General features: G+C 40.6%; 1 long non-coding RNA gene across 1 annotated transcript; it reads right to left on the reverse strand.

Moving 5' to 3' along the window:
- Positions 1–8,807: 8,807 nt before the first annotated feature.
- LOC102029156 lies at positions 8,808–37,402 on the reverse strand. Its single transcript, XR_001236591.1, has 2 exons — positions 37,337–37,402; positions 8,808–8,934 (listed from the first exon to the last, which is right to left on the reverse strand). It is a non-coding gene; the product is annotated as an uncharacterized LOC102029156 (long non-coding RNA).
- Positions 37,403–63,192: the final 25,790 nt, after the last annotated feature.

Below are 63,192 nucleotides of genomic sequence, written 5' to 3' on the forward strand. Positions count from 1 at the left end.
GAAGGAAGGAAGGAAGGAAGGAAGGAAGGAAGGAAGGAAGGAAGGAAGGGACTAGTTTTTGTGAAATGGCTGGGATTTCTCCATAATGGCCAGCAGAGGGTGCACGTGCGCGCTGAAAACTGATCCTTCGTTTCACATGGGTTACCTGGATGAATATAGTTCCCCTCCTTGTGCAGCAGGTTATTCTGTAAGTGCTCGGTGCACTTCGGACACCTGATTTATTTGCATCTTGTTAACCAAGATCAATGAACACAGATACACATATTCACAAATTGTTCAGAGATCTCAGAGTGAGGGCACTTCCAAATAATTATTTGGAAAATTTATAGTATTTTAGATCACTCCAAATCTCCCTAAATCTTCTTTTCAGATTATAGAGAGATTTCTAAACCAGGCCATTTAGGATAGCAGAATTAATTATCCCGGTTGCTGCCTATGTTGTTTGTTGGTGATAAGCACTGTGCTATGGGAGGTAATCCATTACAGACTAGATACCCATCCACCAGAATGAACTACAAAAGAGATAAAGCTTTCACAAATGTAGGCTTCTATGAGTCCAGGGAGATGATGGAGGAGGAGGAGGAAGTGGAAGAGGGGTAGGGGGGAGATGACAAAGATGATGATGCTGGGAGTGATGTGATGAGGATGGTTGTAGTTAACAGTTACTGAAAGTTTCAGGATAGACTCTAATCCAAGTGTTCTACATGCACTCACTCATCTAACCCAGAAAGAGACCCTTCTGCAAAGTGCAAGGTGAAAGCACAGCTCAGCAGGGAAAGAGTGATACAGACAAGAGAGGCAAGGAACATCATGGCCCAGGCTCAGAAAAGGAAATAGAACACTCTTAACTTTTCAAAACTGTGCGGTTGTTGTTGGGGCTGTGAGTGTCCTAGGTTCTTGGTTTCTGCACAAAGAATTGAGCAAGATACACAGACACAGAAGTGAAAGTGTAGATTTATTAGTCAGAATAAGAGACGGTGGGAGTGGTCAGTGAGAGGTCCTCACAGCTGCAAGAAGCCAGGGGTCAGAGGCTTTATGTAGTTTTTGCATAAGGGAGTCACTCTTTAAAATGGTTTGGCTCTCTCCAACAGGGATGAGTGTCCTCTCTTCTGCTGGAGGGGGAGTTTTATTCCTATATGGACCTTTGAGGAACTGTCACTAAGTATGAAGCCCATGGCTGAGGGGTTTGTCAAATATACAATGCAAATGAGATCATACTGAATTATATAATTGAGTTGGGGTTATTCTTGGCTATTCAGGATATTCTATAGTGCATGCATCTCCAGGCACAGCTTAATTGCTAGAAGTGGGTGGGCTTGGTCATCTCTAGAGAAGAAATGTGCTTATAGCACATTCACCACCTGGTCTTTCTTGACTGTGGTCTGGCCATAAGCACTGGGCACTCTGTAGTTATTGGAGAGTCAGCTTCCTCTATTTCCCTCTGGCCATCAAGACGTCCTGGGAATGTCTCCTCTCCACCTCCTGCCTTGGGATTATGGCTCTGAAAATATTAATTTAAAGGTTAAAGACATAGTGCAGTGCAGTAGTAGAGCACTTGCTTAGCATGCACAAGTCCCTGGGTTCAATCTCCAGCATGGCAAAACACTACTAATGATAACTACAATGTTACATTGTGATTCATATATATATTTGTCTATAAATTGTGACATATGTATATTTTCTTCTCTAGTAGACTGTGACCGCCAGGATAGAGGGGACTAGCTTGCTTTGACTATCCTGTGTTAGACACAACACCCCTCATGCATAGATGCTCAATAACCATGTGAAGAATGAGTGGATGAACAAATGAATCTATTACTAGACAGTTTTGCATCAGTAAACAGTATGGAAAATGTACTCCTAAGGCAAGAGCAATGTCAACTACTCTTATTACTGGTATGAAGTCATGTTTTCTACTCCCCCTTCCATGAATGAATGAATATAAGAGGTTAAATAAATAGCACATAGCACAATGAACACAGATCATGTGTTCTTTTTTTTGTTTGTTTCTTTGTTTTTGTTTTTTTCCCCAGTACCGGGAATCAAACTCATGACCTTGCGTTTGCCAGGCAGGCTCTGTGCCACTGAGCTAAATCCCCAGCGCCTAGATCATGTCTTCTTGAAGTTAAATTCCAAATCGGAGTTATTGAAACACCATTGTGTAATTTCCATGTCTTCTCATGGTAAAACACAGCTAACAGCTGGCTCATGGCTATGGAAGCCAGGGTGGGAGTTGAGTTCTGGAACCTTCCCAACACTTTGCCCAGGCAGTCTGCTGTCTGAACCATGCCACAATCAACTTCGCTTTATTAAGTGCTTCCAGGAGAATGACCAGTTGTGCAAAGAGCAGCTGCAGGGATTTCTTCCCCAAGGGCCAAAGGCATTGTAGAAGTGACCATTCGCTCCTGCAAAAAGTCACTTTGATGTGAGAAGCACGTGTTCCTGACCTCTGGGATTAGCAGTCAGACCTAACTAATTTTCAGAAATTTTGCAAGACAATTGTTGAACTTAAAATACTACAAAATTATAACCACATAAATTTTATTAAAAGCAAAAGCAATAAAAATCCTCAAACTTGTCACTTCCTACTTTTTTCACTGCATTTTACTATTATCCATACTTATGGGGTTACTTCCACACATTGTATTTATGTGATGGGAGTAATACATAACGTGCTGCTATGCACCCCTTACAAACTCCAAGGCCAGGGCCGGGGATGTAGCTCAGAGGCATAGCACCTGCTTGGCATGCATGAGGTCATGAGTTTGATTTCTGGTACCAAACAAACAAACAAACTCCAAGTCCAGGGACATCATTTGATACCTTGAAGTTGGCATTGGTGGGAGTATGGCCACATTAGCACTCAGCAAACACTTGAATTCAGGGCAAGCTCCTGTCCGTAAGGGGACTGTTGTTAACCATTTGCCAGCATAGCACAGACACCAACTGAAATAAACTCAACAACTTCAGCCATGTATCACAATGTGAATTAAACATTCAAATGAGGACAGTGCTCTAGAAGGTATATAGAGGAAGCCATAAACATCTGCTCAACATCCTCTAATCCCTCAGAAAGGAAAATGCCCATAAAATTGCTGGAGCAGACGCTTCCCTGTTTTATTTTACGAAAGCCAGCATGTGTAGAACTTTAGACCTGGGGACTCCACTCTCCCTGGGAAGCACTTCACAGGAACCAGGCTCAGAAGAGATTATGTCTCAACTACATTTTAATACACTGGCTGCAAACCTCTAATGAAAAAGCACATCAAAAGTTGCATATTGATCCATCAGCCTTATGATCAGAGACTCAGAAATGGAGTGGTAAAGCAGAGGCTATTACTGTACTCACAGCAGGACAGAAGTATTAGTCAGGTTTGTGTGATGACAAGAAGATATTGAAAGCAGCTAATGCATCAAGAGGAAAGGCTCATTTAGCCCAGTTTGGGGGTCTCCAGGGTATGGCTCTGGGATAGGGTCAGTTCCTGGTTTCATCACACCCAATGGCAATGACAAGAGTGACAGGAGCAGGTGAGGTATTATGTCTTGACCCAGGAGCACTGTAGATGGAAAATGGGCTTGCTTGTTTCATACCAATCTTCTTGTTAAAACTCAAGAGTTCGCAGAAGAACTCCCAGGAGGCCACATATGCTCCAACCCGTGAATTCATGAACAATGACCTAAGGACCTCTGTGCTGGTCATCTTTCTCTCGCCATAACAAATGCCTGATCATCTTATAAAGAGAAAAGCTTTATTTTGATTTATGGTTTTGGAAATTCCAATCCATAATGAGGCAGAAACATTGCTTTAGGCCTCTGGCAGGGGTGCTGGATGTCAGTGTTAAAAAACCCATCACGGAGCAAAACAGATCACATGATAGCCTCAAAGCCAATGGGAGACATAAGAAGTATCTGAGGTTCTACCATCTCCTTCAAGGGCCTGTGCCCCAAAACCTAAAGATCTCCCCCTGGGTTTCACCTTCCAAAGATTCTACCACCTCCCAGTAGGGCTACTGTACAGACTAAACTTCCAATCACAAATGACCTTTGGGAAGGCACAATTAGACAGTTAAACCCAATGTAAACCACAGAAGCCAGAAAGAAGAAAATTATAAAAAAAATTATAGATATGAACTTAAGTAAGTCGATTGCAAAGAAGTCACCACCCTAGGGACTCCATTGTTAATTAAAACAATAAAGGAATCACCGTGATTTCAGTCAGAGGTAGACAAAGTAGAGCCTTACAAATCAGATGCCTTTCAGGCCAGTACAATTGCTGAAGTCCAACTCTCTTGAGATAGTTTGAAAATATTTACCTTTAAAAACAATCGCATTAGTCAAAATACAATAAAGAAAATAAGCATTCACACAGGTGCTACAATAAGTCCATTCGTAACCCTTGGAGCACATGGCTGTAAGTCTTTCTTCTGGTTGCAAGTATCCTCATTTATTGGTGTTACTCTGGCCCTTAGCACACTCACTATTACAGATGCTCAAAAAGCCAGCAGTCACATATTTCTTTAAGCAAGCCTTATTTTCTTGAATCATTTTGCTTTATTTTTTACTAATGCAATTTTCCTGGTAGGTATTGTTCAAGTTACTCACAAAACAGTTATGAAGAAGTAATCACACTAATTCAAGTTAAAGAGGAAAAAAATTTCTTAAGAGAGCATCTGTTGTGAAAGAGAAATGTACTCTCTTACGTTCAGAAGAATGTTTTCTGACTATTCTTCTCTGTCTTCGTCTCCTTTAAGGGCAGCTTTGCAAAAAATATTTTGTATGGGCGGAGGTTGCTTCTGAGATTATCTGCTTATTCAAAACAGAGGAAGTTTATTTTCCACCTGTCCCTGTGGATATTATTCTTGCCCTTGTTTCTGAGGAAGAGGGACCCCTTTTCATTTCTACTTTGGAAAAATATTTATACAGGAATTTGTCTTATCTGGTGAGTCCCTCACTTTAGTTTGTACAATGCTTCTACCTTCTAAGAATTTCCACTGCTGAAATATTTCTGGGAAAAATTTAAAATATTTCCCACAATAAATGCATCTAATCATTGCCCCTTTGCAACATGTGATATAATCAAATAAATGTGGAGATATAAGGCAAAACACATTCTCAATATGTCCAAAAATTTCCATGCACCGTAATGAAAAAATTGGATAGCTTTCCAACTGGTCACCAGCTTCCTATCTTTCTACATAAAGGAGCCAGAAGTGTTTTTAGAAGACTTGCATCAGTTTTCTCTTCAATAACTTTCTGATAGACCCCTGAAGAATAAAGTTGAAAATCTTTAGTATGACATTCAAGGCCCTCCAAGACTTGGTTCTAATTTTGTGGCTCCCTTCCCTCTACAGTTATTGATAGGTGACAGAGGGCACTGGAGCTAGAATTGTATTTAGTGCTTTGAATTCATTAGATGTTTGATATCTCATGAGAAGTCAATGAGATGTGTGTTTTAAATCACTATTTTACAGAAAAGAAAACAGGCTCAACAAGACTAAGTAAGCTCCCAGTGTCACACGAGGGTGATGACGGAGCCCTGCTGGGGCAGAGGCATTCTTGCTGCAGTGCTCATGTGCTAATCACAAGCCCTCATCACTCTGCTCCCGGACTCGCTGTCCCATTCCCCAGCTCCTGCCCAAGCTAGGTCTTTGATTTGGAATAACATTTTCCCTACAGCCTTGCTCAGCCCTCAGGATCCAGTTCCAATGCATCTGCCTCCTCAAACTGCTATCACCAGTCAGTTCAGGGTTCTTTTGCTTGACTCAGATAGAATTCCTGAACCAGCAGAGGGCAGCTCTGCTAGTAGCCCTGAGCCCTTAGTGCAATATCTCTGGGCCTGGTGTCACTGACACCAGTTAATGCCAGGCTCCATCCATCGATACTACCAGTTGTGGGTCTCTGCTGCTACTGTCCATTGCCAGCCACTGTTGGTCTATACACGTTTGTGCCAGATGTCAGTCAACTGTGCCAGTTCCTGGTCTCTGTCACTGATCTTCGTTGGCTGCTGGTCTCTGGAGCTCTTCATGTTAATTGCCCCAAGTATTTACAGTGTATTTCTCCTTCTTTAAAAGCAACTGCTCTGTTCCCACCACCTTGAGATAAGAATCCCAAATAGATTTTACCCCACCTTCCGAGTCATGCTACCTGAAAAATACATCGTGAGCACATTCACAAGGCCACCAGAGCAAGGCTTTATTTGAACAAGACCTGTGCAGTACTACAAGAAACTCAGTACACGACAAAAATCCCACCTAGAGTATTGCTTATACAACAGGTGCAGGCCTATGACTGGTCCAAAGTCAAGCCTCCTGATTGGTCCAAACTATTCTAAACTCAAACCTTCTGTTTCGAGCTTACTGATTGTTCCGAACTTACTGATTGTTCAGAATCATTTTATATTTTTTCAAGCTTTAAATTCAAGCTTTCTGCAGTCAAGGCAGACATCTGGAGCAGGTGCTGGGCGTCCATTCAGGACAACTGTAGCTGTCACACCAGCAGTCTGGCGGAACCTCAGGAGATGCTGTTTGATTGACAGCTGTCATATCTCTGTAAAAAATGACAGAGCTGAAACTGAAGAATCTTCAGAGGGTTAAGCCGTGTTCCTCACAGCTTAATGGGGTTTGTGGAGGCAGGCAATGTTAATAATGGGCCCTGATCCCTCCTGGAGTGGCAGAAACGGTAGAGGGGACCATGGCTGACCTCTTGTCAGAGTGGCCCGGAGAATGGTGTGGGAGGACATGGAGGCAAGCTGTCCCAGTCCCTCCTCAAGGGGCTGTGGGGGAATGAAGGGAAGAGAGAGGTGGGATGTGACAGCTCTTGGCCAAGCCACAACCCCTCTGGCCCTCTGGCCGTCTCAGTACAACATGGGAAGAGTTGCAGTTCTCATTCGTCTCTCAGGGGTTCCCTTTTTATTCGCCTCTTAAAACATTTTACCCCTCTTGTCAGGAAAGCAAACTCGCTCACTTTCACAGTACCTTGACAGCAGGGCCTGTGTCTTCTACACGTAAAGAGTCCAACAAAAGAAGTATATACACACTTTAGGAAAAGAAAAATTGTGTAAATATTTTAATGCTAAATTTATTGTGCTATCATGAGATTAATACAAGTTGTCTTTTTGTCCTCTACAACTACAAGAGGTGCTCAGAGGAGTGGCTGTTAGCCTCCACTCATTTATTAGGGCAGGGAACTGATGCTTGAGTAGCTTTGGCCAAAGTGTCAAATGAGATTGATGCAGGTGCATTTTCAGTTTCTTCTCTAAGGGCCAGCCGTATAGTGGTTTATTTTTGAGAAACCCTACATCCTTTAGGGTCCCCCATTGATAAAAGTCTGCAGGTGTTAAATCGGGAGTACAAGCACGTGGGGCATTAGACATTTCCTGACGTGTGCATACATTTTTTGGATTCTGTATGTTTCTCACAAAGACCTTCTGCGGAAATAATAATTAGTATTCAGTAGATTTTGCGAAGTTTAATTGACCATGGCCAATTCCTAAATAACTCCTTCTTAACTACAGGTGATTACATGAGATGAACAGCAGGGGGCAGCAAATCCAGTTAAAAGAGAGTCTGGGACCCAAATGACCTGAGGATATGACGGTTCACGCTAGGAGGCACAGAAAAGAAAAAACAAGAAAATACTTTTTTACATTGACAGTCTGAATTCCAGTTCTGGCCCTTCCTCTTTTAGCTAAATGGACTTGGGCACTTTCTTTAATCTTCCTTAGCTTCAGGAAGGTCATTAATAAAATATCAGTGTCAACATGTATGATCATATTTTAGCTAAACGGCAGCTGTTATCATTATGGACTGTAGAGTCCCTGGAGACATGCTTTTTACTACTACCCTCTAACGTGCCCCCCCCACAAACTTCACCTTGTCAAATAACACTATCTTCCTCCCAGTGCTTCACCAGACCGGGACGCCTCCCGTGATTCCTTCAACCCCACCATCCGTCACAGCACATAACAGGCAAGCACGCTGACTCTGTGTTATGGTTTGAATCGGTGTGTCCCCCCAAAGCCTCAAGCGGCCAGGCTTGAGGGGCAGACTATTAGAGTTTGAATATGGGTGTGAGAGCTGCACCCACCCGGGAGTGGATAGTTTGCATATGGAAGGGAGAGGAAAAGGGTGCTTGAGGACATTCCTCCCCCATTCCGCCCTGGTGTGTGGTTGTTGCTTAGCTGTGTGCTGCCACCCTGAGATGCAGCCCTCTGCCACGTGCCACTTTGCCTTATAATCTGCCAAGTACGGGCTGAAACCTCCACGAACTGTAAGTGAAATAAACCTTTCCTTCCTTAATTTTGGGCATCAGATATTTTGTCCCAGCAGCAAGAAAAAAGTAACCAAGACACTCTGCCTCCCTGGAGTATCTCATATCTGCCCATTTCTCTTTAACACTGCTACTACCACCCCAGCCCAAACCGCCTTTATCTTATCTTCCTGCCTCAGCTTCTGGAATGGCTTCTCAACCGGACCTCCTGAGCCGTATCAGTCCCTTAGACCCATTTTCTATATAGTATTTAGTTATCTTTAAAAAATGTACATCAGGGCCAGGTATGGTGGCACAATCCTATAATGCTAGCATACTGAAAGGCTGAGGCAGGGAGACTGAATTTTCAAGTCCAGCCTCGACATGTGAGTGACTGAAGTGAAACCTGGTTTCAAAATAAAAACCAAAAAAGGCTAGATATGTTGTGCAGTGCAAAGGCCCTGGGCTCAGTTCCCAGTACAACACACACACACACACACACACACACACACACACACACACACACACAAAACAACAAATAAAATCACACCAGTCCCTTCTTGGAGCCATCTGTTTTATTCACTTTCCCACCTGCGGCACAAAATACCTGAGATCTTCAATTTAAAGGGGATTTGACTCACAGGTTTTAGGGGACAGGACCATAGTCAGCTGGCTCCAGGGCAGAACCTGCATGGCAGAAGGACACAGCAGAGAAAAAATGTTAAATTCAGGGCCACCAGAAAGCAAAGAGGGAAAGGCGGAGCCATAGTCAAGAATACACCTTTCCACACCTTCCCTGCTTCTGACCCACGTCCCATCCCTGAACTGTGCTGTGAGCTATAAGCCCATCAGTGAACTAATCCACGGATAGGTATGGCACCCCGTGATCTAACCACCTTCAAAAGCCCTGCCACAGAACACAGGTACACTTTGGATCAAACCTGTAACTCTGTTTGGTAGCTTCCTAGCACCCGTAGAATAAATCAAGTCCCAGAATGAATAACAAGCTATCAAAATATACAGTGAAAGTTTACATTTTTAAAAATTATTTCAGTAGAAGAAACACTGCCATTAATCTCATTCAAAATACTTGCTCTTGCTTCAAATACACTTACCCATCATTCTTGTCACTTTCTGAAGCAGTTCAGGAAGTCCTCTTTCATGAGTGTTTTTATACATATGATAAAAATAAGATGCTTGCTATTTCTGAGTGCCATCCGGGGGAAAGGTACGCTCCTAGAAACATTACTGTTTGTCCTCATCCACCTATTCACCAGATTTTACACTGTGTGACTGGTGGTTCTTCCCCAGAGTCAAAATGACCATGAAAAGTAAGCATTTTGAATTGATTCAAGACACTGAAGCAGCTACAATAGTGAACCTAATGGCACGTATGAAAGAATTTCCAGAACTGCTTCAGAAAGCGGCAAGAAGTGTGGGATGTGTGTTCAAAGTCAGGGGAAGTATTTTGAGGAGGATTAATGGAAATGTTTTCTATTGTAATACTTTTTAAAGTTTAGATATTCACTGTATTTTTATCACATCTCATAGTTCTGCTACTCCTCTGGCTCTTTGTATCACTCTTTTCACTCCTTTTTCCCCCAGCCCACTTGCTTTTCTACTGCCCTCAAACACCTTGGGCTCATTCTCAATTCCAAAAACCTAGCAATTTTTCCTACTGTTCCTCAAACATCCCTTCATACCCCTTGCCTAGAGTGCTTTTTCTTCCTATTTGACATAGGCATCTCTATTCACTCAACCTTCAGTTTAAATGTTTATCTGTACATACATACATACATATATACATATGTGTTTGTGTATATCACACACTCAATATTTGCTTATGTAACACATGTGTACATACACATATTTTGATCTACTTGCAACTAGAATTTATGTACCATGAAAGGAAGAATTTTACTTGTCTTGTTGAAAACTATAACCCTACCATATAAACTATTACAAGGTCTGCAAAAGATGCTACATAAATTATCTACTGAATAAACAAATATCTGTGGCTCTGAATAAGAAGCCACATTTAGAATGAGACAACTACAAAATAATCATATTCATTTATCAAATGTTGTACTAAGTAGTAGAGAATCTAAAGTGAAGCACAAACTAGGCATGATGGTGCAAGCTTGTAATTCCAGCATGCTGGGAAGCTGAGGCAGGAGGGTTGCAGATTTGAGCCCATCCCAGGTGACTTACCCAGATTCTGTCTCAAACTGAGAAGAAGACAGAGAAAGAGACAAACAGGAAGAGGAAGACAGCAAAGGAGAAGGAGATCGAGAAGGGGGAAAAGAGGAAAAATTTCATCCATCAAGGAGCTCACAGTATATTAAGATTTTATTATGGTAATTAAGACTTTTTAATAACAAAATATTTCCTTTATATCCATCTCTTATATTTCCATTTTTTCAACCCTTACTGCACACAGAGCCTCCTGGGGAGGTGGGTGGTTTAACAGGATAAATGCATTCTTTAGAAGTTTAATAGACCTGGCTTCAAATCCCAATCTCCCAACCAATGGCAGACATACAGTTTATACAAGATCTCTGGGTTTCCTTTTTCATCTATAAGAAAAGGAACAGAGATGTCATCGAGACAGCACAACAGGAAGCCTGGGATGCTTCTTCCCATAAACACAGCTATTCGACACCAACATGGGATTCACTGGTTTTATGAGAAATCTAGAAATTAGTTTAGCATTTCCTGCTCTCCAAGAGAGTAGAAAAGCAGTCTATTGAAACTAGAAAGAAAAGTTGGGCTACTTTTTTCCCCCTATCCCACTCCTAGCACAGAGCTATATGATCAGGAGGAACCCAGATCCTAGCTTTTTCCTGAGAAACCGAGAAGTTGGACCACATCTTTTGCATTCCAGTCTTTTCTAATGATGTACAAGGAACTAGCTTTGGTCTTGTTTGTTTCAGACAAAGCTGATGGAGCCCAGTACAAGGTAAACTTATGGGCACTACGGAGTACAAAGCAAGGGTTTGAATAAGTGTGTGAGCATTCACCACAGCTCTTATCCCAAGCTCAGCGCATTGTGAGCAAGAGAAAGACCCCAGTTCCCAGCTTTTTCCTAGGAACAGACTTCAACTATTATCCAGCTTTCCAATGTGTAAGACTGGCTTTGTCCACCTCTCTTGAAGAGGTGGGTCCTGGCATACTCTACACACTTTAGCACTGCCAAGAACAAAGACATCAATCAGACATCCTGGAATAAGGTTGGCAAAAATCCCCTGGGTCTTTCCTAATGCTGGGGATAAATTCCAGGCTGGAGAGCATGTGGCTAGGAAATTTACCATGTCCTGCCTACAATAGATGCCTCTTTTTGTCCATTATCCCCTCTTACGTTGTCTTCCTGGTACTTGGAACCAAACTGCCAACTCTTTTGTCATTCAAATTTCTCTACAAATCTATTCACAGCTTCCCCTCCTCCAAGCAGATTTGTGGATGCTCTGGTCATGTTCTATGCATGATTGGGAGTCCTATTTAACCTGGTGCTTGAGATCAGATTGAGTCTCTAAACCCTTAGGAACAGAGTTCATTGTGAAGATTGGCCCTGCAAAGCCCCTCTGTATGATGGACCCAACAACTTGTAGAATCTCCAAGCTGAAGGACCCTTCCGTCGCCTAGTTCCTTGGCCTCCATCCTGCCCATCACACCACGGAGAACAGTACACCTCCAGAAGCAGCCTGGGGAGACCCACTTTGGTTTTAACTCACTTCAGTGTGGAAGCCCCCACCTTCATCCCCAAAAGGGAAAGCCTTTTTTACAGCCAATTCAATTCTATCTGATTCCTAAGTTATCCTAGCTTTTTTCCTGTATATGTATTCAATGGGGCTGAAGACTAACAACTATAGAGCTTAAGGCTATAGTCATTCTTGTTATTAATAGAGTAATTGTTTCCCCATTTTTTCAAGATAATTGTCTCATTTTTAAATTATTTAGTTCATCAAGCATTACCAGCATTTATTATATGCCAAGTTTGTTGAGAATAGAAATTTGAATAAGACACAATCTCTGCCCTCATAATTTATAGTCTAGCGAGAGTATAATAAGCTCAGAAGCCATGTACTGGATTCATGGAGTGTAAGAACCTCCACAACTGCGTGCAATTTGGGGGAACCAGTGCATATTTCTGACAGAGGTCAAATTCCTTTCTACCAGATTTTAAATGGGGACCATGACACAAAAGGCAAAAACCCACAGCAATATGGACCTGGTCACAAGCATCAGACTCATGATCACAGTCAGAGTAAGGAACAGGGTTTGCTGAGTGGTCTCTATAGAGAAGTCAGTGCACAGTCCAGGACCCCCGTTCACAAGCAGTGGTGGGTATCTGATGCCTGAGACCCACCTGGCTCCTGGAGTGGGGAAGAGGCCTGTGGGAGGTGTTACTTTGAAAGCCCTGCTACAAAGGAAGCCTTCTCACTATCCCTGAATTCTACTTCAGTGACTTCTTCCTATGTTCCACAGCTTTATTATTTTCATTTTTGTTCTCAAAATATATTTCAAGTTCTCCATGAGATCTCTGCACCCATAAGACAGGACAAAACAGTGAGCTCCCTGGTGAGTTGCATTGCACGGCGTGTTTATGGTATTGGAGGATTCTCTCTTCTGGGCCTAGGGCTGGTATAATTTGGCCAAAAGGACCATAGTTAATTTTACAAATTATTTTTGTAGTGTTTACACACTCATTTTAAGATCACTATCTATTTAAAATATTATTGTTAGCTTCCAAAATTTGTGTTCCTTAGACCTTTTTTCATATATATATACATATATATACTGACATATATGTGTATATTATATAAGATACAGACACACATATTATATATGTAATATATTATATACACATATATACTCATGTAATATATTAATTATACGCATAAAATAGATATTATACATATATACATATATGTATATATAATATGGTATATACAATACAAATGCTGTATAAAATATATTAATATGCTAGCTAATTTTATATGTATTACTCAAACAAGCCCTTTTAAAATCAGAAGTAGAAAATAGAAAGAAGAAAAGTTGGAGAAGCAAAAAGGATGAATACTGAGGGCCTCCAATTTTCAATTTTGTGACACAAATTTCATCTCAGTGACAGTTCAGCGAGCACTGCTAATGTGAGAACAAAACTCATATTTTCCATCATCAAGAAGACCATAGCAAATGAATAGAATGGGTTTCATTCAGGTTATTCGGGGTCAGGTCATTTTGCTTTTATGCAAAGATTGCTGAAATCTTCATGGAGTAAACAGGCAAAAGGTGACATCTAGAACACGGAGCAGATCACTCTGTGTTCCCCTGCACGCAGATATTTGGTGCGTCAGAAGGAATAACATTAAAGAAGGCATCTGATCAAACATTAGATTCTGTTAAGGCCACGAGAAAATCTAAAAATAATTTTGGCTCTTCTTAAACTGCCGGTTTTAATGAAATCATCATCTTGGTCACGTAATCAGGAACAAACTTTATCAGAACATATTTAAGTCAGCAAGCATTTACTGACTGCTTATTATTAGGAGGTTGTGGTGCTAAGCTGTACAGGTGCCACAGCTAGGACAAGAAATAGTCATTCTTGGTGGAGCTACAGAACAGAGAGAGAGAGAGAGAGAGAGAGAGAGAGAGAGAGAGAGAGAGAGAGAGAGACTCACAAATTATAAGTAACTACATGTCAAAGCAGAAACCATCCTGTAATGGTTTTTTAAAAATCCAAATGTTATGAAATTACAGACAAAGACAAGCACGTGGACCTGCAGACTCTCACAAAGGAGGCAGAAGCTCAGCTGGACTAGGAAGATATAGATGTCATCGAGTGAAGAGGGGCACAAGGTCATCACAGGCCTGAAATTATGACAAGAGACTTGGAGAATAACGTTATGAAATGTCTTGAGAACAGCAGGGGCCAGTTTGGTTAGATCAAGTATCTTGAAGAGAAGTAGGAGACAGCATGTCTACAAAGTTATATTAGAGCCAAATTCTGACAGTTTGAAATACACTGTAAGGAATTTAGACTATTCCATATGTGGAGCCTATGGGCACTGGGAGCGGGAAGAGTTTCTGAGCAAAAACAATAGCATGTAAGGATGAAAATTAGAAGCAGGGAGAATACTAGGTGGTTAAACTCAATAGCCAAAGCAGGAGGAAATCAGGCACTAGATGAAGAAAAAGGCATGATGCTGGACCGGGAAGAACATCCATGTGAGCAAAGGTCTCCCAACACACAAGTGGGGCAGGGGAGGCAGGCTAGATGAGCCCCTAGATCAGGAGCCCAGAACATATAGACTGAACCTGAGAAGCCCAGAGATACTGTGTTTAATCACGGGATCACTAGGCTGAACGAGGAGAGCTCCATAGAAGCTTCTCTGCAATTGGGGCAACAAACTTAATCAGGCAGATTATCTCGTGATTATATTTGATTAATCCACTCTTCATGAGAAATAATTATATTTTTAAATGCTATCTAATTGGAGAACATTTTAAGTAAGCACAGTTGCAAAGTTTGGTACTTGTTCGAACAATTGCTTGTGAATTTCAAGAGATTGTTATAAGTCAAAAGCCCAGGTTCAAATCTTTCCTGTGATCAATTAACAATGTAATCTTGAATAGCTACTTACATTTGATAATCTTTACTTTTCTCATCTGTAAAACAGTGACAATAATACCGTACCTTATTTGAGTATTATGAGAATGTATGTAGAAATCCCTAGAACAAAAAAGTACAGTGATATGGTATTCTGGCTGTAAAAGAAAATCATTTTATTGCAATTCCAAAGTGGGCATAAAGGTGGTGGTGTTTGTTTGTTTTAGGTGTGTGGTGCTGGAGATTAAACCTACGACCTTGCACAAGCTATACATAAGCTCTACCACTGAGCTAAGTCCCCAGCCCAGTATTCTAGCTTTTTGCTTGTTTTCTTTTGAATGCCTTATACTGGAGCGGCATAAGCATTACAACCCCAATTCTATGTTTGGATATAATGTAGTTTTATTGAATTCTGAGATGGTAGCTCTGTGATCATGTTATCCAAATAAAAGATTCTCACTGCTCTTCCATTCAAAATTCACCAAGGAGCAAATTTAGATTACTTAGCATCTATTCGAACTGTCATGTTATCCACTTCTTGTCTGTTCCTAACATTGGGGAGCTTTAGCACTAGGGTGCTTGGCTGTGTACTCTGAGGTCTCAAGAGTGGAGAGGACAGGGCAGCCTCAGCTCCTTGGAGGGGGAATGTAATGAGGAGCTCGTAGCCCTGAGGTGCAGAGAGAAGCACCGCAAACAGCATGAGAGCCATGCTGGCCCGGAGGGGCTAGAAACTCCCTTCCTACTTGGTCAGGCTGACCTACTTCTACTAAAGGGAGGGACAGGTTGGAAGAGAAGGACCTCACTGCCACGTCTGCAGTGGAGAAAGAAGACAGGCAGCAGGTTGAAGAGATCTGAATCTACCTGCTTTTTTCTGCCCTGGAGATAAACTCAGAAGCAGAGAACTGAGACTCCCAGTCACGTGTCTCTCTACCTAGGGCTACTGCCGGAGCTTTGCTGACCACTCTGTCAGGGCAGCTAACCAAAAGAACAGTTTCACATACAACAGTCAGATAACATGAATGCTTTCCTCAAATGCTCTCATGGAACTCTCACTGCAGCTGAAAAGAACGGGAGTCTTTACAAAGAAAATAAGAAAATTTATGATTGAATCTGATTTTAGAAGTTGGTATTATAGCAGTCAACTTTTCCATTCACTAGGACAAAATACCTGACACCTGCAATTTAAGAAGAGGCTTACTTGGCTTACAGTTTCTTAAATTGTGAGGTTCCAGTCCTGGTCCAGGAGGAAAGCTGCACAATCCCTGGCAGCCAGGAAGCAAAGAGAGCAGGAGGAGCCAGAGAAAGATATAGGCACCGCCCCATGAAGCCACTTCCTCCAATGAGGCTGAACTTCCTACCAGCACATTCAGCTACAAACATGGGCAGGTGCATACTAATAAGTGTGGTTCCCTCATGATCCAATCACCTTCCAAAAGCCCCACCTTACCGGGGGGGGGGACATTTTTTACCCAACCCATAACAGATGTAAATGCAAGATACGGCCAAACACTCCATCATCTCTCAAAGAGGCCTCATAACGTATATGCTAAAAATGAAGCTTCTACAATAGTCTACATGGGTTCAAATCTCAGTAGTCACTACTAGCTACATAATCAATGACAAGTTAGGTCCAGGGATATAGCTCAGCGGTGCAGCACCTGCCAGGCAAGAGCAAGGTCCTGAGTTCAATTCCCAGTATGAAAAAAATAAAAGACAAGATAAATTCTCTGTTTATTGGTTCCCCTGTACGTAAAACAGAGATGATTTAAAGGTTTGTTGTGACAAATAAAAACATTAGATATATCAAGTGCATAGTAAATGGCATCTATTATTGAGGCAGGATAATGAAACATTTGCAATGATGATTCCCAAGACTTCTTATAGTGCATTTACTTCCTACTACACAAAGTTTTAACCAGAGCATCAAGAAAGTACCCGATTCCTCTGTCTCTGGATATAGCTACTGAGCAACAAGAAGAAAATAACTAAGATTTGGAAAGACTAAATAAATGGTAAAGGATGTTTAATAATTGCCTTCTGGAAAATCCCAGATGGACTTGTCACCCTTCCTAAAGTTTTATGGATGATACTCAATGCCAGATATGTTAAGAAGGTCAAAGGATGGTCAAAGAATAGACACCATGGCTTGTTGCCTCACACTGCCTGCAGGAGTGGTCCAGGGAGTTTGCTACAGGGATAACAGAACAGCAGGCTTAAAGGAGTAACTATCATCCTAGTTTACTCACCATCAGCAAGAACTGGGTTAAAAAACCAACCACTGTCTTCCTGGAATTTGTCTTAACAAGGTGAAGCACTTGCAAGAAATATTATATAAAGAATAAGAAGCAAGGGGCTGGGCATTTAGCTCAGCGGCAAAGCGCCTGCCTGGCAAGCGCAAGGTTGTGAGTTCAGTTCCCGGTACTGGAGAAAAACCAAAAAGAAAAAAAAAAACAATAATAAGAAGCAATAGGACAGAGAAACACTGCAACTTGAGCTGCCTGTGACCTTGGGTATGGACGTGTGGTGGAGGGAAGGGGCTGTACTTCACAGAGTAGAGCATCACTCATTTATTTCTCTGTCATGTGTTACTGAATGCCTACTATGCCTGTAACATGTTAGATCATTTTACTAAAGATTCCTGGCTGGGGAATTATGTAGCTCAGTGGTTTGCTATGCAGAGCAAATCCTGCATTCTGTGGGTAAACATTAAGATGACACCTAGAAGTACGAACTCTGTCCTTCTTAGAATTCTGGACAAATGATCAGAGTGAATGTGTCTGCCTATAATATGAGGAAAAAATGGCAGCAGTCATCAGTTATCACTAAGCTGCTAGGAAAAAAATAATTTCTGTTATCATTTAAAAATTTATAAGTCCATAAATACTCACAGATAAATATTTGTCGAAGATACTATAGACTGTGATTGGGTCTGGGTCTAAATTCTGATGGCTCTGAAGCAGAAGGATAACTGCAGTATGATGTCATCAGGGCTGCTGTCCGGACACCAAAAGAGATGAAGAAGGGGGAGGAGGGAGGACAGCAAGGGGAGGAAAGAAGAAAAGCACAGTTTTCCTGCAGAAGTACAACAGGGATTGATATCTAGGAAGAAGGGAACTGGTGAGTAATTGGCAAAAGCAGGAGGGTTCTTTCTCCAGAGCTTGTATTATGCAGCATGAGCCTCCAGCTTCCATGAGCTCCAGTACAATTCATTCTTCAAAGTAAAAAATGCAGCACAGCTGCAACATCTTCCAAGCCAGTTTAAAATGCACTGTTTCAGTTTTAATATTGAGATTTGTGATCCATTTTGACTTTAGTTTGGTGCATGGTGATAGACTTGCATCTATTTTCAGTCTTCAGAAGGTGGCAAGCCAATTTTTCCAGCACCATTTATTAAAGAGGCTATCGTTCTTCCAGTGACTTTGTTTGGCCCCTTTGTCAAAGATTAGGTGACTGAGTGTGTGTTTGGTTGTGGCTGTTTTTTCCAGTCTGCTCCATTGATCCTCAGGTCTGTCTTTTAGCCAGTACCAGGTGGATTTTATGACACTAGCTTTGTAGTATAATTTCAGGTCAGGGATTGTGATTTCACCTGACTTGTCTTTGTTGCCCAGGATTGCTTTTGCTATTCTGGGTCTTCTCTGGTTTCAGAAGAATTTAAGGAACGTTTTCTTGAGATCTGTGAGGTATGCTAATGGTAGTTTAATGGGAAATGCATTGAATCTGTACAATAATTTTGGGAGTATGGGCTTTTTCACAATATTTGTTCATCTCATCCACGAGCAAGGAATGTTTTTCCATTTACTGAAATCCTCTTTGATCTCTTTTTTCCAAGTACTATAGTTTTCATTGACTAGATCTTTGACTTCTTTTGTTAGATTGATTCCTAAATATTTCAGTTTCTTGGATGCTATTGTGAAAGGTATGGTTTCCTTAATTTTTCTTTCATCTGTTTGTTGTTTGTGTATAGGAATGCTATTGATTTTGGAGTGTTGACTTTGTATCCAGCTGCAAAGCTGAATTTGTCGATTAATTCAAGGAGTCTTCTTATGGAGTTTTTGAGGTCTTCCATTTAAAGTATCATGTCATCTTTAAATAGTGATAATTTTACTTCTTCCTTTCCTATCTTTATTCCTTTTATTTCTGTCTCTTGTCTAATTGCTCTGGCTAATGCTTCCAGAACTTTGTTGAATAAGAGTGGTGACACTGACATCCTTGTCTTCTTCCTGATTTTAATATTAAAGTTTTTAGATTATGTCCATTTCGTAGGATGTTGGCTGTTGGGTTTTCACAGATGGCTTTGAATAGGTTGAGGTAAAGACCATCTATTCCTATTTTCTGTAGGGTTTTTATCACGAATGCACGTTAAACTTTGTCAAAAGCTTTTTCCATATCTATTGAGATGATCATGTGGTTTTTGTCTTTGGTTCTATTGATATGGTGTATAACATATATTGAGTTGTGAATATGGAACCATCCCTGCATTTCTAGAATGAATCCAGCTTGGTCATGGAGTATGATTTTCTTCATGATTTGCTGCGTTCTATTTGCTAGTATTTTATTGAGTATCTTTGCATCTATATTCATTAGGGAGATTGGTCTGTAGTTCTCTTTCTTGGTGGGGTCTTTCTCTGGTTTTGGTATTAATATACTTGCCTCCAGAAATGAGTTAGGAAGAATTGCTTCCTTTTCAATTTCATTGAAGAGTTTGAGGAGTATTGGTATTAAATCTCTGAATTTGTTGTAAAATTCTGCTATGAATCCATCAGGGCCTGGGCTTTTCTCTGTCAGTAAATTTTTAATTATATTTTCAATCTCATTAATTAATATTGGGTTGTTCAGGATTTTTATATCTTCTTGATTCAACTTTTGTAATTTGTACATATCTAGGAATCTGTCTTTTTTTCTGAGCTTTCTATACTATTGGTGTAAAGATTTTCAAAGGAGGTATTAATGGCCTTTTGAATTTCTATAGGATCTGTAGTGATTTCATTCTTTTCATTTCTTACTACATGAATATGAGTTTTTCCTTTCTTTTTTGATAAGGTTGACTAGGAGTTTATCAATTTTATTTATTCTTTCAAAAAACCAACTCTGTGATTTGTTTATTTTTTGTAAGGTTTTGTTTGTCTCAACTGCATTAATTTCTTCCCTGATCTTTATAATCTCCTCCCTTCTTTGAGCTTTGGGCTTGACTTGTTCTTCTTTTTCTAAAAGTTTGAGGTGCAGCATTAGGTTGTTTATTTGTTCTCCTTCTGTTTTCCTTATGTGTGAGTTTAGCACTATAAATTTTCCTCTGATGACTGCTTTCATTTTATCCCACAGATTCCAGTACGTTGTATCTGCATTTTTGTTTGTTTGTAGATATTTTAAAATTTCTTCCGTGACACACTGGTTGTTCAGGAGGTTGTTATTTAATTTCCAAGTGTTATGGAGTTTTTGGAGTTCTTTTTGTCATTAATTTCCAATTTCATTACACTGTGGTCAGATAATATGCATAGGATAATTTCAATTCTTTTGCATTTAGTGAGGTATGCTCTACAGGCTAAACAGAAACACTAAATCTATGGGAAGAGAAAGTAGGTAAAAATCCTGAAGACACAGTGGTAGGCAGAGAGTTCAGGAACAAAAACCAAAGTACATGAGAAATACTTCAAAGAATCAACAACCGGGATCTCATCCTACTGGAAAGTTTCTGCACATCTAAAGAAATCACCAGCAGAGTAAAAAGAAAACCCACAAATTGGAAAAAAAATTTAGCTGACTATCCCTAGGACAAAGGTCTTCTCCTTAGAACATATAAAGAATTAAAAAGCATCGACCCCCCCAAATTCAAAGACCCAATCCAAAAATGGGCATCTGAAATGAACACACACATCTCAGATAAAGAAATACAAATGACAAATAAATACAAGAGAAAATGTTCAACATCATTAGTCATTCGAGAAATGCAAATTAAAACAACATTGAGATTCCACCTTACCCCAGTAAGAATGGCTAGCATTAAGAAATCAGCCAATAACAAATGCTGGTGAGGCTGTGGAGAAATAGGAACTCTCCTCCACTGCTGGTGGGAATGCAGACTGATGAAACCACTGTGGAAATCAGTTTGGAGATGCCTCAGCAAACTAGGTCTAGAGGTCCCATTCAACCCAGCTATTCCCCTTCTGGGTATTTTCCCAGAAGATCTGAAAGCATCATTATCACAGTGATGTATGTGCACCTATGTTTATAGCAGCACAATTTGTAATTGCTAAATTTTGGAAGCAACGCAAATGTCCACCCACTGAGGAATGGATAAAAAATTGTGGTACTTTTATACTATGGAATATTACTCAGCTATAAAGAAAGATATACTTGAGGCTTTTACAGGTAAATGGTCACAACTAGAGACCATACTCATAAGTGAAATAAACCAGACCTCTATGTGTAAGCATCATATTGTCTCATTAATATAAGAACCTGAATGAATGAATAAAAATTAGAAGGCATGATAGACATTGTTAAATGAAAGGAAAATACTCAAAAGTAAAGAGCAACTGGGGTGAGGGAACAGAGAAAAGAAAGAAGGGGAAATTATGTAGGTATGTATATACAGGATAGCTAACATAGTTGTACTACTGACTTCTATTGCTTTACTGAAAGGAACAATTAATGATTAATTATTTGATCAATCTTACATGTCTCTATTTGTTTTCCTGAGAAACATCTTTGAAGATATCAATACATAATACAACAACCATTTTTAATTTCCTACCACTTTGTCTGTAACTCTATAGTGCTTGTATTGTTTTTATGCTATTTTGTAAATGGATACCTATTTGTTAATATGTTTTCCTTCCTTTTAAAAAATAAATTTTAAAAATAAAGTGCACCATTTCAGTGTCAAGCGCTGTGCCCTGTGTTATCACAACCGTGCCAGTAGTGAGCTTGGCTCAAATCCGGCCCTCTCTAGGAGCTTCCCCCCTTGAAGAGTCTGCATTTGAAAGGACAGTCATAGAGGAGGGTCTGTAGCATGAGAGGAGAGGCCAAATTTGGTTCATTCACCAACCATGGGGTACTGTCTTTTCTACTATTAAGAGTTCCTTTGTAATTACATAGATGAGGTCTTTTGCTTGTTTGTTGGATTTGTTTTCTTTTCTTTTTTGTACTAAGGATTGAACCCTGAGGGCATCTTGCTGAGCTATTTTCAAATAAAAACTTTTTTATTTGAGGCAAGGTCTTCATAAATCACTAAATTGCCTGGTCTGGTCTCAAACTTGCAATCTTCTTGTCTCAGCCACCCAGAGCACTTGGATGACAGGTGTGAACCAACATGCCCAACTCACCTGTTTGTTTTCAGCAACAGTGCTGGAGGCAGCACAGAGGACAGATTGGAGGACGGCACAATCATTTTCATGGAAGCTGATAAGAGGCTGTTTTGACAGTCCAAATGTATGAACACCAAACTTAGAGCTGAAGAGGTTCAATCACCCTAAGGTGGAAAAGTAGGTTGTGGGGCAGATTTTCAACTAATTCTTTTTTTGAGAATGCAATTCATTTGCTATATAAAAAAAATTGCTTCATTTACAAAAGCAGTGCTGCAGCCCCGTCATCTGTGGTGCGTGCACTTGCAGAGGTTCCTCTCTCCTCTGAATACCTTACAATGTGGTCCTGTACTTGCAAGGTACTAGCTGTGGCTGTTAACTCAGTCTATAACTATGTGCAGAGCCAGGTCATGCATTCTTACAGAACCAATTCCACAACTTTATTAGTATTATTGTCTGTGTAGCTGAGCTAAAGAAATGCTTGGTGGAGTAAAGACTGCTAATAAAAGAAGATATGTGGATTGAGAGATAAACTATACACAAAAAGTTCAGCTTCCATTTCTACCATAGGGCTCCAGGCAAGCTCCTTGTCCTCTGCGGGCCTCATTATCCATTTATCAACACAGAATATTTGCTGAGGCCTTTCTGTGCTAGAACTGTGCCAGACATCCTCAGATGAAAGGCTGGCAAACAGATCAAAGATGTTGTTGATACAATAAAAATTCCTTCACATTACAGAATTTTACAGGTTCTATGAAGCCAGCAAAATGGAACAACTACTACATGTAGTCAATGAGCTAGGCACCATTGGAAGTGGTAAGGAGGTAAGGGAAACAATACAGGGTTCTGTCCTTCATAATCAGTGGGGGAACAATTCATAGAACAAGTCAAGGGGAGTAGGATCACTGATTGTTACACATATTCACCTGCACTAAAAGGGCTGTGGAGGAAGTAGCACTAAGAAAGTAGCATTAAGGAAGCTTTAAGAAGTCTGAAGGATGCACTGAAGAAGAGGTGAAATATGAAAGTCAAAACACCAGCTGATATAGCCCCACTCTGTTCCAAAAGACAAGTATATCTCTCTTCTGCTATGCTGGGCAGTGGCTAGTCACAGGTATGCAGTATGAGAAAAATAGACCCTCTCCCTCTCCATGTATACCTCGTCACCTAGTGGTAAATATAGCATTGATCAAATAACTACAAATACAGACACACAATGGAAATATAGATCCCATTTCTTTTTTCTCTTATCAATAAGACATTCTCTCTCCCTGTGCCCACCCTTATGGCCCAGGGGAAGAGAGAAAACTGAGTCTCCTCAAGAAACCAGAAGAGTGACAGGAAGAGAAAGTGGAAAATCTGCCTTTTCCATCTAAGTTAACTTTAGAGAGGAGACAACATCGTGTGAACTGGTTAGTCACATGTGTCCTAGACTTCCGCCATGCAGAGCAGAGTGCATATAAAATATGAGGGAGTAGGATGGAAACTTTCAGAGACTGGGACAAAGTCGCAGCATTAGGGGCTGTAGGAAATAGTTAATGATGTGTTTCTCTAGGAATTATTCTCTAGGAATAAGCTAGAAGCTTCACTGAAGTCATTTACAGCAGTTGGCCCTACCTTGATCCACAGTCCAGCACTGGTCTGTGGCCTTTTAGGAACCAGACTATCCAGCAGGAGGTAGGTGCCCGGCAGATGAGGAGTGAAACTTTATCTGTATTTATAGCCACTCTTGTCACTCACATCGCCACCTGATCCTCTCAGGTCAACACAGCATTTGATTCTCATAGGAACTCGAACACTATTGTGAATCAGACATGTGAGAGATCTAGGTTGTGCTCATTTCAATCACTGCCCAACAGCTCTCCCCCAGAAATACTGGCCCCTGGTGCCAAAAATGTTGGAGACTACTGATTTACAGCCCAGCAATGAACACAGAGTAACATTTGACGAGATAAAACTTACTTCAAAATTTTTCTAAACTTTAGTAAAGGTGTTTGAAGATGCTGAGATATCCCTAAATCATTACTGAATTAATCAGGATAGACTAATTTATTGCTATGAATTAAATTGTACCCTTCTCCAAGAATTGTGTGTTAAAGTTCTCACTCCCAAAGTGATGGTATTTACAGATGTGGCCTTCAGGAGATTAGCTTCAGGTGATTGTCTTCAAGTAAGAGAGGGTCCTACTGATGGAATGCTTGCTGTTATAAGAAGAGATCCCAGAGCTCTCTGCTGTTGAGGACACAGTGAGAAGGTGACCATCTGCCAACAACTGAATTACCAACAGACCAATCTTGGACATCACAGCTTCCAGAAGTGAGACAGTAAAATTTTCTTATTTAAGCCACCCAATCTATGTTAGCTTGTTATGGCACCCGAGCTAAGCTGTACAGATATGCTACCAGAACAGACCCTTAGATCTCAGGCTCAAAGCAAATATATATATTTTTCTACTATGCGAAGGTGGCTGCAGTACTAGGCAATTCTAAAGAATTACTATTCTTAATGAGAAGATCCAGGAACCAATGGTACTTTTATCTGATCGTTCTGCCTTTCAGGAGCATGGGAGGCTACTGAGAGCTTTTATTATCTCTGAAGGCAGCTCCCTATCAGAGATTGTTCTTGGATGAACTGTGGTTGGTGTAAGTTTTTGAAAGGTCAAATGCAGTGTACAATGAGTAAAATGATTACAAGCTCAACAACCAAAGCAAACCTCTGTCTCTGCAATGAACTTTTAGTCCTGAGACCAGTTTATAATGAAATCTTTTTCTTCTTTCACTTTTATGTTTATGAATCCCTATGCCATTTTCCCCTGACAGCCAAAATAAGAATTAAATCAGAGAAATTCTGATAGTTCCTCCTTTCTCCTTCCTCTTTTAGTGACCAAGTAGGTTTTTTGATCTAAAAACATCAATATCTCCCATTCGGGTTTCTCTGTTATGTACACACCCAATAATTGCTCCAGTTCTGCAAATTGGATCACGAAATAATCATAAACACCAAATGTGGTTCAAATTGCTTCACACAGTTTCAGGCAAGCAGAAAGACAGTGTTAATATGCTGCTAATGCTCAGGGCATTTCTTGGGCTATTAAAGTAAATGTTACATCACTGTAGCACACACCATCATGGCCCTGAAAGTTCCAAATAATATCACTGAGAAATCACATTGCATAAGCCTCAGCGCCTGTCATTTCAATGATGCAGGCCAGGAGGCCTGTGTTAATGGTGTTTGGGCTGTCAAGGGGAGGATGTGATTCTAAGAATATGGATTCCAAAGTTCCCATTACTATTGTGTAATCAAGTCTATGCTGTCTAAGAAACAAAATTAAAGATAAATGAGAACTTTCCTTTTTTTCCTTTCCTCTGGGACTATATTGTTTAGAATTAAGATTTGAATTTTAAAATGGTAAATGACCCCAGTTAGAAATAGAACAGAAGAATTCAGATTAGGATTTCCTATTATTCTCTTTTACTCTTAGCTATAACTCCTCTTGCCCTAGGAAGTAATGGGAAAAACATGGCCATATCTCATGAGATTGTCAAAAAATATGAGATAAGTAGGCAGAATTTTCCACTTTTTAAATGGGGATGCTGAAGTCCAATCGCATGAAGTGACAGACTCAAGGATCTCATCACCAATGAAAAGAACAAGGATTAGATTCAAGCATCCTGTCCCCTAAGCAAATGCTCTTGAAGTTCTGTTATCCCCTTACAGTTGTAGCCCAGGTTCTAGTAAAAGATTCTATTTCCAACAATAGTTTCAAAAATATCTGAATGACAGATCAAGAAAATTCCCATACATGGAATTAAATTTATTAAAATAGCAGGCATCTTCCTTTAAAATCCTCAGCCCTCCAAACACGCAGAGAATAGAAACTCAAAAGATATAGGTGTTGCTGGAATTCAATAATGGGATTGGAGGTTAGGCTGATAGGTAAGTAGTAAGAGCTCTGTACAAGGAACATTGCAGATACAGTAACATCTATGTGATATTTTCCCCAAGTCAGATGCATTTGAAGGTATGACTTTATATAAGAAAAGAACTGTCTAATCATTTTCTTATTAGTGATAAACATGAGCTCTTTATTAAGAATATTGGATTAGAATATTCTCAAAGTAACTAAGCATACTGATATTTGCTCTTTTAAAATTCAACAGGGTCCCAAAGCCACCAATGACATACTTTGCTTTGATTCCCATGAAAGTAGCTACCTCTAAGACTGGAGCTCAAAAAGAAGAAAATCTCCTATCTTTTTTTGGTTTAGCACTAGAATCCTGAAAAATGTGATGAAATGTGATCTACATTTTAAACTGTTAAGACACTCAGTATCATTGGTTCCATCACGAAGATAACATAAATAAAAGTATGAGTGATATCTGAGTCAGCTGTAGGGCAGAAGGTACCATGTAGCATCTGTGGGTCAGTGCAGGGCTTCTACAGAGGGCATGGAAGTCCTGATCTCAATAGGCTGGCACTTTAGTTTGACCGTTGAAAACTTCTGTCAGGTGCATGCCATTCTTTAATGTGGAAAGTGGAGTGGGAGACAGCAAAGTCTTGGAGATGGAGACGAAGAAGAGTAGCCAATGTCTGGTGGTCCAGTAGCTCAAGGAAAGATGTGTAACATAGGTTTCTGACAAGGGTAAAGACAGCATGACACAGGAGAGAGAGCAGCAGTGATCATCTCTGAAGGGAACTTTCTGTAGGTGCTGCCCTCTTCCCCAGCTCAGATCCAAGCCTAGCATGTAACTTCACTTCTCCCCATGCTGTCATCATCAGCTCATCCACACTATCGATCTACAAATGTTGACAAAAATAAATCGCTGCTCACAAGTCAGCTTTGTGAACACATTTGGATAGTTCAGGGAACACTTTTAGCCTATTTGCATATGTCAGTGATGGCATCTGGAGTATGCCCTTGGCTTGGTGCTGTTGGACCAGGAGAAACCCAGGTAGTCCTAAGAAATTAGCACTGGTCTCAATGATAAGCCAAAATCTTTCTCTTTGACTTTCTATTTCCCTTTGTATAATTCTTTTTTTTTTTTTTTTTTGGTTTTTCTCCGGTACCGGGAACCGAACTCACGACCTTGCGCTTGCCAGGCAAGCGCTTTGCCCCTGAGCTAAATCCCCAGCCCTCCCTTTGTATAATTCTTGTCTCACCTCCCTCCCCATCAACCTCTTAGATTTCTTCCTTGAATGATGTTTGTGAGGATGATACTTAATATCATTCAACTTCCACTCTACTTCTGTAATGTGTAAGCCTTCCAGAAGCCAAAAAATTATAATTGTCTAGTATATATATATATATATATATATATACACACACACACACACACACAAATACATACATAAAGTACACATAGGTATAAAATTCAATGCATTTTTATAAAATGATTATGTGTATGTAACCAATACTCAGATCAAAAAGTAAATCATTCCTAGCACTTAGAAGTCAATACTTTGCTTACAGATTGCTAGCATCTCATTTCTAATAGCCTAGGTTAATTTTGTCAGATATGCAGATACTTCACAAAATTAAATTCTGTAATATGTATATTATATATCTGACTTCTTTCTCTCAATATTAGCTTATAAGATTCAGTGTTTCAGATAGTTTTTAATTATTCATTCTCCTTACTAGACAGTATGTACTGTGTGATTGTAGCACAATGTATTTATCCATGTTAATGTTGACGGGTATTTGACCAATTGTCTTTTTTTTCTGTTGTTGGGTTTTTTTGGGTATTATACCTCATGCTTCTATAATTATTCTTAAATTTTTTGTGTGAAAACAAGCATTTCTTCTGGTATGTGTGTTAAGGTAGGTGAAACTTTTGGGTGTGACATGATGCATATGTTCACCTAAGTAGATGCTACAAGTAAAGTGACTTCAAAACTAGTACAAGTTGCAAGTTCAAGCCCAATCAAGGTAATTTAGTGCTGCCAGGACCCTGTCTTAAAATGTGGAAATAGACTGGGGATATAGCTCTGTGCAAAAGCCTTGGGTTTAATTCCCAGTAGAAAAAACATATTTAGTATTTTAAATTATATGCCTCAGAGATGGCCCTAATTAGAGAGGACTGGGCCTTGCAGGCCATGGCTTCAAGAGACCAGGAGACTCCCTCTTCAGCCAAGAGCAGGACTTAGGAAGAGAGCTGAGGGGTGTCCACATTTCCTGCAGCTGAGACAGTGAGTGCTTCAGTCTTGCAGGGAAGGACCAAGAGGCACACCTGGCATCCACAAGAGTCTGCTCCCTGTGCTGTCTGTATATGCTTGCTACATATAATTGGTTCTGGGAAAAGCTCCTTCAGGATCTTGATGGTATAAATTTATATGAGGAAGGTTGCTGGCCATTATTCTTAAAGCTACAATTCATACTCAACACCTCCCTCTTCCACTCCCATGCTAGAGTCCTTTCACGCTCTCTTTGTATCACTGCAAAGTCATAGTGGTTTATTGGTGTAATGACCCAAACTCCCACCCCACTGCTGGTCAACCAGCAAATCCAAATTCCCCTGCTAGAGTTTCTTGGACTGTTTCTGGTACCCATTATTTCAGGCTAAGTTCTCGGAGAAACAGCCTCTGGAATGGAGCTCTGTGTGTAGATGAACCACAGGAAGTGAGATTGGCAAAGGGAGAAGTTGAACTGAAAATCAAGTGTAACCAAGAAGTCAGCCAATCTGATAAGAAGCTCTGGAATTGGACAGCCCTTAACATTATATTAAATGGGGGGGGGTCAAGCTTTTATACTCCCACATCAACCAGTCATGAAATGTGGCCTGACCTGGTAGGAAGACAGTTCTCTTTGCCTAAGAGCTGTGGACCAATATGTACAGTGCTTTGGTACTGGAAAAAATGACCTCAGCAGATCACCATGGTATCTACTGCAAATACTAATGACTTGGATCTGAGTCACAATAATTCAGAAGAATAAAATTCGCATTTGGAAAGTTTTGGGTGGTACTGGGAAAACTGATTTCTAAAAAGATGTGGAGTTTATATAGGTGAAAAAAAATGCTTCAGACTCCAAAATTTCATTTGCTATAACCATCACAATGTCAACAAACCTTAACAACATTACTTTATGTATTATTAAAGAAATTCAAAAGTGTCACAGATTAAATTGCAAAACACAATATTATATATAAGAAGAATCTCTATTTTAGAGATGGAAAAAGTCTTAGAATCGATGTTATGGGTAAGTTTTAACATCAGTCCTCTCCTCAACCACGCACAGGGGAATTCAGTATTTCCTGTAGTGTTATTGGCTGTTGCCAAGACAACAAGTAAACTTATTGGGAACACTGTCCTCAGTCCAGGTATTGGACTTGCTAAAGCAAAAGTTATTCACTTCTCTTGCCTCTGTGTATGGCACCTTGAATTCAGGAGTCTATGAGGTAGACATCCCATTGGATGACTGGCACCTGTCACTCACAGGTAGGAAAAGTATTCAGGGAAAATGTCCAGGCCAAAAAGGAAAAGGGATCCTACCTACTCACTCATCCCTTCCAGATCCCTGCTCAGCTCTGAAGGATTTTGTCTCTCCCATTCTTTACTGTTAGGATAGCAATAAAGAGAAAGGAGCCCTATGCCATTCCCCTCTTCAATTTTTTTCTTTCACTTTTATTGCTACAAGAACTTTCACTGGGATGACTTAAAGAGGGGATTCAAGAATGAGGATGCCTCCTACTTCACAGCAAAGAACTGTCCATTTGCTCTCAGTCCACTCACACCCAACAACTTTTCACCCTTAGACACACAAACAGCTCTTCAAACATTGCCCACCTCAGGTAAACCTTTACGATGACCTGTAAGAGAAGCAGTCTCTTTGGTTGCCCTCCATCTAACCTCCCACAAGTGAGGAGTGGGCTCTTCACTCATCTTTGCCTGAACAACAGATTCTGTTTACTTGGTGCACTAATCTGATTTGCTGTCAACATATACTTCACAGGCTGACGAGGACCATGGTGTTCTTCTCCACCATGATCAACCATATAGAGCAGCAGTGGAAACCTGTCCCAGACAGAGAGCCTCTCGCCAGCTGCCAATGCTCCTGCTGATGAAGAGTCAGGGGTCTTAGAGGTACACTTAATCTTACAATGGGCCCAAGGTTTATCCTAGCCCAAGTAGCAGGGCTTTCCCCGCGTCTCTGGGCTGTGAGATGATGTTCGGTTCAAGGTTGTTCAGACTGTAGGTGGTGCTGGAGGTAGTTTGTAAGCACCAACGTTCATCATGCACTAGAGGGTGCCAGAAGCTAGAGTAACTGAGTCTCCATGGGAAGACTGTCTACCCTGAAGCCCCAGGAAAGAGACTCAGTGCCCAAAAGTCTAATCTGACCAGACATGAAGGTGTCAGCACTTTCACTGTTGGGTGGACTGTTCTGAAACTTTCACCACATCAGGATCCAGGCCACCACTGTGATTAAAAAGAAAACACAATAACAGAAGTGACAATAATAATACTTATCTACTGCATACAATTGACTATATGATGCACCTTGCTGATACACTTTAAATGTATTAGAATATTAAATCCTTCCAACAGTCTTAAAAGATTATTTATAATCTGCCAATGAAGAAACTAAGACAGAGTTCAGGAATTTGCCTGCAGTCACACAACTAGTAAGGTGGCTTGATCAGAACTCAAATCTAGGAATCCAGCTTCTTAGTCTACACTATTTTACCAACTTAGCATGCTGTCTATTGCCATATCTCTTGTCATAGGGAAGCATAATTTCCTCCAGGTTCCCTGGTTAAGCAGCCATCTTGTTCAACCTTCCTTACTACCAAACAGTTCTTTCTTATTCTTTCAATCCAAGCCCTGGCTTTACCTCTACTCTAGACTTTTTAAAAATTTAGCTGCATTTTTATCACCCTAAATTTTTTTACCATATTATGGACTTTTCACTGAATATATCCAGCTTCATCAAATAGCTTCTGATTTCCATGGTTATAAACACAGGTGACAAAATCTATCTTGGATTTTTAACATGCTGTTGACCTACATTTCTGTCATTCCTTTTCCAAAATAGAGGTGAAAGGACCCAAGTAAAAATAACAAATTAGGCTCAATGTCTTGACATTGCAGTTGAACTAATTAACCACAAAATTGTAGTCTTCCTACATGGATTTTTTTAAACTACCTTTAAAAATATCTATACAACATAATACCCTAAATTTTTTCATAAAAAAATAGCACATTTCATTGTCTTCCTCCCTGTCTTTTTTTGTTAGTGAGAAGTTTTTAAATATACACTCTATTCCTTGAACTTGGCTTGTCTCTAAAACTGATTCCCTTTCTGGGAACAATTTGTGGGAGCTTCACTCCCAAGTTTCTTCCTTCTGTGGATACAGAGAACTTCTACCTAAGAGACTCTTTCTGGAAAGATTGTGGGCAAATAAAATTATGGTGAATTAAATCACATTTTCTGTGCATTTTCTAGGAGCAATGTTTCTACTGTTAGGAGCATTTTGATTATAAAATGAAGAAGATGTATTTTATTTTTACTGGATTGTCTTAAGATGCATGGGCCAAACGATTTCTCTGTAGACACCTTAGCTCTAGGAAAAGACTGATTATTTCCTAGATCTGCTAGATGTAAGTAAAACAGTGGTGTCAGAATGCTTGAATTCCAGTCCCAGCTCCTCTACTTACCAGCGCTAAGAACTTGACTAAATTACTTAACGTCTGTGCCACAGTAGGGTTAAAGTAGCATCCACCCTGTATAGTGGTTGACTATGGAGAACATTTATAACAATGCTAGCCCCAAATAACTGCTCAATAGACACATATGCTATGGTCACTTTTCTTTTATACTGACAGTTATTGTTTTCACTCCTAGTATTGCCCAGTTGTCCTGGAGGGAAGGAAGGGTGGGAAGTATACTGAAGTTGCAGCCCTTAGAAGTTACAAACAGAATATGAAATAAGAAGAAAGCAGCTTCCTCAGAATCCCTGTGAATAACATCACAACCAGGTAGCCACTTTGGCTCTCAACCCAAGTGAGCGCTGGTAAAACAAAGCTGCAGGAAGCCCTTCAGCAACAGCTGCTGGTCTCCCCAGGCGCCACTGAGTGGTGAGCCAGGGCCAAGAATACTTTCAAAAGAAGTCCTGCTGGTTAGACCTGAGTATTATCTGGCAAACAAACCCCCTATTGGAGTTCTAACATCAAACATCCCCACCCATGGGTTCCCCCCCCCCAAAAAAAAAACCACATGTGATCAAATCTAGTGGCCAGTGATCGCTATGATTTTGCTGACTGAAAACACTACAGATCTGCAAAAAACAAAAAAATCAACAGTTATTAGAAAGGTCACAGTTGGGTCCTCCCATGCCATCTCATTCTCTTGCGTATAATATTACTTTCAGCTAAGAGCTGGGGACATAAACTCAGGTATACAGCTGTAGGTTCTGTTGTGGTGCTTATCCCATTGGCAACCAGATCACAAGACCAAAGGCAAAAAAGATGGATGGTAAAGATGGGGTCCACCAATGGCAGACACTTCTCTATGGCTGATTAAGAGAAAGAGAAACCTGTTTGATTACACAAATAACACCAGCCTGCCCCTGTATGTCATTTAAAAACTTGCAGAATTGTAGACAGACTAAGGAAATTGTTGAAGCCCGGAGTCATAAGCTTACAGAATATTTTTTTCTACCTACAAACCAAGGGAACTCCAAGGAAATCAATAATTGAAATTGTGGATATCTGTGGCATAGCACAGTCCCAGTGGGTCATCTACTCAAGGGGCAAATTTGCAGGTTTTGACCCCAAGCCTACCTGAGCAGAAAAAGAGGGCAATGTCACGAAGGTAGGGCAAAGTGTTGGTAGTAGTTGGTCTGTGCACCAAACATTGTTCACAGTGGGAATGCATGAATTTCCTGTGGGGTACACAGACACTACAGAAGGACAGGTAAGAGGCATTTTGCTATTACCCCAGCTAAGAACTGTGTTGCAGGTGAAGCAGCTCTAGGAGCTCTAGAAGTTGCAGAAAGATTTTAGAAGAATCAAGTCAGAGATAGCTATCCTATATTAGACAGTTAAAATGTGAGGAGCCCCTTCACCCACCCCCAGTCCTATCCAGGGTCTCAGAAGGCTGTATTCACAGTCCTGCCACACAGAGAGTTTTGGGAGACTGTCACCATGAGCCTTAGGAGAAGTAGCAAAAGAAGACCCTGCCAAATGGCTGTCAAGGACAGATTGTGTGCACAAAAAAGATTATTCAGAGTTTAATTTGGAAATTAATGTTTCATTTATTCAAAACCCTCATTCTTTCTGAAGCTTTTAAGTTCAGCCTACAGAGCTTATTATTCTATTTATAGTGCTAGCAATCATTAACAATTGCCTTTTAAGGGATCTTTGATTAACACTTAGTCTCATTTACAAATGTAGTTCAATTCCTTCAAATATTTTAAGTTGCATTTATACATTAAATTATTAAATATGTTTAATTTCCCTTTAAGTTCCCAGTTGTCTGATTTAGTTAAAAGGGCCTCCTACATGCTTGAATAACTCATAAATCTAATAAAGTAAACTTATAAATAAGATTAAACTGAAGACTGCTTAAACACTCTACTGCAAATATATACTCTCAGTAAGATTTCTAACTAGAGCCACAGGTTCAAATCAATCACTCCATCATTGTGAACTAGAATTGCAAGATTTTCTTGCTGTAATAGGCCAGATTCTCTTAGCACAAATACCTAACATACCACTTTGTACAAATTCCTTATCAAAAATGTAATATGAGTTTAATGGTCTTAAATACTTCTAAATAAATCTAATTCTAAACTCCCTGGGGCTCAGTACTTCCTCATTGTATCATACACTTTCCCATAACTGTCAACACCCATAACTTAAAGGAGAAGAGGTTGTTTTGTTTGTTTTTCTCCGGTACCGGGAACCGAACTCACGACCTTGCGCTTGGCAGGCAGGCGCTTTTGCCGCTGAGCTAAATCCCCAGCCCGAGAGAGGTTTGTTTTGATTCATGATTTCAGAAGTCCATAGTTGGCCAGCTCCAAGGTGGCAGCAGCATGGTGGAAGGCTGCTCATTCCATGGCAGCCAGGAAGCTGAGAGAGAGAGAAGGGAGAAGCCTAGGGACAGAATATACCCTTCCAGGTTATGCCCCGGTGATCCACATTCAACTAGACCCTACCTCCTAACCATATGTCAGCTGTGAACTCATGAATAGACTAATCTAGGGATCCCCAACCCTGTGAGTCCAATACTAGTCCTTAACCTATTAAAAACTTGATTGGAAAGCAAGAGGTAAACTGCAGGTGAGTGAGAGAAGCTTCATCTGTATTCACAACCACTTCCCATTCTCAAATTACCACCTGAGCTCCACCTTCTGTTGAGTCTAATAGGAGTACAAATGCTACAGTGAACTGCACATGTAAGTGATGTAGATTGTGAGCTCCTTTGAATCATCCTGGACACCACCATTACTACCCCACCCTCCACCTGTAGAAAACTTGTCTTCCATGAAACCATGAAACCAGTCCCTGCTGCCTGGGGACCCCAGGATTCATCCACTTCTGAGTATAGCACCTCTATAGTCCAGTCACTTGAAAGCACCACTTCTGAACACATAAGGCTATGGGGATATTTTAAATCTAAACCATAACATTCATTAAGAAAGCAATTAGGTTATTCAATAGCTTTGGAAGAAAGCTCCTCACTTGTTCAGTTTGGATGACCAGTAAGGAGCAAGGGCACACGGTCCACCACACCCATATCATCCAAGTTCAGGGCCACCCTTGGAAATCTGAATTTTCCAACCAGATGCCTTTTCATTTGATTGAATTTTGTGTTATTGGGCATCCTATAAGTGGGTAAGATATTTATATGCACTCCTTCCCAGTTCTTCTTATTTCTTAGGCCAAAAAAGTTTTACATTTGTAAGAGCTAGTCAGATGGCTAATAAATTGACATCTAATTGAATTTTGGATTGTTTTTTATGGCTTGCTCAGTGCATAAAATTAGCACCTCCAAAATTATTCTATGCACAGTGGCCAGCTCCCTGGGATGGCCCCTACACTCTTTCTTGTCCTTGGCTTTTAATCCACAATTCCAGTTCAGGTGAAACTCAGTCTCCTACAGGTTACAGATGACACAGATCAGTTTTAAACTAGAAAGAGGAAGAGATGAGGTAGACATCTTAGACTGGATTTCCTAGACTTCTTAATGACTAAAATGAGTGTGGAAAAATAAGGGTTTGTCTGAGATTTCAACAAAGAGAAGCGATGGTAGATTCAATTTTGCTAGTGGAAGACAAATGATTAGAAAATTCTTGTTTCATGTTTGCATGCAATGGAGTTCAAGCTGTTTAATAAGCATGGAGCATTTGGGAAAAGACAGTTTACTTCTTATTAAAGCCCAAATATGTCTGGTTCTAACTGCTTTTATTCATTTTGGGGTATACAGACACTTCATCTCTAATGTCAAATTTTTTGAGTCCCAGTTGCTGATCGTAGAACAAAAAGAAAAATCCTTCCAATGTCTTGTTGTGGTCATCTCCCAAGTAATAGTTTGCCCCTTGCAGAAGCCCACTGGTAAGTGTCTGTCCTTAATTCTGTCTTTCTGTGTCACCCCCAGATTATTTCTACTTCTTCATGGTGGTTTTCATGTCTATACCCTCTGCTAGCTATAGACTGATGAACAAACATTTATAAAGCATCCCAGATTTAGGTCCCTTTCCAGGGCCACCAGAAAAACTTTAGCTCTCACCTTCCCCTCCTCTTTCTAAATGCTTTCTTTTCCATTATATATTTAGCCCCCTTTGGAGAGAGCAAGTACCATAATTGGAAAACCATCTGGACAAATCCAGACAAATCACACAGACCCAGGCTGAAGAATCCTTTTCTCAGCATGCCCCAGGTCCCTGGACTAGAATAGGTCCTCTCCATGCTATAGACTCAAGTGAAGCCCTACCACCCACCATGGCTGTGCTTCCAAAATAAAAAAGGAACTCAAATTGCAACCAAAGTGAGAAGACCAGGAGAGGAAATTAAAATCCTTTAGTTGTAGTATATTAAGTCATTGCAGCACTCAAAGGCAGCCATTCATATCATTCAAAAAGCCCAGAATAAATGTTTCAGTAATGAGACAAGCAGAAAGTAGCTTGTCACCCTGTGATAGTCTTTCTGCAAAGAGTCTGATTTAAGGTTGGTATCAGAGCATGAACCATGCTAAAATACAATTACAAAAGAAATAGGAATTTCATTAGTGGATTGTAAGGAACAGCTTAGAAGGCTGGCGAGAGCTGATAGGTGACAGCAGAAAGAAAGAGGGAAGAAGGGCACAGTGCATGATGGGAAAGGGCACTTGTCCCTTTGGTACCACACTGAGGAGGAAGATGGATAGGCTGATTTCAGGGAGATGAAAGGAGAAGATGACTTCCTTCTATGAGTTGAGATTTATAGCCCCTTAAGATTTCACTTTTTATGAGCTACCACTAGAGTTACTGCAACCCTATGTCTTCCTCTTTGCATCTTTCCCAATGCACCCTCTTTCTCTGTTAATAGAACCCTGATTGGCTGTAGAAAATGTCCTTCTTGGGGGATTTTGGTAAAAAAAGAATTAGGTGATTGGAAGTTGAAGTTCCAGTTCTGCCCAGCAAGTAAATAAATCCTTTTATAAACCTTACTTTTCTGTGTGTGATACATAAATACTGGCACATATCAGGTACTCAAAGACAGAAAGCTGATTATTGCTTGGTTTCAAATGTGCTGATGAAATCAGTGTTCTCAACAGTGGAGATGAGTGCAACCAAAGCGAACCAAGATGCCTCGAAAGGTGTGAGAAGAAAATCTCAGAATTTCTATTGATAGGTATATTTTTAAACTAAAAAACACGAATAAAATTAAACCTTGCTCATATCTACTTGCTCAACTGGCAGTTATTATTAGATAATTTGCTTTTAAAAGTACCTAGCACATATAGTAAACATTATAGAAAGGTTTGCTATGGTTATATAACTCATGTAGAAGTGTATGTATGTATGACTGTGTATGAGGTAAGGGCTCAAATTTACTTTAGACTTCAGAGATATGCAATTTAAAATACTGAGGCCACTGTTTAAGCAATTAGTGATCCAGAGACAAGGAAAAAGAAGAGAAAGGAATAGAAGAATTTAAAATGAAAAATCAAGGATAGGACACAATTAGAACGAGGTACCTGCAGCTTGACAGCATTTGCTCAGTGGAATTTCCTCCTGGTCCTCCATCTTCACTACCCAGAACTCCAATCCCTATGGAGAGAAGTCTGGCTTAAGATCATCCTACTAGTCTGTGTATGACCCAGAATTCCAGTCCTTTGAAATCCTGAGTGCAGTTATTCTCCCCTAAAAAAAGAGAACATATTCTAAGTCTCATTCTTGCTATCTTCCCTCCAGTGGTGGTGATGGTTGGTGGAAACCAAGGGTCCTTTCCCACAAGGATGAGCATGTATCTTTCAGTACACAGCTCTTTAGTAGTACCTAAGGGAATCTCAATACCAGAAAGGATTTCAAATGCTAGCCAAGATACAGGATGCTTACCACTGATTACAGTGGAAAATTCTTGAGCACTATAGAAAAGGAAAGGATCAACTATCTGATGGGCTTTAAAAACTAGACAGTAGCACTCAGATTGGATGGAAAAATCAAAACAACCTGTAAGCAACTGAGGAAGCCCTTTGATATTTACCCCCCTTTGTCTCTCTTTTTTGACTGAAGGGTGTCCCCAGTTGTGGAGCTTGGTAGCAACAAGCAAAACGTGTGAGATGCAAATAAAACAGTGCTTACAGGGAGATTTAAAGCATTAAAAACTTATATAGAAAAAACTAACGGCCTTGTGTTAATAAAGCTTCCACCTTAGAAAGCAGGGAGGAAAAGAGTCAATTGAACCCTGAGCAAGCAAACAGAAGGAAATAATGAAGATAAAACCAAAAATCAATGAATTTGAAATGAGAAAAAGAATGGTGAGAATCAATGAAGTCATACTTTTAAGAGATCAATGTTATGATTTAAATCTAAAATGGCCCCTAAAGCCTCATGAGTTTGGTAGGAGATCGGATTAAGCAAGCATTATAGCAGACTTGCTGTTAGAAGGCAGGCTCTGGTCAGAAAAGGCAGATCACTGTGAGCATGATCTGGAAGCGTACAGCTCCCTTCTCTACTCATCCCTTGATTTTTCTGCTTCCTGTCCACCATGGGGTGAGCAGCTTCTCTCTACCATGTACCTCTGCCATGCTAGTTCTTCTTGGGAGCTTGCCAACCATAGACTGAAATGTGAGCTAAAATAAACCTCTCCTCCTTAAGTTGTGAGTGTCATGTATTGTGTCACATCAATGTGAAAGTGACTAAGACAACCAATAAAAATGATGTTAGCCACATGGATCAAGAGAGAAAACACAAGCTGCAAACATAGAGTTACATTACAAATATGAGATCACTATAGATCCCACAGACACTAGAAAGGTAGCAAGAGAAGATTATAAAAACTTTATTCTCATAATTTTGAAATGCTGGATGAAATGAATCAATTCCTTGAGGATATAAACTACTGTAACTTATTCAAAAGAAATAGACAATACAAATAATCTTCTTTATGAAACTGTATTTGTAGTTAAGACATTTTCAAAGGGGGGGGGAAATCCTCCAGTTTCATGTGGTTTACTTGGTGAATTCTACCAGACATTTAGAAAAGAAATTCTATCTTTCTACACAAGTTCTTCCAGAAATTTGAGGATGTGGAACACTTTCCAACTTATTTTATGAGGTCAAAATTATACCAATGTCAAAATCATAGAAAATATTACAAGAAAAGATACTACTGATCAACATATTTATGAACCTAATACCAAAAATCCTCAACAAAATATTAACAAATTAACCCCAGTGATATTTGAAAATAATAATATATCATGACCAAGTTTAATTTATGCTAGGAGTACAAATCTACTTCAGTGTTTGAAAAATACAGCAATATGCTATCTCCACTTGGAGAGCCTTAAAGACAGAGTAAAAAGAAAAAAACCTTACAGGAAAACCTAGCAATGACTGTTTCTATGTCCCTTGGTAACAATTTACACTACATTTCCCTGATCTTGTTTTCCAATTCTTAACCAAAAAAGACCTGGAGGGAGCTCAGCAGTGAGCTCTCAGATGGTACTGAACACATTAATTCCAGAAATATTTATTGAGGAAGACCAAGGGAAGAACATCACCAATTCAAGTCTTGCGTGGACTACATAGCTAGACCTTACTCCAAAGATCAACATACCAACCAACCGACAACACTTATTGGGCAGCCATGAAAACTGTGGTCAATGCTGCGGGCAAAATGATGAGGAGAAAAATCAACACAGTGCTTCCCAGAGCCTACTGGGAAAGATCTAATTTCAGGACCTTAATAAAGATCAATAGAACCAATGCCAGTTTAGAAAAATACAAGTAAAAAATAATATTCTCTTTAGAAATTAGCCAACTTCTCAGCTTTCTTTGGAGTTCAATACACTTGGCAAAACTACCACACACAAAAATGTGACTGTCCTGTGACCTTTTTCTTTCTAAATTGACTCTGAGATCTGGGTATTTGCTGATCCTTCCTTAACTAGTATCCCCTGGGTATTCTAGGAAATGATGAGATTTTTGCAACAGTCCCCTGGTACCCACATGCAGACTGAGGCAGGCCTGCCAAGTATGCTGACTCACATCATTCCTTTCCCACCACCAAATGATATTCCAAGGACACCACGGGAGCTGCAGCCACCTGGGAGGCAAAGCACGAGCCAAGATGCTGCCCAGACCCAAATCAGCATCAATGTGGTGTGGGGCAAGGAAGGTCAACCTGCTCCTGACTCAAACTCTCCCACCTCTAATCTCCTTGGTGACTGGTTCTACTTCCTTAAGCTCACCAGAGCCTCAACTTCCTTTTTCTGAGATGCAGACTTAGAAGGAAAAAAAATCACACACACACACGCACGCACACACACACACAGATCTTCTTTCATGGGAATCTGAAAAAAAAATGAACTGGATACCAACTAGAATTGTAGAACATAACAAGGCCTTAGGAAGCATAAGATTTCTCCCTCACACTGCTTTGGTAGCTTTGCTAGACATGGAAAAATTTATTCTGAGACTGTCTCCAAAGCCAAAGAGATTCTAGCTTTCCTTGAGGGGAGGTAGACCTCAAGTCTCCCAAATTTCTCCTCCATAAGACCAATTCATTCAGAGGTCAACAAGTCTCATTTAACTCTTTCTCCTTCAGCTCAAGTTAGTCCTCAGTAGGCTGCCCTTCTGGAACTCCTACTGCCCAGGTGGACATTCAGCCTGGGGGTTATACACCTCTGTTTCCCATCATTTCAGGATGATCCAGGATGACATGTGTACCACCTCCCCAGCCAAGTGGCATCACATTGCATGGAAAAGCATTATTCCCACAAGTTCAGTTAGTGTCTAAATGGAAGGAAAAGTTAGGGCATTGAAGCTCACAGGCAAAACCACATACGGGATGGGAACTATAGTAACTGCTTCATTAAATTCATACAGTTGTCTGTCCCCGTACGCCTACTCTAATTGGGCTAACTACATCTTCTTTGTGTTCCTACAAATTCACTCAAGGCATATCTCCACCAGTGCACTTAACTATCTAGACCCTGTCTCTACTCACCAATCAGCCTGTCACATACTTGAGAATGTGAACTTTTCATGGTCAGGATGTTGTCTTATTCAGCTTTATATTCTGTTGTCAGTAGAATGCATGTCAACAGTATCCAATAAATGTTTGTTGAATAAATGGAAAAAAGTGACTGTCTTTGTTACTGCTGAGACAAAATACCAGATACCCAAATTTAAAGTTTATAGAGGTTTCAGTCCATTATTGACTGGCTCCAAGTGAGGGTACAGGGTAGTGTGGCAGAGGAGCATCACAGAGGAGAAATAGTTTATGAGGAGCAAAAGCCAACAAAAGCAGCAAGCAGTAGGCAACAAGCAATGACTCTCTTTCTGTTATATATATATATTTAATTATAATTACATATTACAATATATTATAATATAATATGACTGATATATGTATATTCTATCCAGGCTACCTGCTCTTAGGCTGCTCACATCAAAGTGGGCCTTCCCATCATCCCCACCCGGAACTATCCCAAACCAATCAGTACACTAATTAATAATCACACAGTCTTGATCCCAGCATCCCACACTTAATCCCAGGATCACAATACTCTAGATCCAGCCACCTCTGAAAAGCCCCACCTATGACCACATGAGGCTTTGGGGGACATCTAGGCACAAACAATAACAGTGCTCCTAAATGAGTATAAAAGACGGCCCTGTAAGCATGCCATCTAAACATTTTACCTCCAAGCCCAGAGGCCTTGCATTTCCCCATAGTGTCATAAATGAATGAATAATTCTACAGGATAAACTGGCTGCCTTCTGGGCTTTTCTCTTAAATGTAGGCTGCTATCAGGGCTGCTAATACCATTTCCCTGGGTGTACCACAGAGGATGCCAAGCATTATTAGTCTAAGGTGTTTGCTTCATGTAACAACTTGCTTTTTAATGAGCTTGTTTATCTCACCATCTTGGATGTTAATATTGTTGAGAGGGAAGCATGCTGATTGACTGTTACCCGGCAAGGATGGAAATCTCCAGAGAGAACATCAAACGCACTATGTGCTAACAATTATTCAATAACTAAGCTCTCTTTCAAAAGAAAAAAAGAGGCAGAAAGAAAAGGAAAGGTTGATTTTAAGAAAAGCAATAGAAAAATAGGAAAGTTGCTCAGATTTCCATCTCTAAGCTTCTAGCAGAGTATGTGAACTAAACTGATTATCTCAAATTCACTTTGCAGGTTGAGACCTGGTGCCTATGGAACTGCAGGCTCCCCTCTGAGCCACCCACTTTACAGGAGGAAAAATAAACCCTGAGCACATAGGCCAGGGTGAAGGTTGAATAGTATGTCTTTACCAAGGTGTCTGTTTGTAATTTGAGTTCTCACTTCAGCAGTCTGCTTATTGAAATACAGCCCTTTACTTGGAGGACGGCTTCTGTGCTCATTCTGTGTGCTAACTGCCCCCTCTCCAGATGCATTCTCCACTCATCTCTGCCCTACTGTGGGATCCCTAGCCTCTCAGACACCTGGCCTAAACTGCCCTCCCTTTGGCTTTCAAGACTATCAAAGCAGAGAGAAAGAGGACAGAGAAAAGTATCTCTCCCCTGTCCCACCCTGCTTCACCATCAAGCCCCCAGCAGAAGCTGATTACTTCTAGATATACTGCTGCTGCTCACTCATTCTGCCTCCCAGCTCCCCTTACTAAATTCTACCAATTCCATCTTTTTTCCTTGCCCCTTAAGTACTTGGGGAGGTAGCTGCCTCCCTGGCTAATCTCTAGATACCTCCATGTATCTTGTCTGTTGCTTTAACCTTGCTAACACTTCTGTAAATAGTCTTTCCATTCACTTTTCTTAATTTGAGCCATCTGAGATGAATACTTATAGAGGCCATCACAAATCAGACATGGCCCCAAGGCATCCTTTTTCATTTCATGTCCTTCTTCATAGTTTAACAGTTTGATCTCCAATCTGTAGTGTTTTCAATCCACTGATGGATCTGATGCACACATGATTCTGTGAGGTTGGCAGGACTGATTGTTATCCCCATGGTCTAGATAAGACAAGTGAGATTGGGACACCAGCACATACCTAAAGTCACTTAAGCAGCTACTTCTTCCAAAAACAAAATTCATTGACAAAAAAAAATATCAATCTACTCTGTAAGTAGGAAACTTCTCCGTCCTTTTGTCTCTCAAAGTTCTTGAAGAGGTGAAAAGACATGGGAACAAAGCACTAACAAATGATGGACGGGCCTTAGAAGCAGCGTTTCGCCCATCACTGCAGGCTGGGAAGCAAAGCATATGTCTTCCGGTGAGTAGTTGGGAAGAAATGTCTAGGAGAATGACTCCATTTTTGTAGCTATATCACTGAAGCAAGAGCAGCTGCTGGGGGATAGTGCCAGAAATTAGAGGGAACGGAAGGAAGTTGCAAAGCAGTCATCTCAAAGAATAAGGAAGCAGATTTCTATATTGAGGAAAATCTTGTTAGATTGTCTGGGTGATGTGAAGTAGTCTTTTGTGGTTTAGTGGGAAAAACTTGCAGATATCCGGCAAGCAGAGTCGTACGTGCACTCTCCCATTCCCCTCTCTTCACTTTTCCCACTTTCTTGCAGGATGTTCAGTATTTAGACCATTTGTTTAAACTGCATCATGCCTTTGCTAGCAGTTTTACCACAGGGACTGGGAGGGAGGGGAAGCCTTCTCATGTAGTGGCTACAAGTGAGAATATGGGATCCAGGTGAAAAGACTGATGGCAAGATGAAGATGAGGACTGTGGAAAAACTGGAAGGGCCAGTGGGCTGTGACCTTAACAGGGTAGAAGGTAACTCTTGAATAAATTAGCTGAAAGGATTGAACTTTGTGATCTGAAATCTTGATTGTGGGTGACTTTGTCAGCCCCAATGTCTTATTCTTGTTTCTGCAGCATTAGTGCAATGCTTGGTGCAAAGCCAGCAGCAGCAGAATGAAATATGCAAAGCAGATGAATTGTCAGAGTCTCAGGAGAAGCTAAAATGCAGAAGAGGAAAGACGTTTTGTCTCTGCTGCCCATTTATTTAATAAACACATTGCCAACCAGGTTTTCTGTCTTCCTACCTCCTTCTATTCTCTCTTTCTCCCTCTCTTACACACACACATGTGCACACACACACACACACACACACACACACACCACTGATCTGCAGTCCATTTCCCTGGATAACAGTCAACTTCTCTCATCTTTTCTCATTGGTACCATTTTTATAGCACTTTCTTCATTTGATTTAGCAACCGACAGTTGGATTTGCCACCTGACCATAAAAAGGGAGTTTTCCAGTCATTCAGTTTTGTGGACTCCATTCTGCCTAGCACACAGCAGAAACTCCATAAACCTTTGTTAAATAAATAAATGAATAAATGGTGCTCTTCAAATGAATGACACTATCTAATCAAATGATAAATCAACCAGGTTCAGACTCAAGATGAAGAAAACAATAGACATAATTAACAGTGAGTTTTCTTCAATTCTAGGAATAAGTCAATCCTCTAACACCAAAGCCAGACATATAAATTACTGATTCAAAAATGAGTGTGTTAAATTAGCATTCACATAACAACAGAATTAGAAAGTCTTCACATTGTGCTGCTATATATTCCCCAGCTGATTTTAGATTTCCTTCCACCACAAATGCTCAGTATGTGATAATAGTTTTGCTCAGTATGTGATAATAATCAATATTTGATAATAACATGGCAGTAATAACAGCTAACATTTATACAATATGTGTAAGGTAATTTTTATACTTGTTCGTCTACTTAAATCTCACAATGCTATAGAGTTTTATTTGTAACACCCGTTTTCACAGACAAATGAACTGAGGCACAAAGAGATTATGTTATTTGCATAAAGTTATACAACTTGTAAGTAATGAAATCAAAATCTCAGATCTAAATCATTTAACTCCAAATCAATTGAATCCAAATCTTTAAATCTGAAAATCTTTTGATGTTTTATTATTTCTCATAGAGTCCGCAAGATGCCACAGGGTTGGTATTGTACTGACTTTCCTACAGGAGCACTGAGAAAAGGAGACCCTAAGGGATTTGAAGGTCACAAAATCAGGGAACTCAGGCCTCTTGGTTCATAACACAGAACATCTCAGTTGAGACACTGCACTCTCCTGGATAGTAAGAATATGTAGAACTCTGCCAGGTTTTTGTTCTGAATAGTCTATTGAGAATTAATATGACAGTGAAGCTTAGGTGTCAACTTGACTGAACTGAGAGATTCCTGGAGTGGTGACTGGATCATGGGGGAATATAGTTACTAACAGATTAATCCACAAATGTCCACAACTGAACATACCTGTTAGGTGGTGAGGCCTGGTTGGAGGAAGTGGGACACCTGGGGTGTGACTTTAGGAGGTACAGCCCTTCCTTGGGCTCTTGTCCTGAGCTCTGCTTCCCAGACTGCATGAACTAAGCAGCTTTATCCACCACACACATCTGCCATGATGCTTCTGCCTTGGAGCCAGTGACCATGGACTGAAACCTCTGAAGCAATGAGCCAAATTAAACTTCCCCTTTAAGTTCATGTGTTGGGCATTTTTTCCCCCAGAAACTGTAAAACTGATCAATACAATTAGTAAGAGATCCTTATGTTGGGTCATAGGGTGATCCACTAAAAATGGACTTATTTGGGGAACTACCACTTCCACTGAGGAGGAGGCTCCCACTCAAGGAAAGTTTGCCATGTGAAAAGAACCATAGGAAAGAGTCATTTCAAGGTAAGAGGTGAAGGAGATATTCCAGCTCCCTGAGTCTGGGATAGAAGCAAAGGAATTTAAAAAGCAAAAAGGAGACAGGCAGAAGTAGTCCTAAAAATGCTGCAGTGACTCAAGAAGAAACAGAGTGTAATGTATGGATGTTATAAAGAAGAAAAAGAAAGCAGACAGATATAAGAATTAATTTGCAGGAGGCAAAACCCTGCATACTTCAGCTGATGGCAGCTTCTGTCATTCAGTTCTCAAGCCACAGACCCTTTGAATCTGCTTAGTTCTCTTGCTCCCTTTAAACCAGAGGGAAACCCTCTGGTTCTACCTTCACAGCACATGCAGAGACTGACCTGTTGCTCTACTTCTGTTGCTCCCATGCTGGTTAAAATCACATCATCTTTCCCCTGTATCACTGCATAAATCTTTTAATCTGGCCTGCCCACCCCACAGTCTAACTTTATCACAGCAGCCAGGGCACTACCACCAAAATATAAGTCAGACTGTGTTGTGCCCCGACTCCCAAGTCCTCCAACAAGATCCTGTTTCTGTCTGAGTAAAGGCACAGTTCTTACAAGGTCTGGTTTGCTTAGGCTAGTCTCCCCCATCGCTCACTCCCACCTAGATCCACCAGCCTCTCTCCAGGCACATACTTTTTGTCTGTTTGGTTTTTGTGGTACCGGGGTACAGAGCCTTCACGTTGAGCTAAATTTCCAAATCTTTTTTTAAATTTTATTGTATTTTTCCTTCTGAGACAGGGTCTTGGTAAGTTGTTAAGTTGTCTAGGCTGGGCTGAAACTTCACCTTCTCAAAGTGTTGTGATTATCAGCTTGTGTCACCTCGCCCAGGGGCACTTACAGTGTTGGAGCTAGCCCTTCCCTCTCACTCTTGGGACTTTATTCCTCAACTTCTTCAATTTTCTGCCAAAATATAGCTTCCTCAACAAGGCCTAATGGTACCACTGTTTAAAACTACAACACCTACTCACATCCCCATCTGTAATTTCTCACATCTACCTAACTTCTACCTCTATTTTTTTCTTCTTAACACTTTTAACTTCTAGTGTACTATGTACTGTAATTATGGATCATTCTTACTATTTATGGACTGTCTCCCCCATTACAATGTCACTTCATAAAAGAAGTGATATTTTTGTTTATTTTGTGTAGTAATGTGACCCAAGCACCTAGAGTCATATCTGAAATATTGCAGATGTTCAATGACTAATCCGTGAATGAATTCATTTTGCTGCCAGTAATACTATTTTATTTGTCCCAAACTAAGAAGAAAATAATTTAGGAGGCTTTATTTTATAAGTGTCTTCTTATCAAATGAGAAATAAACAATGTCATAGAGTAAATGTTTCACACTGATACAAATTTTAAATAGTGTGATAAAATGAGTCATACACAGCAGGTGAGACCATAAGCATATTTAACTCAAAAGAATCAGCCTTTCTCAGAACCTTCTCCACATTTAGAGGAGAATTCAATTTCACAAACCAAAGTCATCCATCAAACTAAATCAATGCCCATTTGAACTTTAGTTTCATTTTGATTTAATTCACAAATTTGTTTTGGTTTTATAATTATATGAGAATTCATAACCATGATAAATTTATAGATAGCTTTATAGTTGATGTAGTTAAACACACAAACACAAAATATTAACTTTAGTGAGCCCTATGGATCCACAGAAATTTTTTTTCTTTCACAGAAGTTTAGAAATAGAGCTTATTTTCACATTTAGGGGCTGCATGTACGAGAGGGGTTTCAACCTCTTGTCCGTCCAGATGTGATTCTGGTTGGACTCATCAATAATTCTCTCTTTCAGGTCAGCCAAGCTTATTACCACTCTCACCTCCTGCAGCTCAATAATTTGCATCATTAGTCCCCCAAACATAATTAAGCACCCACCCTATGCCAGGCTGTGACCTTAATGTTAGATATGCAAATAAGAAGATGGCAAAGTATCTGTTATTTGAGACCATTTAACACCATCCGCACCAGTGTAATACCTTATGCTGAATACCTTACATAGAATGTGTAAATCACATTCTATGGTTTACAAAATACTCCAAAGTACACTCTCCTTTGTGGCAAGGAGTTAGTTAGATGAGGAATCTGACTGGGGATTAAGTGACTTGCTCAAGCTCATCCAGCTAATACTATCAGAATCCAGAACTCAACACTCAGTTACTCACCCTCACACTCTACCTTCAGCAGCATTTACTATCTACAACCACTGCAACTTCATCTCCATTCCCCTTCCTCTCCTACCTCCCCACCTTCTGCCAAGTTTCCCCAGGATTTCTGATCTGCTTCTGAGTGAAAGGAGCTCAAAGTAAAAACACTGTACCTTGTACTTTGTGGTTTCCCCTTGTTTATGGAGGTGTGAGTATACAGGAGCGAATGCAAAGTCCAAAGGACAGAACGTAGCCAGGGCCACTGGAAATAATGAAATGTCAAGTCCAGAGTGCTCAGTATTCCCAGCTTTTGCAAATACAGCCATGCTTATGTGTTTGGGAAAAGTCACATTAATGAATCAGAAGGATGGATATTGTGTCTGTTTGGCTTCTAATAGCATCACCTGGCAGATGGAACCAAGACTACGCTCTTGCTGTATTATCCAATGAGTGGTATGTGCTCCGCTATAAATGCCATCTGCCATCTGGACACAGAGTGTCACACAACACCCTCAGGGCATCCCACCAGATCTGATTCTCCTCGGATTGGCTAGTGACCCCCGTGAGCCCCAGGAAATCCTCACAAGGGCCAAAGAACCCAATTTCACAGGACATTCTAGGTCTAAAGCATAGCATGCACCATTAGGTTTATAGTTTTTCATGAAATAATATCCAAAGTCTGAGCAGTGTTGGCTGCTGGTACACAGTAAATGCCTAATTTTTTAAAAAAAGAAAACACAATACCCTAACACTGATATATGGCTTGGACAAGGATTGGTGTGTTCTACAAAGATTCACATGAGAAGCTTGGTCCCAGTGCAGGGATCAGAGCTGATAGGATGTGTAAGAGGCAGGGTATGGGGCCATGAGATCATAGGGGTGTTGCCCTATATTGCTCATTGGTTAAGTTATTTCTTGAGAAAAGGGTTGAGATAAAAAGAATAAAAATGGCCCTTCCTCAGCCTCTGGATTCCTTTCTCCCACACACTCCAACATTGTGTTGCCATTTACCAGGATCCCAATTCTCAGTAAAGCCAAGAAAATGCAAGTGCATTGTCCTTGAACCTCATGAATTGTGAGCTCAATAAACATTTGTCATTATTTATTACTGACTCCCAAGAATTTTGTTATAGCAACATAAAGCATACTAATACTGTATCACATTTTACTCTCATAACTATTCTGCATGGTAAAGTAGAACAGGTATGATCACTCCCAATTCATAGAGAAAACATTGCGAAGCCAGCAAGATAATCAATTTTACACAACCGAGTCAAGAAAAAGGTTACTAACTACAACACAAAGGCCTTCATCTGAAATCAGTTTACAATCCTGACTCCATCTCTGGCCAATTATATCATTTGAGCAGGAGTTTACTCAGCAGTAAATGATAACACTGATTTTTCTGATGATCTAGGCAAATTCCTGACTCAGAGACTAATGAAGGGTTGATATCACTTAAATTTGATAGTAAATCACTTCCAGATAGGATTTCCCTTATTAAAAAGCCTCTAATTTTAGGGAAGACAAATGAAGGGTACAGAGATTTTTAAACAAAATCCATCCAATAAAACTGCTGACCAGGACCAGGCATGGAGCTCAGCAGCACAGTGCCTGCCTGGCAAGCGTGAGGTCATGAGTTTGATTCCTGGCACCAAAAGAAAAAGAACTGCCAATCAATATTAGTACCCTGTAAACAGAGGAAGTTGGGAGTTATAGAAAAGTGGCCGGGGGCAGAGCCACAGCCAGGCAAGGCCAGATTGGACATCTTTGGTCAATACCATTTCTGTTTCCAACACACATTCCTCCACCCTGCACTTCTTTCTGTGATCTACGTTGTGACTGGGTTTACTTCAGCTGTGCTTACGTATTCTTCCTACCTTACTCAACATCAGCAGGTTATCCTTTTTCTCAGACTGCTCACCCACAAGCTGGCATCCCAGTTAGCCAATGGGTTGGTGGTGCCCCAGACCCACCCTACGGAGAAGGGATTCTCAGTCATTTAACCTTCAGCAGGAGCTGTACTGACATTGGAACTACGAGCACCGTGGAGACACTGTTGTTGGCCTTCAGAAGCTCATAGTCCACGTGGGAGACAGAGGAGTAAATCAATATTCAAAGATAACCTCTCACTGTAGATAATTGGGGCTGATAAACTTTTGTGAAAGAGACTACTTGAAGCTACTCTTAATTGCTGCTGTTAATGAGTTCACAGTCTATTCTTTAAATTTTATGAATGATATCTGATTTGATCCCTACAATAACCCTGAAATTATTTCCTATTTTATAGTTCAGGAAATTGAGGCTTAGGGAGGCTAAATAGCTTACCCAAGGTCAGACAGCTGGTTATCAGTGAAACAGTGTTGAGTCCAGATCTAGCTCATCTTTCAACAATGCTATTCCTGGAAGCATGGAAAACGGCCAGGGATAAAAGGATATGTGATTCTAGGCCAAAAACCACAGTTTGAGGGGAAGCACATTCAGCGATCTTAATAATAAAGTCAGGGGCATTTCTGCACATTCTTTCCCATATTTTTATTCAGGTGTATGTCCCTCTCCTTCCCAACCTGGTACCACCTGACCATTCTTGTCACATCTCCAAAGATCACAGGTTCTGGAGTCAGACAGCCTGGTCCAAATGTCAGCTCCACCACTTCTTGTGGTATCCAGTCAGTCAATCCCCTTCGTGCCTCAGTTTCCTGGTCTCACGAGAAAAACAAGTACCTTTTTCAGAGTTTCTAGAAAGAATCAATGATTTCTTCTTGTAAAATATTTAGCATGATGCATTATACACGTGGCAAATGCTTAAAAAATGATATGTATACTACCTTAGTACTAATTGCTATTACCACCTGATGAACCCCCATTTCCTATCACGTTCTTCATCTCCCCATTCCCTAAATACATCTTGCACTTTCCATCTTCAAGACTTTGCTCAGAGTTCCTTCCATTGAAATGCTCTTTACTCTGTCTCACAGGTCTTATTCCATTTATCTAGATGTCCAGTGATTATTATTATCTGTCACACTGTAAGTCTTCAACAGCTGTGTTAATAATACCACTAAACATGCAGTAAACTAGAGTTATCCAAAATTCAGTTAGCTACACAGAAATCAGTTTCTTATAATGTAGTGTTTGCAGATTTACTGCAAGATGCTGTAGTATTTTCTGAATCAGAGAAAATTGAAATTATGTTCCATATCATTAATACATGATATATCTTACATTGTAATCCTTTAAATATTAGTTACCAATTTATAAAACAGATAGCTTTCATCCTCCCTTTCTTCTTCTAATTTATAAAGAGCAGATCACTTTGAGTTTAAACTTATAATTAGCAATGATATTATTCATTTTTTTAAAAAAATTGAGCTTCCCTAACAGCCTCTGCCATCAACTTTCATTCTTTGAAAATCTCCCTGCATTTCTCTGCACTGTGAGTCAAATGACATCCAGGCAAGGCCCCATCAAGGCAAAGGGCAGTTATGTGGAACCACAGCTCCAGAACTGAGCTGCAGCCTGGGCCTCCAACACAGCTTCCAGGATAGAGGGAGCCTCTTGGCCCTGGCCTCTGGAGAAGACCCTGCTGCCAATGGGAAGAATGAGCATCCTTCTTGGCACTGGTCTGTGCCTATCGAGAAGGTTCTGATGCAGTGGACTGCAACTCAGGTTTTAAAAGGAGGCTGAAATCCTGTTACATATGTCAACATAAGTGTGCCTGGAAGTCAGTGTGTGATGTGAAATATGTCAGGCACAGAAAGTCATCTCATTCCTACGTGGAATGTGAAAGTATTGAACTCATAGAAGTGGGAGAGAGAGGCTGGGGAAGGGGAAAGCGCAGAGGATGGTCACCGGCCGCAGAGATGCAATTAGAAAGAAGAAATATCTTCTTGTGTTCTGTTCCATAAGAAGGTGACAATAGCTAATAATAACACTGTATATTTCAAACAGCAAAGGAGAGGATTTTGAATGTTGTCATCACCAAGAAATGATAAATGTTTAAGGTGATATATATGCTAATTACCCTTCTGTGATCACTGTGCAATGTATATATATGTGTGGAAACAACACATAGTACCCCATAAATATGTACAATTATTATGTGTCAATAAAAGAAACAAAAACAAAACAAAGTGCTAGTTGGTACCAAGTGCCACACCTCCATAGGCCACGCCACTCTCCACCCCAAGGTAGCTATGGTGTCATATGAAGCTGGTCCCACTCTCTCAGGGCTCTGAGGACACTTGACCAGTACCTGCTAGAGTGTTACTCACCAGGAAAGACTGATGACTTCATTAAATCAACCCCACAGCTTTTAATGTTCCACCCCAACATGGCCTGGCTGAGGGCATGGCCAAAAGCAACTAAAGATACACAGAGGAAAGCAAACGTTCTGTCTTCATGAAAGCAAGGAGAAAGAAATGTCAATACTGAACATTTTTAGAAAAAGAGTGTCTCCTTCTTATGATTAGTGGAGGTACTGGGGATTAAACTCAGGGCCTTCACACTGAGATACATTGCCAGATTTTTTTCATTTTTTAAATTTTGAAACCAGGTTTCAATAAATCACTAAGTGGCCCAGGCTGGACTTGAACTTGTGATCCTCCTGCCTCAGCCTCCCAGAGTTTTGGGTCTGTTGGTATGCACAGCTAGGCCCAGCTTTGTCTCCTTTTTAGAGTAAGACTTTCTCCCTGTTAAACTGGTACTTTAACATTATCCTTAATGGGTGCTATGTATTAGGGACTCGACTCAGAGGTAACAGAAACTATAAAACTATATAAAAACTAGTTTAACAGCTCTGTTATCTTTGTACAAGGATTTTTAAAAACCACCTTGAAAATGTGGTAAAAGTATGCATTTTATTTTAATGAAATCAACTCTCAGAAGCTATCATAACTAGAAAGTGAGCTCAGACAACAAGGAAGATAAGGAGGGCCATGTCCTCCCAGGACTGAAGGAGAAAAAGAAGTGGCACCTACAGCCTCTGTGCTTCCCAGGTATGAAGGATTCATTGGCAGTGTGGCCTTCAGGGGCATCCCCAGACTCCCTAGCCACATCCAGCACTCGCTGTGCTGACAGGAGTTCAGCATTTTTTATTAGCGTCACCGAGTCCCCTGTGTCCTGACCACTGCTTGGTGTGAGTCTATTACAAAAGCACCTAAGTATGTCATTCTGCTAAGCACGGGGTGTGATTACAAGAGGCACCCAGCTAATACACTGACACACACCAGCGCCACCGGCTATAAGATGTGATGCTGTTTGGCTGCAGGGTGACTGCTCCAGGACTGATTGTGTGGGCAAGGGGAATAGAATTCCCACTAGCAATCCCAGGCAGCTTGCAGGTAGGAAAGCTTTTAAGAGGCAAACAAGATTACTTGTAACTGTTAGCAAAGTGCCAGTGACAGCCGACCCCGGTGGTAAGCATCACTTCTAAACACTTAGGAATCCCTTTACCCTGCTCCAGGAAAGCGGGCTCACTCCCAGGCTGGATCAGGAGAAAAGAGAACTGAAGTGTGGTTTTTGCCGAATTGTTGTTTTTCTTTTCTTCATTTCTCTGCATATATTTTGTTTTCATTCAACCAATACTTACTGAGTACCTTATGTACCAGGGACTGTTCTAGATATGGAAGACACAAAGACAAAAAAGTCCTGGTCTGCTAACTTAGCTCACTATCTTGGGGGAAGTTGGGAAGCACATAAATAAGGACAAGTTTAGAAACTCACATTTGTGTGAGGCTCCTCATGCTGTATTTCCTCTGATATTTATACCAAGTCTATGGTCGGGGTAGGTAGGAAAATATCATGTGCCAGTGTCCAGCAGGTGAAGATCCTGAAGACATCTCTATAGCAAATAAAGTTAGGTCAGAGAAAGCTAGCAAGCTGCGGCAGATCTCCAAAGGGGATTTGGAGGAAGAGGTCCTGATAGGGTTTGGGAACTAGAGTTAACTATAACGTCACTAGGAAGTCAGGTCCCTTGCAACCAAGAACCAGTCTCTCACTTCCTCGGTCCTCAGTCCTTTTGTGCCCTTGATGAAAGAATTCAGTCAAGACACATAGGCAGGCATTCAGAAATAAAGATAAAATTTATTGCAGAGAAAATTATGTCTTAAACCCAGAAAGCAGACATCTGTGCCACAAAGACATCTGTGTTGAGTGCAAGTTTAGATACTTTTTTTGCACAGAAAAGATACTCCCTGTGTTCAAGAGCTAGGGTAATTATAATGCTCATCAACATTTTACATAGAAGTTACTCCTTTTCTTAAAACATGGTCTTGCTTTGTAGCCCAGGATAGCTTTGACCTCACTGTGTAGCCCCAGACTGGCCTCAAGGGCAGTGATCCTGCTGCCTCAGCCTCCAAGTTCTGGGATTAAAGGTGTGCATCACCGTGCCAGACTTTAGAAGTTACTCTGGAATTACAAAATGTCTTCACATCCTTTTTAGGTGGTCAGTGTTTCCTCAAGGGCTTTAATCATGTAGAAGCTTATGGAACAAATTTAAGAGGTAAGGATTTTTTAAAACTTAAACTCTCAGTCCTACCTCCACGTGGGAGGATCTTTAAAGAACAATTCCTTACCTGGTATTATTGGGCTGTAGGAATGCTGTCTTCCTTGGACAGCCAGGTAACCAAGTATCAGAAGAACTGCACAATGTGTAACCTTAACACATTGCTGTGCCGTGTGGGATTGCATGAGATCTGAGACCTAACAAACGATTATAAATATTTTATAGACTGATGCCTTTGTTCCTTTACTTCATTGGTCATGCATACTATTTTGGCGGCCCCCTACCTTTTTGTCTCTCAGGCCCACTAACGTCTAACTACCTACCTAACAATGGGTGAGCTGGACAGGAATAAAGTTAGGAGTTGCTGAAACAGTCTGTGACTTTGTATTTAAAACCAGAAGGGTGTGGAGCCACTGTGAGGTCAATTTGTTGATGGTCTTATCTTGGAACTCGGGAATCTGAACAGACTGATGCTGAGTCAAAGCTCAGAGTGATGAACACAGTGGTTTTCTTTGATGAACACAGTTTCCCGATATTGTCAAATCATAGTACAGTACACACATTTTGAAAGATTGGGCTTCCTGTGTTCAGTTCTTGGTACCCTTTTCTCTTTATCAGTGGCTGTTATTATTTCAGTTTTATAAGTGAAGAAACTGAGAAACAGGACTCACTCAGTCCACACCAGCAGAAGCTGAACCACACACCCTCTTCCCCCCGCCAGCACACACACAGGTCTCCTGACTTCAGATGGGGCACATAATAATTTCCACTGACCTGGACAATCGATTCAAACTGTAACCTCTTTCTTGCTTTATGCTTACTGCCTTTTCTTCTCTCGAACCTCAAGTACGTCTTACAGACTTGTAACCTAGTGAGTGACAGTATGGTCATTGGGAGTGACCTGTCCAGCCTCAAAACTTTGTTCCATTTTGTGTTGAATCAGCAGGCTGTGGCAGCTTAGCGATCTGTCTGCACTCCAGTATTCCTTCACCTCTAAAATGAGAACAATATCATATCTTCCTCATATGATTATTGTAAAGATAAAAAGAGATAGTATGCCTAAAGTATTTGGAGGACAGTCTGCCATATTCAAAGGGCCTGATTACAAAGTTATTAGGATTTACTCTCTTCTGTCTCTATAGGACCCGGCACAGTGCTTTGCAAATGGATAGCTGTGGTGGAAAGCTGTGCGCCTCAAATTTTAATTTGCATACAGATCATCTAGAGATCTTGTTAAAATGCAGATTCTAATTCTGCATTTCTGAGGAGCTCCTGGGTTATGCCTGCTGGGACCACACTTTGAACAGCAAGTAATTCTCAGCATGTGGTCTTTAAACCCACAGTTTCAGTGTTATCAGAAAATCTGTGGAGATGCAAATTCTTGCAATTGCCTCACCTCCTATTCTCACCCCATCCCACCTCCAAAGCCCACTCTATTCTGGAATAGGGCCAGCAATCTATGCTTTAACTAGTCCTGCCGGTTTGACCACCAGTAGTGTGAAGGAAAGAACTGGCTGGAATCAAAAGTTTTGGATGGCACTCTAGACTTGGTACTTGAAGATCACATGGTCTTAGACAAGTCTCTTACCCTCCCTGAGACTACTGCTGAAGACCACAAACAGTTAATTCTTCTAAACCCAGAATGTGGCTGCAGCCTTGGCCAATATGGAGTCAGATTTTCACTTCTTGGGTTTTAAATGCAAATGCTTTTGGAAATTTTATACGATAATACATAATTAAGAAGTACTGAAAATATATTTGGTGACTGATTAAATGAAGAGGTGAAGCATCACCTATAATTAACACACCTTTGGAAAGCCTAGACTGTTTCTTTACAAAAAGTCATTTATTATGGGGAAAGTACCCAAAGTTGTTTACTTACATGGTAGACATTTTTCATCAGAAGCAGGTGTCTGATCACATGGTTTAATGGAGAGCTAGGGTGTTTTATTTTAATACTATTAATAGATCAGTGCAGAAAACAACGGTGCAGATAAAATGGCCCATTTATTTCAGAGCACAAGTATCTTGTACATGAATATTTTCTCATTTTTCAAGCTCTGTTACAGGCTGGAAATTTTCTGAGACACCCTAAGCTGAGGTAGCCATTTGAGCCTTCGTATCTGGCTGCTCTGTCCCCACTGGATACTCATGTGTGGGACTTTTTATTTGACTTTGTCAACACTACCACCAGCTGGGACTGCCTATAATTAGCTAAGTCTGCATATGAGTATGACTCAGCCACTTCCACCTCAATCAAGAAATATTACTTGAAAGGAATGATGGGAGTTTTATTTTTGGTGCATGTCTGGTAAATCCAAAAAACTTTAAATGATTACTGAATATCTGTTAAGTTCAAGATCATCAGTAGTAAATGAAACCTTCTGGATGCTTTCCTGTTACCACAAAACTACCTACATGAATTCAAAATATGTGCCTCCCTGACCAACCATGCCTCTGACATTTGAGGATGATTTTCAAAGATAGCTGTCATGTTTAACCTTGGCTAATGTACCCAAATCTAGTAATTGCTGCAGAAGCAGAATGGTGGTGAATAAAACCACAGTCAATCACCAGAAAACCCAGGTTCCCATCCTAACCCTGCTACTAACCAGCTGCATGGCTTTTCCCTGGGCATTTGCCCTCCAAACCTTGTTTCTTCCATCTGCAAAGTGTGACTCTGGAATGACTTTATGAAGTTGCCTCTGTTTCTCACATCCTGTTTAGTGCTCAGTACAGGCCCCTGCTGGGTGGAGGCATGCGTTGCTCCGGTGACATGTTTCTACATGGTGCCAACCTTGTCTACTGATCCTGTTGGCTGCACTACATGTGACCAGCTTAAAAGTGGACCCTGAGGTCCTCACAACTTCAGAGGCATCCACCACAGGACACAGCCTCAGGAGCACTCGCTTTATGCTGCTGGCACCTGTCTAACTGGCTCTTCATAACACATCCAAGAAACCAGCCACAGTGATTCCTGGTCAACATATTCTCTGTGCCACCTTACAGCTGGTGCCCCTGGTCTAATGTGTCTGTGTCATGGATCCATCACAACCTGGGAAAGATCCTGAGAATCATCCTATTACCACTGTCGGGAGGGAACTATGATTCCATGAAAGGAGCTATCTTTAAATAGAAGAAAAAATGTAGAAACAGCTGTGCTGAGCCCCTTCTCACTGACACCATTTGTTGGTGAAACCAGTCACCTCAGAACTAGTGCCCATAGCACGCACACCATGTAAGTTCACACACAGCTCTTTTTCTCTTTCGAGGAAACCAAAAGCTTAGGAGGAAGCAACGTGCTTCTTCTCTGTAGGGACAAAGTGATTAGAGTCTACCTCTCCCTTCTACCACCTCCCAGTACACTAGAAGTTTGAATCCAAGTACAGAGAGAAAGTATGGAAAAATCAAGGACTGCAGGCACGGACAGCTGCCTGGAGAGCTTTACTCCAAGATACCCCTTTTAGGAAGCTACTGCACTGTGTTACAGGGTTGATGACACGGGAAAATGATCAGACACAGAGAAGTGAATGCTGACAGGTACAACTGCCACACAGGACACTCAGGGAAAGCTGCCCAAATATAATATGCTCCAGAAATATGATATACGATAGGACATTCTGACTCATTAGGCACACATAAAACAGAGGAATATTGTAGCCTTATAGGTCTAGAAGCTGAACATGAGTCAGCAGGATGGCAATATTGTTTAATAAAGCAGGGACGGGACTGAGAAGCAGAGGCGTGGAACATTATGCTCAGCACATTTGAGTTGCTCTTGCACTCTTATTATTCTCTAATTGTATCTTGTGTCTAAGTCTTGTCTCCCCAATGAGATTAAAAGCTCCCAAAGGACAATCTAAGTTTGATTCTTCCCTTGAATCTTTCTTACCACTGGAAAGAAAATTTTTATTAGAGTGAGGAGAGGACAGAATTTGGAATCATAGGAGAACATAGATAAGTGTTTGGGGAGTCTAGAATCCCAGGAGAAATTTGCTTAAAAGACACAGATATAAAGACGGGGGGGGGATATGCAACCAAAATTAAAAGTGGGCTTGATCTAATCCTATAAATAAAATGAGCGCAAGGACAAACAATGACAATAGTAGCTGCCACTTATTGAGTGCCTGTTAATCTTCACAATGACTCTGTGGGGTGGGTCTCAGTAGCCCCCTCACGCAGTCAAGGAAACTAAGACTCAGAGATCTTAAATTACACTGTGTGTGCTCGTCAAACCACTAAGCAACTAATTTACAGCTAGCATTCAGGGCTGCCTGAAGTTCAAATCCTTTGCAGGGGACCCTATGTTAGCTGGAGAATGAAGAGCTTATGTGTCCCGTTTACGCTGGAACCAAGAAGCAGACCTCGCCCAGCAGGAAGCCCTTCCAGCTGCATGAGCACCATCTTTCCCGCTAGGAGGGTGGTTGCAGAGTGTGCCGACAGCCCAGACTCAGGGCTGCAGGGGCTGAGCTGTGCACATAGGGGGTTCAATGCAGAAGATCCCCAAGGGTCCGGGGGCTCAGGGTACCCTGCCTGCAGTCCTAGGGTCAGAGGAAGAGGCACGCCGGAGCTGCTCTGGAGATGGTTCAGGGCTGTCTCTACTTATGTCCTTCCTGTGACACCTTGGCAGATTCCTCATTCCATTTCTCTCTGTAAGCACTGTTCTTCCAATCACAATGGGAGGTGCTCTAAAGCAAGCTTTCCCAATACTAGTTGCAGAGGGAAAACAGCAAGATCCAAGACCAGCAAAAAAAAGAGTGCAAAGAGACAGAATAAAATGCTAAGTTGTTACAGATGCTAAATAAATGTTGGCCTTACAGGTTTTTCTTATCTTTCACTTGCCCTTAAGTCTCTCTGAATTTCATAGATTTTCAAAATCAAAATGATCTTCTTTCATATCTAGACAAAATAGTACACTATTTAAAATAATACTAAAAATTGTCAGTAAACACCCACACAAGCTGTTTGGGGGAAAATACAGACAATTACATGTTCTATTACAACATTTTCTATTGCTCCCTACTGGTAAATAATTTCTATTTTTCTGAACTGAAACATCTTCCTCCCATGCCATCTATAAAAACCAATAAATAAAGATATAAAGAAGTCTTTAATGTCAGCCCAGTGTACAGGTTATAAAGTTGACTAGTACAAGAATATCCTTTGAAATACAGAAACAGGCAGCCTACTAGTGGTCAGAGATAACACATCAGGCAAAGATACAGATAATCCCACAGCTGGGCATGGTGCCACACACTTGTGATCCCAACACTCTGGAAGGCTGAGACAGGAGCATCACAAGTTGGAGCCGAACTTGGACAACTTCGTTAACTTAGCAAAACCATGTCTGAAAGTCGGGCGTGGGGTGCAGAGCTTACAAGGGAGCCCAGAGGTGAGATTCCAGTATAGCAGAGAAATCTGAGGCAGGCGAGCTGGAACTCTGCACACACAGGAGAAGAGCTTGGGCTTCCACTGTCCTGTGGCTGCAGGAGGTCTCAGAGCAGAAACATTCCACCTGTGTCACCACAAAGTGAAGAGCATCTTCCCCGGCAATGAGACATGCATGGACAATTCAACCAGAGAACTAAGACTTCCTTCATCTTTCTCACTTTGGGGCTGTTTATATCTGGTCTCAAAAGAATCTTTTAAAATACAGAAGTAACTTCTCATTCTATTACCCCAAAATATCCTGGAAGATGTTTTAGAGAAATTTTAATAGATATTCCTCAGAACCAGTGGATCTTAGAAGAGGGGGAGGTGATGTTGTTCTGCCAGGTGAGGACCACATTTTGAGTATGCTCAGCCTTTTTCATCGCAGAAGAACTGCAATTAAAACTATAGCTGCTGGGAGGCTGAGGCAGGAGGGTTGCAAGTTCAAGGCCAACCTAAGGTACCTAGTGACTTAGTGAGATGAGGCACTACCTCAAAATATATGTGTTTTAAAAAGAGGTGGGGATGTAGCCCCAGTACCGAAAGCAAAACAAATATGCTTGGACATCATTTTCTATCACATTTTCACCATTATATCTTTCACCAATGGATCACAGAATAATGGTGGTTGAGAGGACACGGATTAACTGAAGCCATCATGAATGAGTGGTGGGAAAGTAAAATGCCGCAGTCACTTTGCAAAATACTTCAGCAGGTTCTTAAAATGAAGAATAAATTGAGTGATTTTCATGTCCTCATTCCTAGAATAATCAACTCAGATACTTTCTTGGAATGCATATGGTTCAGCCAGATATTTTCTGGGAGGCTGACTAGAGATAGCCATAGTGTAATAAAAAAAACTTTTATCTTGGAGTTAGAAGTCCTAAATATGACTCCTACCTCATCACTGTCAGAGTCTCTGAGACTCTGTTTCCTCTTCAGTGAAAGGAGAATAATAAAGTCTGCCTGACAGTGTTAGCAAGACTCAGTTTAATGAGAGATCGTGTGAGCTCCACCGACCTACACAAACAAAAACTACCTTATATCCTGAGATTAATTTCATGACAGTTTGTTGCCTGGCAATACAACAGGAGAGGAGATAATTACGGACACTGTGGTATACAACATGGTTCTCACACTCTAGTAGAGTCTAGTGAGAGACAGAGTAAGTTTAGGCTAAAGGTGTTTTTATGGGTGGGCTTGCACTGGGCAGGAGAGAACGTGGGGAGCCCAGTGCCCCTTCCTGGGTTCTGGGAGGTCCACGGGGAGCCTTCCTCTTAGAGGTACTGTTGTACGTAATGTATGTATGTATTTGTGAATGTGATAGGAGCCCAGGGCTGCAAGTGGCCACTAAGTCTGCTCTCCCCACCCAGATGGAAGTTGCACCCTCTGTCCTCTTCCTCCCCGTGGACACCAGGCAGTTTGAGCTTTTGGGTCAGGTATCGGTGAAGAAGCACAACTTATCTCCGTCCTTTGTAAACCATCACTTGCGTTTCTCTCCTTTGTAGCTACTTTATACCTGCTTCTGTGAAACTGGTCCTTCTGTTGCTCGTCATAGTTTCTCTTCCACCAAATCTTGATCTGGGAATAGCAGAGATGATCACCTGCTCAACAAGAATCTGGGCTCGTGTTTGTCCTCAGAAACAGGGTTTTTGCATCAGGTCCTCCTCCTAGAGATTGCTGTCCTTTAGCTACCATCTAAAACATAATCTGAACTAGGTCTCAGAAAAAAGAAGCCAATCAGCTCCCCCTTAAAAATCAAAGATCTGCCTCCATTTCAGTGCAAGCCCATCTCCAAGCCAATGGTCCTCTACTCTAGTAGCCCTGAACTGGGTAGGCATATGTTCAGGGGTTTTCTCTTGCCCAAACTCCACCTAATAAAAGTTATGAGAGATGAGTTCGGTTCCCGGTACCGGAGAAAAACCAAAAAAAAAAAAAAAAAAAAAAAAAAAAAAAAAAAAAAAGTTATGAGAGAGAAAAGAAAAAATACAGTGTAAACTAAATATTTCATCACTAAAAGAGTTTCACCAAAGCTGTTGGTTGGAGTTGATGGAAATGACTCCTGAAAAGTGGCAGGAAGTCCACAGGAGCTAGTATTACTCCAATGGAGCAATACTCCATTGTATAAAAAGAATGAAGGAGATGACTGATACAGGGGAGGAACAGAACACTGAAGCTGACTTTTTCCATCTGTAAAATGGAGATCAAAATCAAACCTCACAGGCCTCTTGTAAGGATTAAATGAAACAATGTATTTACAAGCTTAGCACAGTTCCTTACATGCAGTAGGTAATCACTGACTTTTTAGGTCTTACTGGTTTTTTTGTTTGAATGGGTAATATAAACACATGATTCAAAACCCCAAACCAATATCTAAAAAGCATGAATTGCCAGGTTTCCTCATGTTTTTCTTCTTCTCCAGCAGATTCCTGCCTTTCCCGTAGCAGATACTCTTAAGTGACTTACAGCCCATCTTTATACAAATGCAAACAAATATAAATATAAATTCTTATTCCCCTTTTTTCACAAAGGTAATACACTATGCACTCTTCTGCACTTGAGTCTTTCACCTTTTTTAATATAAATAGAGAAACTTCCCCTGCTCACTCTCTCTCTCTTTGAAACTGAAGAGTATTCTAATGCATGGTTGGATCTTAATTCATTTACCCAGCCCCCTATTGACAGACACTTGGATTTCTTACTATTATAAATTGGCTGTAATGAATAACTTTTGCATGCTTATCATTTTGTATATGTATTTTTATTCCTTTGGGTTACATTTATAAAAGTAGGAAAAATGCATTTGTAATTTTCATGCATATTAAAAGTTGTCTCTGCATGGGACAGGACTTTGCAGGGGTTGGCACCATCTGTCTGTGTTCTCTCTGACAGCCTTGACAAAGCAGTATGCTGCCCAGCCTCCAAACTTTGGATTTTGACAACATCTTCACTATTTAACCTACTAATTTATTGGCCATTTTGTTTCTGGGCTTCTTAGTCAATGTGATGGTCTATTCACCTATTCAGATTTTAGCAACCTTGTTTTAGTAAATGAGGCTATAGAATATGGTAATTATATACAGGGGCCTGTCCCTCTTCCCTGTTCTTTGTTTTCAGAATTTTTTTTTTTTTGGTTATTCTGGCTTGTCTGTTTTTCCATATAAGGGCCAGAATCACCTTTTTAAAAAAATTTTATTTTAGGCCGGATGTGGTGGCACATGCCTGTAATCCCAGTACTCAGGAGGCTGAGGCAGGAGGATTGTTGCAAGTTCGAGACCAGTCTGGGCTACAAAGTGAGCTCAAGACCAGCCTGAGTGGCATAGTGAGACTCTGTCTCAAAAAGACAAAAAAAAAATTTTATTTTAAAGAGAAAAGAATAAAGCAAAATTTCAAAACAAGATAATAGGAGAGTAACAATGGTTAATACATTGCATATTGTTATCTTTAAATTAGTTACTCAGAGTACAAGATATAGGCATTTAATTGTCCAAACAATATTAGCACAAACCCTTCTTTTCAAGCAACTAAGAAAAAATAGTAGTATAAATTAGTAG

Source organism: Chinchilla lanigera, unplaced genomic scaffold (genome assembly GCF_000276665.1).
Source record: "Chinchilla lanigera isolate Chin_1 unplaced genomic scaffold, ChiLan1.0 scaffold00061, whole genome shotgun sequence".
Taxonomy (NCBI): Eukaryota; Metazoa; Chordata; class Mammalia; order Rodentia; family Chinchillidae; genus Chinchilla; species Chinchilla lanigera.